Genomic DNA, 69116 nt, shown 5'->3' on the forward strand with positions numbered 1-69116 from the left:
GATCAATTGAGAAAAAAATATAAAGGAGTAAATATTTAGAAATTATATATATGGTATGGTTGACCTCTCTATTCTCAGGACTTCGTTCTGATTAATCATGATTCACCCGCGTTGCACACCTGACTTTAGTGGATGGGTCTCCCAATGAGGATTTTCTACATACATAGAACTTGGAACTCGAGACATGCTTTAATTATATAAAGATCAACTTACACTCTAAATATATAAAGTTAAGGGCAAATTATGCATTTAATGCCCAAACTATCAATTTTGGTCTTTTTTATTACAAAAACTTTTATTTTTTTTTCAAAATCATACCTAATGTTTAGTCTTCATTTCATTTTAGTACCCCGTCGTTAAAAGCTTAATGTGTTTAGTACCTAAACTATTAGTTTTGGTCCGTTTTAGTACCAAAACTATCAAATTTTCAAAACTTAATGTTAAATTTTAAACAGAGTACTAAAATGAAACAAAAACTAAAGCTTTAACGGCGGGGTGTTGGTAAAGTTGACAACAAAATCACACCATTAGCACTGACTGGAAAAAATAAATAAAAATAAATATTTGATCAACCGAAACCGTGTCGTGGTAAAAACCACTGCCTTAGAAACGAATTTGTCTCGATGTGTGTAATCACTCCAATAGGCGGATCGTCCCCCGAGGATAACACGGTCGCTCCAAATTCCATACACCCAAAACCGGAGTTGAGAGATATTTGAGTGAATTGTGGGATGAGTTGAGAAGTCAAATGAGCTCTATATTTATAGGTTAGATATAGAGGCATTTTCGTCCAACACAAATCAGAAATAAATCTTGAACAGAGACGTAAAATTCCTTACAAATTTTATGCGCGGACATGTCGAAGACATGTATGCCGAGCCACATCCACGTCCATGAGCACGAGCACAAGCCGAGATTGATGGACGGTGGCGATGCGGGAGAAGCCCCCTTGTTCTCTATCACTCAAAAAAGGAGTAGATAATTAAAACATTAAATACCCAATCCTAACGTATTTCCCACTCTATGTGGGATTGAGCATTACTAACATTCCCAACTAATGAGAAATAATTCTTCTGAAACTCAAAAACAATCTTTCCAGAATAGCAATAGCGAGATTAATTGCTTAAGCACTAATGAACGTATCTTGAACTATTACATAGTGATAATGAACAATCTTTCTCTTAAACAAGTGAAACTACTCCTGAACTTTCTATGATAGGGGAAACTCATAACACACAACTAACCTCTTCATCCACCTAAGTCCTCGATGTGTAAGATATATATATATATATATATATATATATATATATATATATATATATATATATATATATATATATATATTGGCCATCTTACCTTAGGATTCTAGTAAGTGTATTAGAAAAACAACCCAACGTTTTTCATAGAATGTGGCTAACCCTTCTCACTTACGTAGGTTATTTCATCAGGTTTATCTCAACATAAACCATCCTTGACAGAGATATGAAATAATTAAGAACATATACAACAACTCAATCTCACAGAGGGTATGATGACTTTCTTCAAGTTAATTATAAATGAACCACTCAAACTCTAGGATAAGAAGTCATTAAGAATAAATATTCAACCTCTTTAGTCGATGAATTCAATATGTCATTCTCACTAGTACTATCCAAACTTTGGATTTGAATTCATTAAGAGTTTTTAAAAAAACTCAACATTTTCTAATGGTAAGTTCACATTGGCCTTCTCAATTAGGACTACCCACTCAACTCTGAGTTATGAACTTATTAAGAATAAACATTAAACCAAAATCGATAAATTCATCAAGTCTTTGTCACTAAGACCACCTAAATCATGGGCTATAAATTTATTAAGAGCAATTAAGCTCAACATGGGCATGCACATTATTTGTCATAAGGATAAATTGATAAATGTGCACTATGAGTCTTTCCGTGGTTTCGTTTGACCACATTGAACTTAGATAACTAAATTGGGTATACACTACAAATTCCTCAACCAAAGGGCTTTAGACCCATCCCTCTCGACGAATCTAGAATCAACTTTCGGCTTAACCCTTTGGTAAGCGGATCTGCTAGGTTCCTTTCCGACTTCACATACTCTAAGGAGAGTACTTCATTCCTTATCAAGTGTCTAAAAGATTCATACCTTATGTGTATGTATCTTTTTTTACTATTGTAAGCTCGGTTATTCACCACACATATCACAACTTGCGAATCACACAATAAGGAAACATGAGGAGTCAGTCTTCCCCATAATGAAATTTTATCTAATAAATTCTAAGCCACTTGACTTCTTGCCCAACTAAGTCAAGAGCTAAACTATGATTCCATAGTGGAACGAGCAATATAAGTTGGCTTTGCAGATTTCCACGAGATTAATGCTCTACCCAAAGTAAAAGCATACCCACTCGTAGAGTTTACCTCATCATTGTCAAAAATCCAGTTGGCATCGCAATATCCCTCCAGTACCACATGATAGCCAACAAACTCAATTTCCATTCCACTGTACCCGTAAGATACTTGAGTAAGCGTCTAATAGCAAACCAGTTCTCACTACTTGGATTATGGGTATATCTACTAAGTCTGCTCATAACATAGGCAATATCAGGCCTAGTATAGTTCATCAAGAACATTAAGATCCCGATCACTTTAGCATATTCAGTTTAGGAAATGATACTTCCTTTATTCTTAAAGATATGTATGCTAGGGTTATAAGGAGTTTGAACAGGGACGACGTGAACCCTTTGACAACTAGCCTTGCTTTATACATCTGAATAGAACCATCTGGCCTCAGTTTCTTTCGGAATACCCATTTTTTGCTGATAGTTCTAAATCCCCTAGGCAAGTCAACCAATTCCTAAGTATGATTAGACATTATCGATTCTAGTCCATCATTAATAGCGTTTTTCCAAAAACTAGCATCGATAGATCATATAGCTTCCTCATAAGTCTTAAGATCTTCATCTAACAGAAATATTTGATCTATAGGATAAAAAAAGTCTAAATCATTTATCTCATAAATAAAAGAAGTTATGAAATATGGCCTAAAGAGGTTTCAGTTTTTTTCTTTTTTTTTCTTCTAGGTTTGAATTCAATTTCTTGAGTAGACTTAGTAGGTACACTAGAAGATTGGACGGAATGTTTTCTATTTATGTTTCTTCATTTAGTTTAGGTTTCTTTAAGGAAAATAATCTTAGAAGAAAACGACGTCTCTCGACTCACAATTAGAATAGTCTTATAGAAGAAAAAAAATGTATGCGACGTTGTTTGTAGCATACCCTATTAACATTGCATCAACGGTTTTAGGTCTGATTGTAGACTTCTTAAAATCAAGCAATACCACTTTAGCCAGACACCCCCACACTTTCAGGTATTTGTAGATTTGGAGCATACCATTTCTACAACTCGTATAGAGTATAATATAATTTCTTATGAGGTACTCGGTTCAATATATGATTTTCTGATATAATGGCATCCCCCCACTTGTTATCAGATAATCCAAAACTTATCAACAATGAGTTCATCATCTCTTTTAAAGTTCTATTTTTCTTTTTGGCTATATCGTTTTGTTGAGGAAAATAAAGGGCTGAAGTTTCGTGAATTATGTCATTCTTCAGACACACATCTTTTAAGAAATTTGATTCGTATTCACCACCTCAATCAGATCTAAGATGTTTGATTCTCCTATTAAACTGATTCTCAATTTTTCCTTATAAATAAGAAAGAAGTTTTCAGTATCGTATTTAGTTCTAAGGAGATAAACATTTGTGTATCTTGAGTAATCATTTACAAAGGTTATATAATAGTGTTTTCCTCATTTACTTTCAGTGTTTCTAAAGTCTGCTAGATCAGTATGAATGACTTCTAACAATTCAGTTTTTCTCTTAGAAACAGTCTTAAAGTGAGCTTCAGCATGCTTGACTTCTACACAAATTTCACATTTGTTAAAGCTAGTTATGTCTAGTTTAAGCAGAATATTCATTTTCATTAATTTCTTTAAAGCGTGAACGTTAATGTGTCCTAATCTAGTATGCCACATATCAACAGATTCAACAATATAAACGGAAGTGGTAGCTTTATTCTTATTAAGTTGAGTTTCTATGACAAATAAACCCCCGTTTAAAAAAACCTTTCCCCACATAATCATCGTTCCGGGAAAGAACAAGTTTATCTGCCTAAAAAACTAACTTAATGCCTGTCTTACTCAAAAGCCTGCCACTTATTAAATTTCTACGCAAGGTAGGTACATATAGAACATTATTTAAGGCTAAAGTTTTACCGAAAGTCAGCTTGAGTAAAACCTTGCCTTTACTCAGCATTTTAGAATTACTGGAGTTCCCCATGTACACACGTTCACCTCCGTTCCCATCCTCAAACTCGGTGAAAAATTATTCTTTGTGCAGAAGTTTTTGGAAGCACCAATATCAATCACCCACTCAGAAGTGTTTTCCACCAGGTTAACTTTGGAAACCACCGCAACAATAATGTCATCATCGTTCTCTACAACATGCATTTTTAGCTTGTTGACATTCTAGCAGTCTTAATAGTGTTGGCATTAATAAGCTTTGTGATCGGCTAGAGAGAATGTAACATCCCAAACAATGGGTTAGTGACTAAATGGTAAAGTTTCAGAATTTGGCGATTAAAGTAGAAGAATGGATTAGTTCAATGATTTATCTGGAAATAAATCCTAAAAATTGTTAGTAATTATCAAATGAAGTAGAGGACAAAATGGTCATTTAACTAATAAACGAATTAAAAATAAATATGATAAGGATATATATGTTAGAGGGGATAAGGATGAAGAGATATTCTCTTCATCTTGTTCTTCTTCTTCATGTACGAGAGAAAGAAAGAGCCAAGCTTGCAAAGGTAAGATTCTTTGTTAGCTGATTATTTGTTAATTTTAAGAGTGGGTTTTGATCATTAGGTAATACTTAAGCTTATGGAAAGCTTAAGTTGTCCTAAAATCAAAAGATAAAGAAGTTATGAAAGATTAAAGAAAATGAGTTTCTTAAGGAAATTCTGGAAAAGAGTTAGTAAGTGAATTTTGAGAAGGAATTTGACTTGTCATCAATCTAAGTAAGAGATATGAAGTAATAGAATTGGATTTGAAACATGTTGCAAAATTGATGTAATTATTGAATTACATATGAAAGATAGGATTTTGAGGTTTAAGATGAAATAAATGAATATAGATTGGTTTAAGTATGTGTACTAGAGTTAAGAATGAAAAAGGGGATGATATATGAAGTGTTTGAGAGGAAATGAAGTAATTTTCGTGTTGAAAAATGATTTCTGGGTTAGGGGGAATCGGTACCCATTCAAAGGGGTACCGATACCCTCTCAAACGACAGAATTCCAGAATGTCATGAGGGTATCGATACCCCCAGTAGGGAATCGATACCCCCTAAAGGAAAAATGTGAATATTGGTTTAATAAGTTTGTTTAAGTTGCTAGTATCCAATTACAAGGTGTAGGTATCTAATGATTGCCTCCCAATGTACATTTATGTAGATTCTGCGCGTAAAGCAATTCCGGAACATTTGACAAGTAAGATCGATCAAGGGAAAGATAAGAGATTGGAATTAACTAGTGAGACCAAGGTGAGTGCATACTAGTGATATGTAGTGTTTAATGGAAATAAGACTTGCGATGAGTCTATTTCCTAGAGTAATATGCATGAAGTCATGGACATGATTATGTGTTGTTATAATTATATGTGATTATCTGTATTACATTGATTGTATGTTTGCATGACTAAAGATAATGATATGCTTTGTATATGTTATGTGATTATGAATAGGTAGAAAGGAAACAAATGATGATATAAGAATCTATTATAAGATATATGATATGAAAATATGATAGTGAGCTATGTGAAAGAACTATGAGATATATGAGTTATATAGAAAATATATGTGAACAAGATATGACATCTATGTTTATATGAAACAATGCAAGGTGATATGAGCTATGTGAGATATGAATATAAGATCATATGAGAAGTGAAAAGGATTACATGAAAATAGACTAAGTGATTACATGCAACATATGATATTAGATATATGTTTACACATACATATGGTATGTGACAGAAGAGAAGGAACATGTGCTTATGAGATCAATGATTACACGTACATGTGATACGTGACTGAAAAGAAAAGATATGTGTTTATAAGAGAAAGAATATGAAGAAGTAATGTGAACTGTTATAAATGATAATGCCCATGTTATGTGATATGAGAGCTAGGGGTATAGTTGGCATGCCAAGGGTCGAGGGTTTACCTATGTTCTTCGGGACATATGGACTGTTTACCTATATTCTTCGGGACATATGGACTGTTTACCTATGTTCTTCGGGACATATGGACTGATTACCTAGGTTCTTCGGAATCTATGGACTGGTCCTTCGGGACATTGATTGAGCTGTGGTGACAGCATATGTGTGCACAACCTCAATGTACTCACATACCTTAAGTTCTCACTAGTGTACATGGGCTAATAAAGTGATTAAACAAGCATACTGAAGGCGATATGTATACGATGGGTTTATAAATGGTTATCAAAGGTAAGTGGTTTGAAATGTGTTACATGAACCATATGATGTTATGTGTGTTTCTTAATGATAATGATGGTATATGTTTATGTATGCTTTATGTTATATGAAATATTATATGTTTTATATGCCTCACTAAGTCAACGACTTAGAGTGTGATTGTTTCACACGTAGGTTTCGAGAAGAGTAAAGAGTAATGCGGGGCAAGACAGGTCAGTTCTCCTTACCAAATGTCAGATCAGAAAATATGTACTGTATATAGAGTGTAGTTGGCATGTAGTCTAAAGATATAAATTGTATGAACTCTGATATATATTTGTAAACGTTTTGAATAAGTTAAATGTTATAAAAGTTTTTTTTTAAATTACTCACTATTTTATACGAATAAATGTTTGAAAAGTCAATGTGACACTTCGGACTCGTATTCGGGTCGGATACGGGTTGGGGGTGTTACATTTAATGGTATCAGAGCGACGGTTTAGCCGATTCTAGGCTAAAAATGAAGTCGAAAGTGTTTTAAAAAGTGTACATGCCAACACAAAGTGAAAAATTTTCTGATCTGATAGGGTAAGGAGTGTGATGTCTTGTTAATAGAGTTAAATTGTTATGTTATATAAGATAAGTGAATACTGAGAATGATTTATGAAATTTATATATATGTTTATATGATATGATGGATGATATGTGAACATATGCAATTGACATATGTTCTACAATATGAATTGGATGAGCATATGCACACGTGATATCTGATAGAAGAAATGATATGAGCACATGAAAATATGAGAGTTTCCAAAGTGAAATACAAGACGATAGACCTGAAGGTAATAGTATTCACCTGCCCTGGCCAGGCAGGGAGAAGAGCGAAAACCTCAGGGAATGTCTGTATAAGATTAGAGAATGATTCATAATGTTGAATGATATTCCGATGTGTTTTTAATTGTATACTTCGTTAACTCATAGAATGAATGTATCGAAATAGTTAAAAGAGTTATGAGCACCCGATCTCAAAGGTGAATTTGAGGAAGGCTCTGTTGTTACAGACCTTTGGATATATGATATGAAGATAATGCTAGAAGATGTTTATTTCTCCATAGTGGAGAAATTAAATTGAGAAGTTTGTTATTATGTGGATAAGATGGAATATGGTGAACGAGTGTCACCATAAGGATGTTAAAAGATCAAGTGACGCGGTTATTGTTTGTAAAAGAGTTTGTATTCTAGATGGAAAGAGTTAGCATTGGCTAACAAGAGTATGTGATGAAAATGTAATGGAATTATAATATATTGACAGGTTATGATAACCAAATATGAAGAGGATTTGGATACAGTTGTATAGTTTGATCATAGTAAGGTGTTGTGGTGAAGAAGATAAAGATTTGTATGTTTGAAGGAAATACAAGTACAATAGATGATAAGAATGAGTAAAAGTTTGGATTGTGGTGAATTAATTAGAAAATGAGGAAAGAAATCAATTGATTGATTTTTGATTTTGAGTGATAAGAATTGATGTTACTGTCTACAGGATAAGTAACATTATATGAATGAAATCAGAGTTACGAATTTGAAACAAAGGGATAGTATTGTGTATAAGAAAGAGTGTGGATATGATAAGGATTTGTACTTTAGAATGAAAGAGTTAGCGTTGACTAACAAGATTTTGTGATGAAATTGTATTGGATATAATTGTATATTTTGATTACGTAAATGTGATATAGTGAATGAAGTGAGGATTCGTATGGAAGTGTAAATGATAAGTTCGATATAGAAACACGAAAAGTGTGCAAGGTGATGTGAAAATATTGTTTGACTCCTTAAAGTATATGTTTAATCACAATTGAAGAAGATTTAAAGTTGTGTTTTGGTCAAATGATGACGAAATACAAGTTTGGTATGGTTATAAGGTAATTGGAGAGTTATGAAGAAATAGATGGATTTATGATATAGAGTGATGAGATGGATATTACTGTCAATGTGATGAGTGACATTATATGGAATTTTAGAAAGGTCAAAGGAAAAATGCATAATCGAATGAGAGAAAAGACAACAATGGATTGGTATTACTGGTTATTGTTTATATGATAAGCAACAGAAGATGAATGTATAAACGAAAAAGATAGTTGGAAAATTAAAGGATTGAAAAGTAAGTTTCTGATGATGACAAGAAAGAATAAGTCTGGGAAGCAACATAAGAACATTAGAAGATATGTTCTTATTAGGATGTGCAGTGAAAATTCGAGGACGAATTTTCTTATAAGGAGGGGAGAGTTGTAACATCCCAAACTATGGGTTAGTGACTAAATGGTAAAGTTTCAGAATTTGGTGATTAAAGTAGAAGAATGGATTAGTTCAATGATTTATCTGGAAATAAATCCTAAAAATTGTTAGTAATTATCAAATGAAGTAGAGGACAAAATGGTCATTTAACTAATAAATGAATTAAAAATAAATATGATAAGGATATATATGTTAGAGGGGATAAGGATGAAGAGATATTCTCTTCATCTTCTTCTTCTTCATGTACGAGAGAAAGAAAGAGCCAAGCTTGCAAAGGTAAGATTCTTTGTTAGCTGATTATTTGTTAATTTTAAGAGTGAGTTTTGATCATTAGGTAATACTTAAGCTTATGGAAAGCTTAAGTTGTCCTAAAATCAAAAGATAAAGAAGTTATGAAAGATTAAAGAAAATGAGTTTCTTAAGGAAATTCTGGAAAAGAGTTAGTAAGTGAATTGTGAGAAGGAATTTGACTTGTCATCAATCTAAGTAAGAGATATGAAGTAATAGAATTGGATTTGAAACATGTTGCAAAATTGATGTAATTATTGAATTACATATGGAAGATAGGATTTTGAGGTTTAAGATGAAATAAATGAATATAGATTGGTTTAAGTATGTGTACTAGAGTTAAGAATGAAAAGGGGGATGATATATGAAGTGTTTGAGAGGAAATGAAGTAATTTTCGTGTTGAAAAATGATTTCTGGGTTAGGGGGAATCGGTACCCATTCAAAGGGGTACCGATACCCTCTCAAACGACAGAATTCCAGAATGTCATGAGGGTATTGATACCCCCAGTAGGGAATTGATACCCCCTAAAGGAAAAATGTGAATATTGGTTTAATAAGTTTGTTTAAGTTGCTAGTATCCAATTACAAGGTGTAGGTATCTAATGATTGCCTCCCAATGTACATTTATGTAGATTCTGCGCGTAAAGCAATTCCGGAACATTTGACAAGTAAGATCGATCAAGGGAAAAATAAGAGATTGGAATTGACTAGTGAGACCAAGGTGAGTGCATACTAGTGATATGTAGTGTTTAATGGAAATAAGACTTGCGATGAGTCTATTTCCTAGAGTAATATGCATGAAGTCATGGACATGATTATGTGTTGTTATAATTATATGTGATTATCTGTATTACATTGATTGTATGTATGCATGACTAAAGATAATGATATGCTTTGTATATGTTATGTGATTATGAATAGGTAGAAAGGAAACAAATGATGATATAAGAATCTATTATAAGATATATGATATGAAAATATGATAGTGAGCTATGTGAAAGAACTATGAGATATATGAGTTATATAGAAAATATATGCGAACAAGATATGACATCTATGTTTATATGAAAGAATGCAAGGTAATATGAGCTATGTGAGATATGAATATAAGATCATATGAGAAGTGAAAAGAATTACATGAAAATAGACTAAGTGATTACATGCAACATATGATATTAGATATATGTTTACACATACATGTGGTATGTGACAGAAGAGAAGGAACATGTGATTATGAGATCAATGATTACACGTACATGTGATACGTGACTGAAAAGAAAAGATATGTGTTTATAAGAGAAAGAATATGAAGAAGTAATGTGAACTGTTATAAATGATAATGCCCATGTTATGTGATATGAGAGCTAGGAGTATAGTTGGCATGCCAAGGGTCGAGGGTTTACCTATGTTCTTCGGGACATATGGACTGTTTACCTATGTTCTTCGGGACATATGGACTGTTTACCTATGTTCTTCGGGACATATGGACTGATTACCTAGGTTTTTCGGAATCTATGGACTGGTCCTTCGGGACATTGATTGAGCTGTGGTGACAGCATATGTGTGCACAACCTCAATGTACTCACATACCTTAAGTTCTCACTAGTGTACATGGGCTAATAAAGTGATTAAACAAGCATACTGAAGGTGATATGTATACGATGGGTTTATAAATGGTTATTAAAGGTAAGTGGTTTGAAATGTGTTACATGAACCATATGATGTTATGTGTGTTTCTTAATGATAATGATGGTATATGTTTATGTATACTTTATGTTATATGAAATATTATATGTTTTATATGCCTCACTAAGTCAACGACTTAGCGTGTGATTGTTTCACACGTATGTTTCGAGAAGAGTAAAGAGTAATGCGGGGCAAGACAGGTCAGTTCTCCTTACCAAATGTCAGATCAGAAAATATATGTACTGTATATAGAGTGTAGTTGGCATGTAGTCTAAAGATATAAATTGTATGAACTCTGATATATATTTGTAAACGTTTTGAATAAGTTAAATGTTATAAAAGTTTTTTTTTAAATTACTCACTATTTTATACGAATAAATGTTTGAAAAGTCAATGTGACACTTCGGACTCGTATCCGGGTCGGATACGGGTTGGGGGTGTTATAGAGAAAACATAGCATTTGAGCCTCTTTCTATCAGCTTTGGCCTTTCCCAGTTTCTTGAAATTGGCGCCCTTATGAGGTTTCATCTTTTTGTTTGAATTTCCTCATTTCAGGGTCTTTTTGAACTTAAACCCTAAGGCACCACCAAATTCAACCAAATTAGATTTAAAAGACATATTACTAAAGAAACTTATAACCTTATCCTTTAGACGATTAACCTCCTCGATTTTCACGTGGGTCATCAGTTCCTCAAGTGAAATATCTCTCTTCTTATGCTTGATAAAGTTGTGGTAGTTGAACCATGAATTGGGTAGCTTTTCGATGATGACATTGGCTTGACCACGAGCACGAGACGAGACAGACGGATAGCGGCGGCGACGATGCACGAGAAGCCCCTTGTTCTCTATCACTCAACAAGGGAGTGGATAATGAAAACCTTAAATACACAATCTCAATGTATTTCTCACTCTATGTTGGATTGAGCATTACTAACACGGGGTACCAAAATAAAACAAAAACTAAACTTTAGGTATAATTTTGAAAAATTGAAAATTTAAATACTAAAACTGATCAAAACTGATAATTTAAGTATTAATCACGTAATTTATGCTAAAATTAATTATACTATTATTCTCACATTTTATGAATGGAGTATTTTTTTCATCTTAAACTCTAATCTAACTCAACTTAAAATTATTTTTCAAAAATCAAACTCTATTAAATTGAATAGAATCAAAACTTGTAAAATTTGAGTAAATACTTATAACAATTAAGAGATTTAATTAAAGTAATTATTGAGTTAGCATTAAATTTAAATATTTAATTTAATCCTTCAAGAGTTTGAATAAGAAAACCTTTTTGACAAGAAATTAAATTACAAAATAAAATATTAAACTGATCGATTTCTTTGAAAACTCTTCCTTATTATCCCCGCACAGAAAAAAAAAAAGAAAGAACATATTTCGACCCATAATGTCTGCAATCAAAGTCAGCCTTTTGTTCTTAATTATCACCATTTTTACTGGCCTTGCCATCGCCGGAAAACCCCACGTCATCGATTTCCGATGGTCCAACCTCTACCCAGAAGGCATGGCTTGGGACCCATCAGCCCAGCACTTCGTCGTCGGATCTCTAAACCACCGCACGATCCTCTCCGTTTCCGATGCAGGCGTCGTCGAGACCCTGATCTCCGACCCCAGCCTCCCTGAAAACGTCACCGTTCTAGGCCTGACTGTGGATTACACCAAGAAACGCCTCCTGGCTTGCCTACACTCCGTTTCCCCTCTCCCCCCATTCAACGCCCTAGCCGCCTACGACCTCCGCACCCGCCGCCGGCTCTTCCTCTCCATCCTACCCTCCGACCCCGATTTCCCCGTCTCCTCCACCCCTCGCGGACGTGATGCCGCCAACGACGTAGCCGTTGACTTCAAGGGAAACGCTTACGTCACCAATTCGATCGGAAACTTCATCTGGAAAGTCGCCGAAGACGGAGAGGCGTCGATCTTCTCCAAATCCCCGGCATTCACCCGTTACCCCAACATCATGGAGGAAAACCATCCGTTCAACGATTGCGGCCTCAACGGAATCACCTACGTCAGCAAGGGATATCTATTGGTGGTGCAATCCAATACGGGCAAGATGTTTAAGGTCGATGCGGACGACGGGAAAGCCAGGGTCGTTCTGTTGAACCGGGATCTGGTGATGCCCGATGGGATCGCGATGAGGAGGGACGGTGTCGTTTTGGTCGTCTCCGCACAGAAGCTTTGGTTTTTGAAGAGCGACGACAGTTGGTCGGAGGGCGTGGTGTTCGACAAAACTGACCTCGACGAAGAAGGGTTCGCGACCTCCGTTGCGGTGGGTGAAGAAGGGAGGGCATATGTGTTATATGGACATTTGATGGAGGGCATAACAGGAAGAGAGAGAGACAAGTTTCAGATCGTGGAGGTGAGGTCCGAGAAAGAAAATGAGGACGAACATGTTTGGATATATGTTCTGTTAGGGTTCGGTTTGGCTTATTTCTTGTTTTGGAGGTTCCAGATGAAACAACTTATCAAAAATTTGGACAAGAAAACCAATTAATGTAGTTTTGGTCTTTGTATTTTCCATCTTTATTTACACTTTTAGCATCCCTTGTATATATAGATTTGATAATTTACATCAATATTCTGGTCTAGTAAATGCTACACAGACAAATTCATTTTCCAGGAAGATCAGGTCTTCAATTCATCACTCTGCTTTCTCTTAATGTAATGAACGATAATTTCACTTGTCTCAAGTTACGAACTCCGACCAACTTTCTATCCAGAATACAGCGAAGCATTGTTAGGAGAAGCCATGTTGCACTTACGGTCCAGCTGCGCCTTCCGGAGGTGGCAAAGTCGGAGACTTGTTCCTTTGGTGTCGGTTCCCTTGGAGATTCCTTAATCCCATTATTCTCAGTTTCTAGCTTAGCTACCCCAGCCTTCCCCCTAAGCTCATTAAGCATCTCCTAGATCTTTATCCTCATTTCGAGTCTGCTCATATGAGCTTCGGCGGGTTTCTGGAAAAAAGTAAGACGGAAAGCTCCGGCAGTTAAGCATCGCATCATATTTCTTCGTGAAACGGCTAAACCTTTTGTTGTTAACAGTTTTGGTCCTTTCTCGCACTTCACCTGCATACAAGACAAAGAACATGCTCGGATTAGGTCTTTCCTTCCTTCTCTTATTCCAAATGCAGATCTCTTTGTAGTTCAAAAGATGCACTCCCTAAAGAATGCCTGAAGTCTGCAGTTGGCAACAATCTTAGTAGTTCAAAAATTCAACGTCAGCTGCTCCGGCCAAAACCTTATCAAATAAAGCAATGTTAATCATCGGCGGTTCTCGGTGGTCACAGAAAGCTTACAAATTGTCCAATTCGATATAGTTCATATTTTACAACTAAGAAATGAGAATTCAGGCAGACTCTAAATCCACAATCGGATTACAGAAATGATCAACAGCTATAACATGTTAATGCATCAAGGCACTAATATACGGAATCAACCACAAAGATAGGCTATCGGATAGTTTCGACGCTCAAAACAGAGTTAACTTGTTCCTGAAAACAAATCTCTACAACAAACAGACACAGCCAGATTTTACAGTGAGAACCCCTTTGCCATTGTTCACAGGCATAAGCTCAAACAATTACTTCTGTAGGAAACTTAAATCGAAACACGAAAATACGATGAACAAGGACGTTCGAAGAACTGGAATTCAGTGAGCACCGTTAAGATTCAAACAAGAAATCAGGGCACCGGGAATGACAATCTAAATGGTATAGTTTCAGACATCATAAAAGCTCACATTCAATCAGACATCATAAAAGCTCACATTCAATGTGATATATCCGGGTAGCACCATCTTCTGTGCATCAAATACTTAAACAAATACGCCCTTAACTTCAAGTTTGCAATCCACCCACAGATGTAACCAAATCAGTATCAAATTTCAGCATTATTAACTTATTCATTCTCGTTCCATAGCAAATGGGTAAGCACCGATTCCACAACCTTGGGTTCATAACTAAATTTGAGCAAAAAAGAAAAAATGCAAACGTGAATTCTACAAGAAACCCATCACCGATCACATTTTAGGCCTTCGAAACAGTAAGTAGAGAAAAGACTGAAAACAAGCTTTTATTGAGAAACGATACCTGCAGAGGAACAGTAGCGGTCTTAAGCTTTGAAGCGGCCGTCCGTAACTGATGTTTTGATGGGTAATGAGTGGGCTTCTCGTCGTCTTCAAGTTAGAGGATGCCGTCTGTCTCACCGGTGGAGGAGCGTTGTGTCACTTCAGCTTTGCGATCTAAAGAGCCGATCTTCATATCGGTGAGTGTTCAGTCAAAAGCGTGGACTGGTAATTGCAGGTGAGGCCACGAGCCCACGATGGGAAATATGGATTGGACAGGCTTATTTTGAGATGCAAAACTGTTATAAACTCGTATTTTTTTTCAATATATTAAAATAAGTGTTCAAATTACATTATTTTTTACGAATAGACACTTAAATTATTCTAACGTTATAAATATTGTCATTTTAGATTCATCGATTTTAACGATTGTTAAAAAACTCGTTAAGGAACATATGTCACAATATAGTAATTTTAAAATTTTATTTTAAAAAACTTAAAAATATTTAATTTTCAAAAAAATCTCCATTTTCTCCAACCACCGGTTATCCCTTCGCCGACGACTGGCCACCTATACATCGTCAACCACCCATTGACCAGTTACAACTTTAACTATCATCTCAAAACCTAAAATTTCCAAATCTCCAAATTTCAGTCCATAATCCCTAAAATTTCAAATATTCAATCTCTTAAATTCATTGATCATGGTAATCATCTGTATAACCGACTGTGAAAATCGGCCGTTTGGTCTTTGCCCATTTGGCCATGACAAAGCCATGGAAGTAGGCGAGGGAGAGATGGGGTGAGACGCGGGTTGGAGAAGAAAATAGGAAATATTTTTAAGAAAATAAATTTTTTAAAATTATATGATTTTAACACGTGTCACTTAACATGATTTTATAATGTGTCACTTAAAATATATGTCTGATTATTGAGCCACCAACTATAAAACATTATAGAATAATCCTCCGACTTTAAAATTAATAAATTGATCACCCACCGTTAATTTTGTAACAAGAGATTATGTGATGATACCCTTGGTGAGGAGTGTGTGAACTGAAACTTAATACCAACTAAACTTTATTGACGAAGTCGTTGTAATATACAAATTACAAAGTAATCAAAGCATTCTTTATTGGGAAGCCTATTTCTGCTAATTAGGTATTAATAATATGGCTAAAGAAACATAAATGAACAAACGATTTTCGGACAAAAGAATTGATCAAGTGAAGATCATGAAACTACAGCACGAAGTATGTACTCCACTCGTGTTTCAGAGAACAGAAAGGAAGAAGATGGTGAAACAAATAAAGAGAAATCTGTGATAATCATGGGCAATTCACATAATCACTTCCATACGAGAACTGGGTGTATTTGTCTGGTCTGAGCTTGTTATGGCAAAAAGAGGGCCCTGAAGGAGGCACTGGTCCTCTAGGAAGCTGACCGCTAAACAACTGCTTTAAATCTTTACCGCCGCCGCCGCCTGGTCTGATGCATCCTCCGATGGAAGCCTCCGCCATTAACACAAGAAAAATAACCACCAAAAGCTTCGCACACCCCATTGTTCTTGGCATTTCTTCAAAAAAACTAAACGTTTTCAGCTTCATCTGCTAATGTTGTTGTATTACAATATATATATATATATACACACACATATATAATGAGAACAGCAAGAGACAGTGGCTGGATTTCAACGCCGTACGGCTATTGTTTTATATGATTGATTTCCAGTGTCTGGTTTTTTTAGTATGTTTGAAGAATGGACTATATAATTTTTTTTCCTTTGAAAAAAATTAGGGTTAATTGCAATATTGATTATTTAAGGCTTAAATATAAACTAAGTGCCTAAATCGTGTTGTTTTTCATGAATAGGTATCGAAAGTATTTTTTTATTCATCTCGGTGTCTAAAGTTCCGAACGTTACCACTTTAGGTGTCCGGGCCGTCAACGGTGTTAATTTCCCCGTTAAGTTACAATCATTGCCCTTTGTCATCGACGAAGCTCCACCCGACCTCACCTCCCCCGACGACCAAAACCCCTATGAAATCATGGCTGATCGATGACAAATCGACGTTTTATACACCACAAAACTTGGGCTGAAAATCGTGATCCTGTACGATTTTGAAGACCAATCGACGACAACTACTGCGGCGTATGACTAAGATGATGGTAAGGACTACATCGGTGATGGTGGTTGTTATCGGAAAGGGCGGTAGCGGCGGTTTAATGTTAGGATTTGGGAATTTTATGGATTGTGTTTTTTTTATAATTTAAGATAAATTAATTTTTTTTATAAATATAATAATATTTTAAATATTTTTTGTAAAACATAAATTTCAAAATCACTAGATTATGACACGTGTCACTTAACGAGAGAAATTAATGTTGTTGACAGCCCGAACAGGTAATATTTATAACGTTAGGCACTGAGATGAGTCAAAAAATATTTTAGGTACCTATTCCTGAAAAACGATATAATTTAGGCACTTATTTTATATTGAAGCCATTATTTAATTATAATCAAATGATAGTTTTGATCGATAAATTTATTAAAATATTAAAAAATTATCATTAAATATATCGAGCTGACATAAAATAATCACTCACTGGGATACTATTTGATGATCATTATATAATTTTTAAAATTTTAGTGACTAAAATGATCATTAAATATAATCCGATGTCCTCCAAGTTACTTTACCCTAAATTAATTGTGTAAATTTAAAGTGGAAGTCGTAGTTGAATACTGCAATAGCAGCCAATTTAGACACAAAGTGAAAGCTTCCATCTTTGAAAAACTATGGTTTCTTCTTTGGTTTTTCAACTCTTTGAAGTATACCATTCTACAAAGTTAACTAAACCTTTTTTTTTACTTCAAACATAAAGTGAGATATGCCAACAACCGTCATCGGAGGGGTCTTTTTGAACAGACTCAAAGGTTTGAGGAGCTATGTATAATTTATTAAAATTATTTGTACTTACAAAGTACGACAGTATCTTTCTTTTTTTGTGCTTTTATTTTGTTTTTCCTTACAAACAGTTAACTTGGTTTATTGCATATTAAAATATCAACGTGAATTAATCTATAGGAGTTGGTTCAAGTGGTAAGCAACTTGATATAGCTTAAGTAAGGTTTCGAGTTCGATTTCTTGTATATGCAAAAAATCCTTACTAGAAGACTCTTCCACTAAAGTCAGGTGTGCGATGCGGATCGATCCGAATTAAGTAAGAAAAAACTTTGAAACCAGAAGGACAACCAAGAAAATATCAATGTGAATTGGTTTAGTTAGTTAATGATTTATTGTATTTTCATATGCAAAAACCAAGTTAACTGTTTTAGTATCAATGTGAATTGGGTAAACTATGTTATTTAGTATCTAAAATATTAGTTTTGATATGTTTTAGTACCTAAACTTTTAATATTTTTAAAATCATAACTAAAATTTAGTTTTTGTTTTATTTTAGTACTCCGTCGTTAAAAACTTAATGAAACTTTTATGAGTGACATTTTTTATGTGTAAATTACAACATTCATCACTTAACTATCTTCTCACTGCTATTTTGGTCATTAAAGTTTAAAATTTTTCAATTTAACTACTCAATTTTCAAATTGTTCATGTTTTAATCACTCTAATTTATTTTATTAATAATATTTTACGACATGATTTTTTTATTAATATATAATTAAAATAAAAATAAATTTGAAAGTTAGAGTGACTAAATTAGGAGTAATTAGAAAGTTAAGTAATTAAATTAAAAAAATTAAATTTTAATGATCAAAATAAGAGTAAAAAAATAATTAAGTGATAAATAAAGTAATTTACCCATAAAAAGTGTCAAATTGTAACAGTTTGCTAAGTTTTTTAAATACTAAAATGAAAGAAAAACTAAACTACGATTTTGAATAAATCAGCTGTCATTTGAGTCTTAATCCGGCGCAAGGAGGACTGGAATCATTGCCTGAGAAATGCGGTCAAAGTCATTTTTTTTCATCTAAAGGTTCTATTCTTGATTCACACGATGATGATTTGTCCCCTGGTGCGGGTTCGGATATGGATCCAGAACTGTTCAAGGATTCAAAGCTGTCCACTATGTTTCCCAGTGATATTAGAGATTTTCCACAATCTGAATTGCAAGAAAACATGGCTGAAGAAGTGAGTGGTCTTCATGAGATTCAAGAATTGGTAAAATCTGAAAAAATTGATGAAGATGAAGCCTCCAGCGAATACTTTTCAGCCACCGAGACACACCAGAGTATATTGGTTTCGTTTTCAAGCCGGTGTGTGCTGAAAGGAACTGTTTGCGAACGTGCTCGGCTCTTGCGAATAAAGTTTTACAGTTCTTTTGGTAAACCACTGGGAAGATATCTTCATGATGACTTGTTTGATCAAGTAAACTCACTTCAGATTTTGCTTGTCTTCATCTGAAATAACTGGTTTATGCTTCGGTAGTTTAATTTAATAGGTTTTCTTTGCAGGCATCGTGCTGCCGTTCATGTAATGAGCCAGTTGAAGCCCATGTCATTTGTTACACCCGCCAGCAAGGAAACCTGACAATCAATGTAAGACGCCTTTCCTCTCTTAAGCTGCCTGGTGAACGAGATGGGAAGATATGGATGTGGCACCGGTGCCTAAAGTGTGATCATATAAACGGGGTTCCACCAGCAACTCGTAGAGTAGTCATGTCTGATGCTGCCTGGGGACTTTCTTTCGGGAAGTTTTTGGAGCTTAGTTTTTCAAATCACGCGACTGCTAATCGTGTTGCCACATGTGGTCATTCATTGCAGAGGGGCTGCCTTCGTTTCTACGGGTAAATGCTTAAACCTTGTATCATTTTTGACAGTTAAAAGTATGATGTTTACAGTAGAGTATCATTTGACATATTCGGCAACATGGCTGCCTTCTTCCGCTATTCTCCGATCGATATCCTTTTGGTATGTGTGCCCCCATCAACACTTGAATTTGGTGGAAACATTCAGCAGGAGTGGACTAGAAAAGAGGCAGCTGAGGTTTATTATTTATCTTCCCTCTTGAACCTTTAGAATCATTATGTTATGAAATTACCGACTAGTCTGTCTCTTGTAGCTAATGGTCAAAATGGAAATGCTGTATTCGGAGGTATCCGATGTGCTTGACAGCATTGAACAGAAGATCGATTCTGCAAGTGATTTACAGAATCACATCATGGAATTGAGAGAACAGATGCAACAGGAGTTAAATAATTACAACGTAAGAACACTGAATATTAGTTAACCGATATGACCTTGAATATTACTTGGTAATATGTATTTGAAAAAAAAATTATCGGTTATCTATGAACTGTGCTATTTGAAAGGTAAATTAAACATTGTTTTATTTATGTATTTATTTGGTTTTGTTATAGAGTTTGCTGCAACCAGCTATTATGGAGACTTCACAACCGGGTATTGCAGCCGTGGACATCCTGGAACTGAACCGCCTTAGGCGTTCACTACTAATCAGTTTGTATGCTTGGTATCAGCAACTTCATTCTTTGGAAGGTTACACTGTCGAAGTTGAAGTGGATCATTCAAATGATGGGAAACTTGGTGCTCATGAACAAAATGCCTACAGATCCCCGGATTCACAGGAGCCTACTAAAACTTACATAAAATTGGAGAAGAACTCTTTTCTTTTAAACTTGGAATCTGTTGTGACAAAAGAAAATGACTTGACAGTGTATGATCAGAAGATAGAGGAGGATATGCAGTCAGATGGAAACATCACATCTCCTGCATCTGCTATATTGGAACGGATAGATTCTGCTTGGACAGGTACTGATCTACTTACATGGAAAGTTCAGCCTCTGGAAGCATTTCAAGCAGATGCGATCCAACCTTCTTTGATCATGCAAACAAGTAAAATCAATAATCTTCTTTTGAGTAAGGTAGCATCTCCTAGGAGGCTTCATTCTTTTGATTCTGCATTGAGATTCCAAGAAAGAATTCAGAAAGGATTGCACCTGCCTTCGACACATTTATCAATGCTTAAATCTTTCCATGCTTCTGGAGATTACAGAAGTATGATTAGAGATCCGGTTTCTAATGTAACAAGGACTAACTCTCATACAGTGCCTCTGGAGGCACAAAAGTCGAATTTGTCACTCAGTTCCGCATCCACTTTAATCACCTCTGCATCTCATGTGGCTGAAGGGGCTCGGCTACTACTTTCCCAGAGGGGTCATAGTGATATTGTTATTGCTGTTTACGACAATGATCCTGCTAGTATAATATCAAATGCTCTCAGTTCCGAAGAATATGATGAGTGGGTTACTGATAAGTTCAATGAAATTGGAGGCTTGAGTTTTAGTGACAAGAGCAGAGAAGATTCTTCTGCTTCCAGCTTTTCACCCTGGCAGTCATTTGGCTCTCTTGACCTGGATTATATTCGTCATCTGCGGGTGCCATGTCTACCGATGCGAAAAGGTCTCCACATTTAACGGTTTCTTTTACGTGTGATTCTTCCGCTGCTGGCGGCAAAGTGAAGTTCTCAGTGACTTGTTATTATGCAAAACAGTTCGATTCTCTTAGAGGAAAATGTTGCCCTGATGAAGTGGTTTTTTTGCGTTCCTTGAGCCGCAGTAAGAAATGGAGTGCACAAGGGGGAAAGAGCAGTGTGTATTTCGCTAAAACATTGGACGAGAGATTCATTACAAAACAAGTCCAAAAGACAGAGTTAGAGTCATTTGATGAATTTGCTCTGAAATACTTCAAGTATTTGACAGATTCTCTTAGCTCGGGAAGACCTACTTGCCTCGCAAAAATTCTCGGCATTTATCAGGTTTGTCTTCGTCATCGTGTTTAACCTTTTAAAAGCATTTGTTTCTGTGCATACGGTCCAGGCATGGAGGATCTAATATATGGAGTTATAATTCTGTGGTTGGCTTGATGACAGGTATCGGTAAAACACCTGAAAAGTGGCAAAGAAACCAAAATGGATCCTATAGTGATGGAGAACCTGTTTTACAGAAGTATCTCAAGGGTTTATGACCTTAAGGGTTCGATAAGATCACGGTACAATCCGGATACAGCAGGGGCAAAAAAGTACTGCTAGATATTAATCTGTTAGAAACACTGCGAACCGAGCCCATTTTTCTCGGAAGCAAGGCAAAGAGAAATCTCGAGAGAGCTATTTGGAACGATACGTCTTTTCTGGCAGTAAGTTTTGCTTTCACCATTAGAACTCATAAAAAAATGATTTCTCATCTTTCATATACTTATCTGATGAACTGTGCGTTTCAGTCGGTCGATGTCATGGACTATTCGTTACTTGTCGGGGTGGACGCGGAGTGCAAAGAGCTGGTTTTGGGAATTATCGACTTCATGCGACAATATACGTGGGACAAGCACTTGGAGACATGGGTTAAGGCATCAGGGATACTAGGTGGCCCGAAGAATGCATCCCCAACAATCATTTCTCCGAAACAATACAAGAAAAGATTCCGAAAGGCGATGACAACTTATTTTCTCACCATACCTGTTCAATGGAGTTCATGACATAGTTTCATCATTGACTCCTGCATAAGAAGATTGTATTTGCCTGATAAAATGAGAAGTCATCTCTCTCTCTCTCTCTCTCTCCCTCCCTCTCCGGTCGGATACGCTTCGATCCTCGTGTTTTTCTTTCGTAAAATTCTCTGAGTTGTGGTGAGAGTTGACCTATAACTGTACACTATGAAGAGGGAGTTAACAGAGTTTTCTTTTTAAGGACTCCTTTGAATGACCTCTAAAGAAAGAGAGAATCCAGGGCCCGTGTAAAATTTTCTCTTTTGCATGTGCTAAAGTTTTCCTTACCATGAATTTCATAATAATACATATATGGATGATTATATTTATATATATATATATATATATCATAAGATAACATTATTACTGCATATTATCAAATCTTCATACATAAAATCCTCATACATTTCATGGCATCTATACACAGACAACATTCCAATAATATACACGAATGCATAGTTTTATATCCGTTAATTATGTTAAAAATTTAAGAAATTCGAAATTATAAAATTTAAGAAGCATAAGATTGAACCATCAATATAAGATATAAAAATTTTATATAACTGAAAATTTGAAATTTTCAGAGAATGCCACTGTCTCGGTATTCCTTCGACCATGGTATCACATTATCACGAAACTCACATGTTTCAATAAACATTGAAGGTTATTCAACTCGGTTTAAATAATAATTTTAATTATTAGACCCTTAAAATTTAAAAAAAAAATTGTTGAATTTAACTTTATTATTAACAACTTTTTTTGGCTTTAAATGAAGGAGAAAAATGAAGAAATTTATATGCAGGACATGCAAAAATATGTATGTATATTTGCATGAATCAATTTATCTTAAATGATTGAAGGAATCATTGTTGTTCCTAGAGGTCACAGGTTAGATCACCAGTGACTGTAGTAGGGTGATTGAATGTTCTTTGTCAAATAGTTGAGAATATTTATAACATATACTACTTTGTAATCACCTTAGCTTAATAAAAAACTGACACTATTCTAAGCTAAACGTAAAAAACTGACATTATTCTAAGCTAAACGTAAAAAACTGACACTATTCTAAGTTTAGCATTAACATAATGATTAAGATATGATAGTTGTTATCATCATGTTAACGTCTAATTTAGATAACTGTCAATTTTTAATGGAAAAGAAAAAGTTTGGAACGAAAAAGTTTGGAACGCAATAAATAATCGAGTGATCATTTTGTAACTTTTAATAGTCATAAGACTTAACGAAGTAACATTTTATAATCGGAATAACCATTTTATAGTCAAAGAAAAATCGATGGACTTAATAAAGCGGAACCGGGAGACCATTCATATACTTTTTTTGATTCAGATGCCAGCTATTTGTAAGGTCAAGATCCAACCTTTTGGTTTGAAAACCAAAAGTAGTACAAAATGGCATGAAAACAGGGTTCACTGTCCAAAGGAAACTAAGATCATGTGCCTTGAAAGTTGAAACCTTCCCCAGTGCTCCCATGGCGACCGTTCCAATGAACTCCTTGCTGCAAAATCAACCCATTAAGCACCTTCACGTGGGCTGTTTCTTCCAGCATTTGTCATGCAAAAGCTGCATGATTTTCTCACGTCCATTTTCGGTTTTCGTCAACCTTTCCACTTCAGCCCTGAGCAGTGGGAACTTTCAATTTCACCTTCATTCATCGCCGCCGCCCCACTTCCACCCTCCTCGGCCACCGTGCTTTTGCCTTTCGTCAACCTCAAATCCGACACCAACCTCCTCAACGACATCAAGCTCTCGAACCTGTCTTTTGCGCTCGTGTTCACACCCCACCGAACTCTTCTCGGAACTTTCTCTGTAGGAGCTTCGGGCAACACGTTAGCCACCCCTATGACTAGGAGTTTAAGACAATTTCAGAGGATATTCCCGTAGAGTGGGGAAACTAACAGTACAGTAAAATTGGGTTAAGAATAATTTATTTGCAAGTTTAACCATTATTGAGACCAGATGAATTTTTTACACACTCATCATTGAAAGAAATGAACACACAGAGAGAGCAATGAGAATGGCTTTGCACATCATGCTCTGATCTCACTTCACATGTCTGAACGGAATTGAATGCCAGTTTTTGTCAAGCAATTAAACAACAATTAACAAACCCTCTGGTGCAACCAAAAGGGTCACGGATGCTGTAATTTTCGGAGATGCTCCAACAATGAAGTAGCCTTCCGCTTGGCCCTCTCGGTTCCGCTCTTGGCAAGCTCCGCCAACGGTATGATGGCACCGAGCCTACTTAAGCAGGCCACATTCTCGGCGTCCCGCTTACACAAACAGAGTAAAATGGCAGCTGCATTCTCTTTGTTTCGGGGTAAACCTGTTCTTAGAAGATCGATCAAAACGGGTATGGTGCTAGCCTTTTCTATAGCTGCCTTAGCATCATGGTTGCTAGCGAGAACCGAGAGTATCGTCAAAGCCTCACTGACCATGCAGTTCCTTGAATCCGTGAGCATCGTCAACAATGCCGGTATAATTCCGGCTCTGACGGCTCGGCCCTTGTTCCCCTGATAAATACATAGATTGAATAGGGCAGTCCCGGCATCTTTCTTCCCTCGTGTGCTTCCATGTTGTAACAAATTACCAATGCTGGTATTGCCCCTCATGAACCAATTATTATTTTGTTCTCATCGGCAAGTGACAAACTGAAAAGGGTAGCTGCCGCGTTCTCTCTTGCTTCCATACTTCCGGCTCGGAGGACTTGGACGTTGGAAGGAATGGCACCGGAAAGCATTAAAGAGACTAGTTATTTTCAAATATTGACAGGTTAAGAATAGAAGTTACTGCATGTCTTGTATTGAAACATCATCTGCTTTAAGAGGTTGACCAGAACAGGTATCGCTCCTGCGTCTGCAATTAGTATCCTGTTATCTGTGCTTCTTTTTGATAGTGATCTGATTTCAGCAACAGCTTCCCTACGTCCCTCTAAGCACCGGTTCGACAGCTTAGCAACCAGTGCCTGGATGGCTGCCATGTCACCGCTAACATCACGGAAAGATCCGTCACTCTTCTTGAGCCTACTGTTTGCTAATCCGCTTGGCTGCTCAATGTTATGTTTAGAACACCATTGATTTATTAGACTCCTAAGAACATAGTTCGGGGTTAGAGTTAAATTTTCCAGCTTCTGCTGTGTTTTCGGGCATGTTACATTGCCGCAATCTATCCATCTCTGTATGTAAGACCTCTCATATTTCTGCAAAATCAAAATGATAGTTAATCAGAAGGCAATCTAGAAGGCAAAGGCTGATAATGGAAAAACGAAAATAGGAACAACAAGCATTAGTCACGGTGGCACACTATACCTGCCCCGTAGCTACAATCACCGGATCCCTCATTAATTCCAAAGATATCGGGCATAGATAATCAACAGGAACGGTTGGATTCTCTTGCCCTTCAGAATCGGTTTCGTTCTAAAGGCAGACTTCCGAAGGAGTTGAAGAGCTATTCACTCTTTCCAATACCTTACTTTCCTCGCCTGCAGTACGTTTTACACCACCACGAATTTCTGGAATGCTATCCGTCTTTGCAGGCATTTCATGATCGGTATCACCAACTTCTTTTCTCAGTGGCTGGGAAATGGCATTCAAAACTTTTCTCGAATTCAAAGAACCATATCTTTCTATTGCTCTTCTAAATTGTGCTCTCACCAATGAGATCTGGGAAAAGAAAAAGGAAAGCAGCTGATCATAGAAAAGCAAGTTAATAAGTAAAAATGAAAAAAATATTATAAATTTTGGAGCTAAACCTGTTCTTGAACCTCCTCTGAGATTTGAAACCGGTCAAATGGAATTTTGGCTAAACTTCTCTCCAGCTTCCATGTAACACATTGAAATTGGAAAGAAATTCTTTTGGCAGCTCCATCCTTAAATTAAGATATAGCAAATTTCAGAGACGTACCTATAACATAACATATTAGGAACAGATGCATATAAACACAATAAAAACTCCAGCAACAATCGCTCTGCTAACCAAAAAGACAAAAAGGACTGAAAAAGAAAAACATATCCTTTCTCCTCCACGACCTGCAATTGCAGATTAAATGGAATTGCTACATATTTCGATGATTCCAATTCCTTGGGGTTGAATTCATAATAGAAAATCAAGAAAAAGAGTTAGCACTCAGAGAGATTGCGTTGTTCGAACTCTTATTTTTATTAAAATAGTCCATCTCATACCTATATTCAACACATCGAAACATGGATGAGACACATTAAGAATAGTTGGATTCTTTTCGGTCCAAAAGTTTTTTATATGTATACTTTTCGAGATGGAGTTCCGAGTTCATCTACCGCAGTCAACACAAACTGACTCAGTGATTAGAACTATGCAAATTTTCCGAGGAAGAAAATAGTCGTCTAATTCTGTCAATTTTGCAATAGAATCGACACTATCAGTTCAAATAAAAACGAAACATATTTCAAGTATTTAAGCGCTAAAACGGAATAATCGAGTCATACACTAGTACTCACGCTGTTCAAAATAAAGAAAGAAGAAAAAGGAGACGGGACATTACAGAGGAATTAACGGAATGGTAGCCTGAAGCAGCGGAAAACAGACGCTTAGCAGCCTGCAGAGCAACGGCGAGATCAGCTGACCATGAAGAATCAGAAGAGGAAGAACCGTGATCGTGATCAGACTCTACAGAATCTCCGATTTCCTCGAGCAAATTCGTGAAGAGAGCGATCCTCCTTGCCAGATCCGTGCAATCCTTTTCAAACACTCCGGAAGCCACACTCACGGAGAAGATATCGTGGACAAGGCGGAGCAAGAACGCGGCAGAAGCGTCGGCGACGACTCCGGCGGCCATTTTTGAAAACCTGGCGTCGGATCCTGCTTAGATTGAAACGGGAAGAGAAAGAAGAAGCTCTCTTTTTTCAATGAAAAGGATTGACGAACATAAGGAACCGCTGAAGCTGCATTTTGACAAAGGATTAACAATTTAGCACAGAAAGGGAGAGATTCGCGGGGGAAGAAGAGGATACAGTTGGCTTTGGAATATTGTGAATTGTTACACAACAACTACTTCTAGCCAATCACACACTTCCACTACCACTCTTTTATTTATTGGGATAAATTACGCGATTAGTATCTAAACTTTAAACTTTTTTAAAATCATGACTAATATTTAATTTTATTTCATTTTAATAATTATCGTTAAAAACTTAAAACGTTAAACTAAACTGTTACAAAATGATCATTACAATGTTATAACATAGATCACTGATATATATTTGAATAATCAATTTACCTATTAAACTCTTAAAATTTATAAAATAATCATTTAATTACTAAACTGTTACAAAATGATCATTATAATGTTATAATAAATGTATAAAGTGATCATTTACAGATATAAGACATTAAATTATTCGAACAACGTCTATAATACTTCAAATTTATATTAATTAATTAGTAGATAAGATACAATATAATAATGATGTATATAATAATAACATTATATATTTTATGAATTAAATAAAATTATATTTGTTTGCATGAAGATTATTGTCGCTAGGCTGTCAAGTCCATCATTGTTCTCACACCTTCGTTTTGTCCACCACCAGTACTATGATTAAAATATATAGAAAAAGAATGTTGAAAATGTCGTACTTTATTTATTTATTCTTGCATATTTGTTGTACAGCTGCATTCTCTTTTTAATTAATTATTGATATATGATCTATTAACAGATCAAATATTATAGAGGTGAGGATGATATTCTCAACCTAGTTTGTTTTATTTATAAATGTCAAGGTTCGAACCTTAACCTTGCCTCTTTTAATTATACTAATTTGCAAAGACCGGAAGAAATAGAAGTAAACTAATTGGTAAAAAGGCATGAGAGAACATTGTACTTTTGAAAAAAAATTCAATGTGGCTATCGTATTATTTTTTCTCTTAATATGACCCTCAAACTCAGAAAACAAATTCAATGTGACACTTTGACCAAAGTTATTCGTCGTTTGACCATTACAATGCTGATGTGATAGTCCACGGTGTTGACAAGATAATCCACGGTGTTGATGTGGCCGTCCACAGCGGTTGATAACATGGCAGATAACATGAAAGATGTGCTAAATTGGTAACTCAAACATGACAGATGGACTGCCACGTCAGTACTGTAGACTGTCACGTTATCACCATAATGGTCAAACGATGAAAAACATTGATCAAAAGGTCATATTGAGTTTGTTTTCTGAGTTGGAGAGTCATATTGAGAGAAAAATAATATGAGGATTATAACACCCTAATCTAGTTCGACCCGAAGATCGATGGATTACGATATCACACATTTTTCTTTTTAAAATGACTGTGAACATTATAAAATAACCATTCAAAGTGATATAAAATAAAAATATAATAAATCTGAGTTTACAATATGGGAGTTCCCAAATATTCAAAATGATCAATATTGAGTTTAATACAAAACAAAGTTACGACTAAATATAAAAATGGTCTACAATAGTACATGCCATCTAATATAAATCAAGATGTACTCTGAGGATCTTTGATGAGCTGGAATATTTGGTGACGATCACGCTCCATAGACGGTCTCCAGAGAACCTGCGTACAGAAATACATTTCAAACGCTGAGCTTACGAGCTCAGTGCCACACTAATAATTGTACTATATTACATGCATTCACTAAATGAGCATGCTAGTGGCATAGGTATGAAGACTTAAGGAAATACTATTATGACATGCTAAGGTAGGCATTATGGTATGGGTGAGGGTTCTACATCTCGGAGCGCACACCCCTCTAGCCTTCCTAAAATACCCTTGGGTATCTAGGGTGAGATCCAGAACTACATCGAAAATGTACACCTGATTAACTTACTCCGTCGAATCTTGGGCCATCTGTCCCCATCCGGAAACTAAAGTTCCTTCATACCCAAGGGTATCTGGGGTGAGATCCGGAACTACATCGGAAACGTAAACCTGACTAATTTACTCCGAACTGTACGATCGTTATTTGCTAAAGTAACTCGGGTGTCCTAATTTTTTCCCAAGCATCAAACAAGTCTAGTTTTATGTCATCCTAACTATTATTGTTTCTAGTTGTTATAAGTTTATTATTGTTCTCACTTGTAGTTTTATTTTCATAGCATTATGGTATCATTGGATCCCTCAAACCCATCCCTTAAAACCCTTTGGTTTCTTACCCAAAACTATTCGTGGGTACCGATACTAAGTCCCTCAATATCGGTATTGACCTCTGGGTATCGATACTACCGACTTATTAAAGGATGATAGCAAAGGGCTAGTATCCTTACTCTAGTTTGAGTATCGATACTCCTACTACGAGTGTCGATACCTTACCTATAGTATCGATGCCCATTGTATGAGTATCAATACTTCTAGCCTAAAATCCCTTTGTTTTTAGCACTTGAAGAACAATATTGATACCTATTTTGGGCACGAAAACGACCCTCTAACTCACCAAAAAGTCCTACTGAGGTCTCCAAACGTTATTTGAATGTCATGTCCGATAGTAGGGGTCATAAAATATCCATAAACATGATGGAAAACACCAACTATTGAAAACTACCATGAACATGCTTCATGACTCATGCAAGCTAACAAACATACTTAGTGATCTAGATTGTAATAGAGATGAGTTAGAAGTGAGTTACCTTGAGTCTAAGCTATTAGGATTTCCTTCAACTCAACCAAGGGTGAATTTTTCCTTTCCTTTGCACTTGGAGTTTTCTTCAACTTCTCTTTATAAGCAAAAAACAACACAAGTGTAACTACTGTTGTTGGAAAGCTTAAGGAAGAGTTTAAAACATCACTTGAGCTCAAATCCTTCCAAAAACGGGTTGATTGAACTTAGATTATAAAACCCCCCACTAAATCCATATTTGATAACAATGGCCAAAATTTACCATTGAGAGCTTGAATGAAAGCTTAGGAGATTGAGGTTTTATTCCTTACCTTAGAATCTTTGAACTAGGCTTGTAAAACTAAAAGCTTCGACCTTTGTTCTACTCTTGGGGAGGAAGAAAATGATGAGGAAACGAATGAAGAAGACAAAGAAGAGAATGGTGAAAAAGAGTGGAAAAACATACGTGATATCATCAACCGTTAAAGGATTCAACCTTTGAAATTGTAAAATTGCTCTTTCACTCCATCTTTCATTCAAGGATTAAAAATGTCTTTTTAAACTCAAATGGACTTAAACCAAGCCCAAATCCACTCAACTTGGTTTAGGTTTCTTACAAGCTAAAGGATTTATTCTAATGTCCTATCGGGTTAGCCTGAAACTCTTAACACATAATTCGGAACATTACAAAGATCACATTAATTTTTTTTAAATACAAGGACCGCATTTTTTTCCAAACTAATTTGTTGTACAACTGTATTCTCTTTTAATTGTTGTAAGGGTAAAATTATCATACCAAAATCCTCTTTTGCAAATAGAGTCTGCATCCCTTATATTTTTTATCTTTTGACATTAATAAAAAAAAATTATACCTGATTTTCCTCTAAATATTTTTTTATCTAAAATCTTAATGTATATTTTATTGTACAATCATCGTACATTTCATTATACACATAATATAATATGTGTGTATGTGTGCGTATGTAAGTATATAGCATAAACAAGATCTCAGCTTATGATATATCTGCAGGAACACAGAATCAACTGTGAAGCCAGTTCAGGCTTCCCACATGAACAACTATTTTGAAGTGATAATTAGGCATCTCCGGGAACGTAAACTCCCTGAATGTTTCAGACCGTGGATCATAGACAAGAAGAGGTTTGCTTTTGTACTCCAACAAGATCTCACCATTTCTCAACACACACAAAAACCGAACAAACAAATTTGGTCTTAAATTAGTACCGGAGTTTAGGATCTCTTGTTGCAATAATGTTGGGGTCAAGCAGTAAGCTCCGATGCTAAACTCTTTGATCCAAGACTCTTTCGCACCGTATTCCTTCATAACCCAAATCTCCAATCGTTCACCGTAGTTACCGTGAAACGCCGTCGTAGATAGACAACCTCGTACCACCATCAGTTGACGGAAACACTTGTCCGAACCGCAACGACAATCAGGTTTTGGTATCTGGTCGAATCGTTCGGTCTCGAGATCAAAGGATATAAGCAAGGTAGCCGTGTTGTTCTTGTTAGGCTGTGTAAGCCAATGGAATCTCCCGTGGACCAAAGCCTTGGATTTCGAATGAATAAACCGATATGGTATGGTTCCTAGGTTTCTCCAACTAGGGGTTCCGGATGTCAGGATCTGAACCTCCGACTGAGTCGAAGATATCGACGTGGGTGTAGATGTAGTACTCGAGCCGACTCGTCTCAATTGTCTCCGAAACACTACCTGGATCACCTTGTACTGCTTCGTGGTTCGATCAAAACCGAACCCTAAATTCCCCACAAGCGATGGGTATTTGACCAGTTTGGGGAGCTCGGTGCAAAGCCTGGTGAAAGGGTTGCAGATGAACACCCTTCGTGATGCATCGTGCATGCAAAGCAATCCATTACATGAATCTATCGAATACATGGGCGTAATAGGAGAATTAATGGCGGGGAGCTTCTTTGATACCACCACTTCTCCTTCACTATGATCTGAGAAATCTATGAAGTAGCGTTGGTCAGGGATCGGCCAGTTGCTTTCCAAGATGAAGCTCGGATCGTTGCCGGAAGCCGCGTCCAAGTGCTTGCTGATGAGAAACGGATCGTGTATTAGGGTTCGCCAGGCTCGACAAACCATCTTTGAACTCAACAAAGATGTGAAGGGAAGCCTGGAAAGTATATTGACGATGACTTCCCGAGGAAGACGATCCATCAGTTTGCTGCTGGTTAGTCTTTCTTCAACAGTTTGCTCTCTTTCGTGGTTGATTCCTCCATTATTAATATATATATATATATATATTGGTGATCGAATCAAAGTTGATATTGATTTGAAAACAATTTAATATAACAAAGTGAAAGCGATTGAATATCGATGATAATGCGATGGCATAGTGATTCCACTGCCGCAAGTTGCGTTTCTGATATACCAACGCACGAGAGAAATTTAATTCAATTGATAATTCAACGATGATAATGTAAAGTATAAAAATGGACGAGTTTGTTATATATGAATAGTTGGGTGATGATTTATAATTTTTAATAATCAAAAAATTTAGTAAAGTAATATTTTATAGTCTGACAATCAATTTATAACTTTTAATTGTCGGATACTCAACGAAGAAACACAAGATATTCATCTACCAAAATTAGTTGTCAGATGCGGATCAGTCCTAATTAATTAGGGTGAAATCTCAAGAATCGGAATAATAAGAAATAATAATAATAATAATATTTTTATTTTATTAAAAATATTAATTTATTCAAAAAAAATGGCAACTCAATCTTACAATGTCAATTGGTGGCTTAATAGTTAAACTTAAATCTCTCATTTTATACTATTTATATTTGGTCTTTATTATTAATTCATGGTAAATATAATGTAATAAATTTCTTTAATTATTTAATAATGGATATTCATAACTTTTAGTGTGGAAGGAGCCGACTCCCTTATTTTCTAGGTTTAATTGTTTCTCAAGTCCCTATTAGTTTCAAACTAAATAAATTAAATTATGGTCTCCCAAATTTTTATATTCAATCACCTCCTAGGTCCTTATTAGTTTTAAAATTAGATAAATTAAGTTTTACCCTATTTTTTGAGTCCCTATCAAATTTGAAATTAGGCAAATTTAGTCCTATATGTTTTCTCTTATTTAAATACTTCTTAGATCCTATCAATTTTGAGATTAAACAGATTATACTACAATTTAAATCTTGATGGCTTGATAATTAAATCATAACCTTTCATTTTATTATTATCTATCTTTGGTCTTGATTGATTTCATCTTCGATTACTATATACATAAAAACGTAGGGTAAATTATAATGATAGTCACTGAAGTTTTAAGACTCTTTTACTTTGGTCACCAAACTTAAGTGATTTCAGTAGATTCGTAGTTTACCAGAATTAACTGTGGAGCCAACTTAAGCTTCCGACATGAATAACTATTTTGAAGCAACTAGGCATTTCCAGAAACCTAAACTCCTTGAACGTCCCATACTGAGGATCATAAAGAACAAGAGCGCTGCTTAAGTACTCCAACAAGATCTCGCCGCTTTTCAGCACGCACAGAACTCGAACTAGTAAATTAGGGTTCGAATACCTCAAGTGTCGAATCTCTCGTTGCGCCATTAACGTCGGGGGCAAGTGAGTTCCGATGCTAAACTCTTTGATCCAAGACTCCTTCACACCATATTCCTTCATAACCCAAATTTCGAATCGTTCATCGTCACCGTGAAACGCACCGGCCGACAGAGAACCTCGTACGACAGTCAGTTGACGAAAACACCTATCGGAAGCGCAACAACAGTCGGCTTTCGGAACTTCCCGGAACTGCTCGGTTTCGAGATCAAACGATATAAGCAAGCTAGCTTTGGTGTACTTGTTCGGCCTCGTAAGCCAATGGAGCCTGCCATTGACGAATGCCTTTGATATCGATGGATAAAATGATAAGGTACGGTCCCTAGATTTCTCCAACAAGGGGTCCCGATGGTTAGAATCTGAACCTCCGATTGAACACAAGCTGTTTTTCTCCGCAATCTTCGTTGAACCACTATCTGGACCACCTTGTATCGTTTCGTGTTCCGATGAAAACCGAAACCCAAATGCCCCACCAGCGTGGGATGATTGACCGGTTTGGGGAGCTCGACGTAAACCCTAGTGAAAGGGTTGTAAATGAACACGTTTCTCGACGTATCAATCATGCAAACCAACCCATTGCATGAATCTACCAGATGCATGGACGTATGAAAACCGGGGAGCTTCTTTGAGATCACTTTTCCTTCACCATGATCGGAGAAATCTATGAAGAAGCGTTGGCCGGGGATAGGCCAATTGCTTTCCAAGATGAAGCTCGGATCATTGCCGTCAGCCTCATCCGAGTGCTTGCTGATAAGAAATGGGTCTTGTATTAGGGTTCGCCAGGCTCGACAAACCAGCTTTGAATTCAGCAAAGATGTTAAGGGAAGCTTGGATAGTATGTTGACGATGACTTCTCGAGGAAGACGATCCATCATGTTTGTGCCGGCTGGCCTTTCCTCATCTCTTTCATGGTTGATTCTTCTTCCATCATTGACAAAGACGAGTAATACTGTAATAGAATATGTACATTATATATACATTTGGCGATCAAAACAAAGTTGGATGATTTGACGTTGATCACAAAATAATATGACGAAGGGAAGGTGAAAAATGATAATGTAATGACGTGCGGTTCCTCTACGGCAAGTTGTGATTATGACATGCCAACGTCTTTCTCTATAGCCTTTACATAGTTCGTAAGGATTCTTTCGTTTATGTTTGTTTATTGTATTGAGCAAATGAATGTAAAAAAAATCATGTTTAATTAATAAATTAACGAACAAAATAGATGTGTATTGAATTCGTTTATGTTCACGAATATTTTCATTTGAAAGTAGATTGATCAACTCATTTATAAGCTCATTTATTAAGTTCTCCTTTTCCTTTTATTTTTTTTATATTTTAAATATTGGTGAAGGTAGAGACTAAATTGAACATGTGGTAAAATTTGAAGTTCAAACTATGAAACAAAAGGAGCTTAAGGATTAGTGACATAATTTCACCATTTCTAAACACACAAACGAACATTAAACTCACACGTACACTAATATGTTCGCGAACGTTAAATGAATTAAACATGAACACCATAAAAAATAAACAATTGAACACGAACAACACAACTTTATTCGTTCAAACTCATTCATTTATGCTCCTAAAAATACAATACAAACTCATTCATTTACACCCCTTATTCGTACATTTTTAACTAAGATTTTCTCTCACTAAATTTTTTATTAATTTTTTTAATAAGATAACATATTATACATCTTACTTTTTATATCTTTATAATATCGTATTATTTTATTGGGTAAATTATATGAATGGTCCCCGACTATAAGGTATTATTTTATTAAGTCCATCGACTATTAAAAGTTATAAAATGATCCTCTAACTATAGAATATTTCTTTTTAAGTCCCTTAATTATTAAAAGTTACAAAATGATCACCCGACTATTCATTATGTTCCAAACTCGTCCTTTTTCATTAAAAATTTAACGGTATTCTGAGTTGAAAGTTAACATGTTGATTATGTTATGAAAAAATATGATCGCAGAATCTCAAATGACTATCATATCTCAATCATCACATTAACATCCAACTTAGACAACTGCTATATTTTTTGTTAAGAAAATGATGAGTTTAGAACATAATGAATAGTTATTTGACCAATTTGTAAATTTTTAATAGTCAAGGGACTTAATAAAGCAACATTATATAATCCGATGATCATTTTGTAACTTTTAATAGTCGATAAACTTAAAAAAGTACCCTATAGTCGAGGGACCATTTTTGTACTTTATCCATTTTATTTTATCTTAATTTAAATCAATTTACTTGAGAATTGAAGAAACCATATCTATAAATACAATGTAAATTCAAAATGTCCAAAAAGGGGTAAGTGGTCAGCGAGCAACTCGTTCAAAAAGTTACCGCCTCAATTCCCGCACTTTTCCTTTCAACTGAAAACTAAATTCCTCCTTTCCAAACACTAGCCCTGCCAAAGCACTCGCACACAGAGACACCCACACTAATGGCTGCTAATCTCGTTGAAACCTATGCATGCGCCCCTTCCACAGAACGCGGCCGTGGGATTCTGATCTCCGGCAACCCAAAATCCAACTCCATCCTCTATTGCAACGCGAGGTCCGTCTTCATCCGTTACCTCGACCATCCTCTCGACGTCGCCGTTTACGGTGAGCACAGTTATCCCGTCACCGTCGCTCGTTACTCCCCAAACGGCGAGTGGATCGCCTCCGCCGACGTCTCTGGAGTCATACGGATCTGGGGGACGCATAACGATTTCGTTTTGAAGAATGAGTTCAAGGTCCTCTCGGGTCGGATCGACGATCTGCAGTGGTCGCCGGACGGGTTGAGGATCGTTGCCTGTGGCGATGGGAAAGGAAAGTCGTTTGTTCGCGCTTTTATGTTAGTGTTGTTGTTTGAATTGGAATTTTGTTTTAAGAGAATATGAAAATGGTTTAGATTTTGATTAGAGGTCTTTTGTGATGTTGAAGGTGGGATTCGGGATCAACAGTGGGGGATTTTGATGGGCACTCGAAGAGGGTGCTAAGCTGTCATTTTAAACCGACGAGGCCGTTTCGAATTGCGAGTTGTGGAGAAGATTTCTTGGTGAATTTTTATGAAGGTCCACCCTTTAAGTTCAAGTTATCTCACCGGTAGGTATTACTGTTAATCTATAATGCAAGCCAATATATGGTGCACTACAGAATGAACACTGCTTAGGGAATTATAAGTTTTTTTTAAGGAAAATAGCCTATGGATCCGTTCGTAAGATTTATGTTAACTTTAGGATTAAAGGATTTGTTTTATGATTTGCAGGGAGCATTCAAATTTCGTCAACTGCATTAGATTTTCACCAGATGGAAGCAAACTAATTAGCGTAAGCTCAGATAAGAAGGGTATAATATATGATGCAAAGAGTGGTGAAACAATGGGAGCGCTGTCCAGTGAAGATGGTCATACAGGTAGCATTTATGCTGTTAGCTGGAGCGGAGATAGTAAACATGTAAGCACCTAGATTTTTGGGTAAATTATGCATTTAATACCTAAACTATCAGTTTTGGTATGTTTTAAATACCTAAACTTTCAATATTTTCAAAATCATACCTAAAGTTTAGTTTTTGTTTCATTTTATTACCCCATCTAAAATTTAACGTTAATTTTTGGAAAAAAAAAATGAAAGTTTAGGTACTAAAACGACCAAAAATGATAGTTTAAATACTAAACGAGTTAAGCTTTTAACAACGGGTACTAAAATGAAACAAAAAATAAACGCTAGGTATGGTTTTGAAAAAATTGAAAGTTTAGGTACCAAAACTGATAGTTAGGTACTAAATGCGTAGTTTACCCTTGATTATTATTATTATTTTGCTTTAATAAGGACCATTGCTCTGTCAAAATAAATAAATAAAGTCTATAGCTTCATTGAAAGAGCAGTATCCAATGCAATTGTGCGTCTGATTACTTTCAAGCGAGTCATTTTGTGTAGACTGGAAACTTCAAATGAAGTGTATAATGTTCCTTTAAATCCATGCATAGTTGTTTAAGCATAATCTGTGTGTGGAAGTGCCAGGTCAAATTACTTTCAAACGACTCATTTTGTGTAAACTGAAAACTTGGCAGTGTCCTTTATCTTCCTCGAGTTCTCAATTGTGTTTAATTTATTTTAGCCAACAAAGATGGCAGTAACAGTCTTGCATTTGTTCTGTTTTAAAGTTCAACACTAAGAGCATGAATGAGAGATTCATAAGAGTTGTGTTTTCATCAAAATTTACACGTTTTCCTCAACGAGTATATGTCGACAACAACAAAAACTCTCTGTTACTTTCTTCACTTAACTACATCCAGCCACTTTTTCGCTCTGAACTTCCAACATCTTAATTGCAATCATGTGTTTCCTACTTATCTGCCTATTACTTTATTGATGAAATCAGGTAATTACTGTTTCTGCTGACAAGACTGCCAAGATATGGGAGATATCTGAGGATGGTACGGGAAAAGTGACGAAAACGTTGGGATGGACTGGATCTGGTGGAGTGGAGGACATGCTTGTTGGATGTCTCTGGCAGAATGATCATATCATTACAGTTTCCCTTGTTGGCACAATTAACTTGTACTCTGCTAGTGATCTTGATAGACAACCGTTATGTTTGTCTGGACATATGAAGAACGTAAATACATTAACTCTACTCGAAAGCGACGGAAAGACGATTTTATCCAGCAGCTTCGATGGATATATTTTTAGATGGATTCCGGGGACTGGATACAGTGGCAAATTAAACAGGAAAGATAATTCTCAAATTAAATGTTTGGTTGCGTTCAAAGAAGAGATAATGACATCTGGATACAACAACAAGGTAAACTTATACCACAAAACACATTGCATTTTATTATTGTTAACAATGTATGCTTTAATAATCTCTGTTATTCAACTTCACCCACCATTTAACAGATAAAAATGTCAAAAAAAAATATGAAATTCATTTATTAAGGTCTGGCTAAATACCTTTCAAATGAAATTTTATTTTACCTGTTTAACATTGTTATTTTTGCAGTAGTTGCTGTTGATTTATGTTATTATCACTTGTTAATATCTTTCAGGGTAAAATGAGTTGGTGCTTGTGGAAGCATATAAAATTTAGTTTAGTTCATATTCTGTAATTTATAAGAAGTGTGGTTAAATACGCATCGCCTATTATTGCATTTCAAATGAGTGCTAGAATGGTATGACTCAAATTATATAAGCTTTTTTGAATTAGCCTGGTGGTGCAAAGAGATGATTTTTTTTTGCAACCAGAACTGGCAATGCAGACTGCAGAGACTTTGGTAACATAAAGTAGCAGATGAAACTTTTATAAAATATTTTCTGAAACGTTTTCTAGAATGTGCTGTATATCAGCTAGAATTCCTTCTTAAACATTATTGAAGAAATGAATGCCCCATCCTTAAAGAAACTGCAATACTTATCTTTAATTGCAGTATGAAGAACATAATTTTTTTCCCGGCTTTGATGGCCATAATCTAGATGAATGCATAAAGTTCTGTCCATGCATAGGTCATGCGTAAAATACTTTTTGCTGTTTAACATTGATATCATCTCTATCTAGATAAGTACTTTCATGGATTCATATTAACCGTGAACACTTTGCACCCTTTATATAGCTTGAATACTAGTTCTCTTTCTGTTGACCATTCCTCAGTTAATTTCAGGTATGGAGAATTTCTCTAGATCAAGATAAATCTGAGGAGGCAGAACAGACAGATGTTGGCAGTCAACCAAAGGACTTGAGCCAGGCCATTAATACCCCTGAGCTGGCTTTAGTTTCAACTGATTCTGGAGTTCTATTGCTTAAGGATCTGCAAGTACTTGCAAGCATCAACCTTGGGTTCGCAGTGACAGCTTCTGTTATTGCACCTGATGGAAGTGAGGCTATTGTGGGGGGACAGGATGGTAAGTTGCATATATATTCTGTCTCAGGTGATTCTCTTAAAGAAGAAGCAACCCTTGAGAAGCATAGAGGTCCAATTAGCATTCTACGGTATTCGCCAGATTTTCCATGTTTGCTTCTGCCGATCTAAACCGTGAAGCAGTTGTTTGGGATCGTACCTCCAAAGAGGTAACTTGTAATTCAAATTAATTCTAATACATCACCTTGGAATAAAATTGTATGGTAACTCGATTCATCCCATTTTCGAGATGTACGCTTGGGCTTAACAACCCTTTTGTTCATTCCTTATTGGACACTCTGATTGCTTGACATTCCTAAATGTCAAAAGTAAATTGGGGAATACATATCAGTTAAGAGAGATGTTTTCCTCCTTAACAAGAGTGGATGCTTCAAATAGCTTTCCCAAGAGTAATGTCCTAGATAATTATGGAATTCAGATCCATCAGTCATATATTGAGGGATATTAGTGTTACTCCTGGTCCTGGATAATCAACCTTTTTTATGGTCATCCTCTAGTTTCTCAGTTACATTTGCTGCATTGCTTCAAAGCCTGTTTGGTTGCACAGTATCTTTTACGACTGATAGAGGAACAATAATTATCATTTTGGAGCTTATTTGATCACTTCTTCAGTTATCTGGTTGTTTACGTTTGATTTTGGCATCAGCTGCTAGTAAGAAACCTATTTTATTAACTCCAATTCCAGGCATGAAGCTTCTTGCTATGCAAGGATGTGAACCAAAAGTTCTCAGCTCTCTAAATTTACACTATTATAGAACCTACTATGATATTACAAAACTGGTTTTTACTTGTTTATGATCCCTTGAATATCATCGTGAACAGTCCAACAAAAATTTCTGAATATATTAACAGCAGGATATCTTAAAAGTGCTTTTAGCAATGGACTGGATGTTTTAACCATATTTTGCCTCGTAGCTAAAATATAGTTCCCAATTGTTTTGCAGGTGAAGCTTAATAACATGTTGTTCCACACAGCTCGTATCAATTGCCTTGCTTGGTCCCTAATAGCACCATGGTGGCTACGGGATCACTAGACACTAACATAATCATATACGAAATTGCGAAACCGGCTTCCAACCGCATAACCGTAAAGCATGCTCATCCTGGCGGAGTTTATGGTTTGGTTTTTATTGATGACTGCACTGTGGTTAGTTCAGGGGAGGATGCCTGCACCGTGTTTGGAAGATAGTGCAGTAATATAAGCATATGACTCGAATAATGCAGGTTAGATCTTTAAAACTTGAGGAATGCACATTCATTTACCTTCTTATTTTAGATATTGGTTGACCTGTGAATATGGCGACGAGGAAAAAAAAACTTTATGTTGCATGCAAAGAATTCAGTTATGCATTAATAAGCTGTATTTGCACATACTACTTCAAAATAGTTTTCTATTTTGTTATAATTTGAGCCTAATAATAGGAAAATTAGGAAAAAGGGGCATGACTTTTCTATAATTGTTTTCAGGACACTGTTCCTTTATCAACTATTTTGCAGAAGAATAAATGAAAGCAAAGAGAGCAGGTAAGCAGCATCATGAAGGGTGTTTGTGGAACAGGTTTGCGATATATATATATTGGCAAGATCCAGTTCATAGTATATAACTCTTAGTTTTACATTAATGACTGAGATACATGGTCAAAAAAGAGAAGATTTTTGCGGATAAAAAAGAGATGTGAATAATAGAAATGCACAAAATTTTAATCTTCACCATTGATTTTGTTTAATCCATTGTTAGATTTTATTGTAAAACCAAAGAGTTCTATATGGTATAAGTGAAACCTGCCTCTCTCTCTCTGTATATATATATATAACCAGGATTCATGATGTAAAGAGAGTATTTTGCCCTAATGATCAGGGATTTAAATTATAGTTGCGGTCGCGTGCGTTTATCGCAGTTGTGGATATAATGAATGCTATTGCGATCATTGCGGGTATCACGGTCGTGAGTTTTTTCTAAATGAGTTGATTTTTTTAAAGAAACTAATTAAAAAAAAAAATAGCAGATAACGGTCTGCTATTGTCATGATTGGCCGATAACCGTTTAATTGCGGCCATGACCCATTGCTATTGGTAGGGATTAAATAGTGGTCCGAGACCGCAATAGCACCCGCAATTTGAATCCATGACTATTGGTGTTATTTTGCTTCACACCGCTATTTTTCGTGATAGAGGTCTCAGACACCGCCGCGATCGCAATATAGTAGCCGCTATACCGCTATTTAAATCTCTGCTATGATACTTTTGAAGGTTACTCTTTATAGTAATCTTTCCAATGCGTTGGAAATGATAAATAAAGTTGTCGACCATTGCATGTAATACTGAATCTCAAGAGATAAAGGCTAGCCGTGACTGCATTGATTCAAATTCCCAGCCCGCTAGCTGCTGTGGAGAGTGCATTATTGGGCATCAAGAGGGCTGCAGCACCTGAAAATAGAGTTGATATATATATATATATATATATATTATATATATATATAGAGAGAGAGAGAGAGAGAGAGAGAGAGAGAGAGAAAAGGAAAAATTCATTCAAAGTCTTTTATATCATTTTGGTTTCTTTCAACATTTTCATCTTTGTCAAGTTCTTTTGGACTCATTGGCTCATTACATTGTTTGATTTGTAGACTAAGGAAGAATGTTAAATTCTTTCTTCAAATTCACTTTGTAGTTCTTTAGTGAAATACATGCCTTCCTCTAACATTGCACACTAGAGACAGTTTATTCAGGTAAGATTCCACCGAGTAAAAACATAAACTCAAAGATGAATGGTGTTGAAACAAACAGCATGCGAATGGCAAGCTCGATAAGAAGTTCCCGATACTCGTTGTAGACTTACGGGTTGCTTTACCATTAATACTGACCCGAAGCCAACGACTTCGACCGAATTCACTGTTCCCCCCCCCCTTAACTCTTGTACTTGGTACGAAAATCAACCATCTCATCTGATGGTATTATTTAGAGCCTTTCACGGAACTCGGATGCAAGGTCGATGTGAGATATTCGCCTTTTGGTTCGCAGTTCATATCCCTTCATGTGCACTGATTAGACGGCGAATTCCAGTCGTCAAGAAGGTTTATCATAGTTTCCTGGAAACTTCTTTGCTTGTGGTCCGGGCTTCAAGACATTTACATCACCCATTGCGAGCAAGGATCTACCCACCAGCTTTTCCGGCCAGTGCACGATGCCCTAGGGCAACTTGGCTTTGCCTTCGCTTGAGGATCTTTTTGTCAACCATCAACACGGATCATCCTTTTGAAAGGCCTTCCAAATGCTGCTCCGCTTGAGCCATTTGATCATAATCAGAAATTTTGAGAAAGTGGGTTCCTTCTTCGAAGGACTGTCCCAGATCATATATCGAAATCACCGTTCACGGTAGTGTTCTTCAACCGGTGAATTGCAAATGACAGAATGGAAATAACTTCTTCGGAAAACATAACATTGTTAAATACATCAGAAGGGTTCGGGGTAGATTATCCCACCCGAAAAGACAAAATTCCAGAAAGGATCTGCTTAAGGCAACCCATGGAGAACCTGCAATTCAATACCAAACTGTCAATGAGTGTAATATAGCAGAGAAACGAAGACAGATTTCAAAAAAAATCATGAAAAAGCTAACCGATAAAACAGATTGTAGACGTTGCTGTGAATACTTTAAAAGCATCAGGCATCGACTGTTTCTGTGTAGCATGAAAAAATCTGTGTAGCATGAAAAATTTTGGTCCTCCTAGCTTGGTAAAGCCCCCGGGTCGACCACAATAGACTCGATACGTGATCTCTGCATAAAAACAGAATCAATGCAATTAGACACAACTAAGAATGTGCAGCAGAAGGATCTAAAAATCTTATAAAAAGAGTTATGCCTACTCTTTCCCCCCAGGGTCGCTAGTATGATCAAGGAAATTGAGGTCCCTCCTGAGTCCTGACCAAGGAGAACACACACGTGAGATACGAATAAAATACAAGAAAGAAGGATTAGATGTAGATACAATTAAGAACAAAGCATAGAATATCAGAAACTCATAGCACTTTCAACTCCACAAACTGATATATACACATATATTCATTAGTTCATTACGGGATTCATCTCACCGCAGTAACAAAGGATAATAAGCCACTTTCTTTCCTTCTAACCTACTAAACCTACTTGAGTCACAAGTTAACTTCCTTTGCACCCTTAATAGGTCGTAATGATATGATTTTCAGCGGCCTCGAATTGTAATGATACTAGGAAAATGGAATTAATCCAAAATGCCAAAGGTTATTAGCTTAAGTATCTAACTTCACATGTAAAACAACCAATAATCGCAGAACTGATGCCCGATATCATCTCAGATCATCTCCAAAACAGGCAGACATACGGTCCTAAAGTCGCTTCCGATCGCTGAACCAAAGGTTCACCAAAAATCTGCAGATTTAGACCCAAAAAGGTGTATAACTGAAAGTCCATGAACCATCAATATAAATCGGCTCAAGAACTCATAAGACTCACTCATTTACATTACATACTTTCTACCATTCAGCTCCAATTTGATACCCTCAATGTTATGTATGAGCCAATATGCAGCACAATCAAATTTGTCATCTGTTTGATAGCTTCCAAGTTTCATTTCTACATTATCAACACCGCCTCGAAGTCGAAATATCGATCGATAATTAAGGCTAACGCATGCTTTCATCTACCAAATTTTGCACAGTGAAACAATGCAGATTCATTCAAATTTCAAGTAATTCCAACCAAATCAAGAACTTGTAATTTCTCCAAGTCAAAAAAGAACTTCAATTCTCTAAGCTACTCCACACAAAGAATGAACTGAAGCCACTTACCATCTTGAGTAACCAAGGGATAATCCAAGGCACTCAGAGCAATAAACCAATCCCAGCACGACCAAGCTTCATCAACATAGCAGCAGCACGCACGTGGCGGCGATGTGTGTAGAACCATCGAAGAAAACCTATCAGGCTTGCCTATAACATCCACATTCTCAAAGCTCCTAATAGCAGGCACAGATTTCAAAGCCAAAGCCAGTCTATATCTTTCCTCATCAGAAGCGTCAGCTCCAAGTTGCAACAAGTATCGGTTCATGGGATGGTAGACAGCAAGCAGTAGCCTAAAGATCCGATCTTTATCACCTTTTCCACCAAATAAATAGTACCCAAAATCTGGTGGGTAATGAGGGCCATGCTGGACCGGTGAAGGGAAAGGTCTAGGGGAACTGAAATTGGAGATTGAGTAAAGCGAGAGGAGGATCATGGAGAATAGTTGTTGAAAGAGAGTGAAAAGCCATTTCTTTTATGCTCCCATAGTAAAAAAACAGTGTTTTAAGCTCTTCAAAAATGAAAATTTGTAACCTTTTATTCAAAGATTGAATATCAAAGGAGGAAATTTGGATTTTGAATGTGTTTTAGAAAATGGGCAGTTGGGGAGCTTTGATTTCAGTAGACATGACTCCATTGTTGATTATGAACTCTCGACTCAAGTAGTAGAATTTCTTCTCTCTCTATCTAATGTCAATAAAAACGATTAAAACTCCTTTTTCTTATTCTGTAATTCTCAGTTTGATAAAATTAAATGATAGGAGCTGAACTTGAGGAGCTAATTAGGGTTCCTTCCTCAAAGATTTGATTTTGATAATTAGATCAATTTTAATTTTAATTTTCCTTATACCAGCTTAAAATGCTTGAAAGCACGCGCCACCGTCAAGGTAATAAGACTCACGTGCGGCATTCTTAAATAATAAAATATTATTAGTTTTATTATTATTTTAAACAATAAAATTGATAAAAAATAATAATAAAAATTATTATTATTTTTATTGATTTTATTATTATTATTAATTATCGATAATAAATAAACGAGTTAAAAAAATCCGATAAAAAATAATATTTTCGGTAAAATACTATCTAAAATATTAATTTTTTACCGAGTTTTTCTTACTGCGCTTACCTATATCGATAATTAAAATTGATAAAAATAATAATATTTTAGATCATTTTTATCGATTTTATTATTTAAATAATAATAATAAATTTAGCTATAAAAAACTGTTTTTTAGAAGATTAAAACGGGAAATTCATGCAGCTTATCTCATGAATCTTCTTCGTCCTCCACCAATCCAAACCTGAAATGAAATCCATGGATAAAAACATTGTGATTTGAACTCAAAAACCCAAAGCATAATTTTCACAAAAACCAAAGGAGAAAAGAAAAGAAAAGAAGGCTCCTTTGCTTGAACAAAGACGATCCCTTTCTTGTAAGTTTCGCTTTTTTTATCCTCTTTTTGTCAATGATGTATGCTTCTTATTTCTTTTAAAAGCACCATCTCTTTATCGTTTGCCTTTTCCCCTTTCATTTCCCCTTTTGCTTTCTCTTTTTGGCTTCTCTGGGTACTTTTCCTTTCTTCATTCTGTTCAAAATTTATAATGTTTTTTGGTGTTTTTTCTGCAATGGGCCCATGCCTATTGTGTGCTTTTTCTGTACCATACTTTATTACATGCACTTGTTGGGGGATCCCCATTTGTTCTGGTTTTAGTTGCTAAGTTGATATGAGAGATTAAATTTTTTATATACTAATATCTAAATTTACAAGCTTTTAGTTTGTTTGTAATGATTTTCGGTTTTAATACACAGGGGGGAGTGAACAAGACAACCTAATCATTTTGGAGGACCATTTTGTATCTGAATATGGGGGATCATTTTGTATTACTAGTGGACCGGTTGTTGACTGAATCCACGTTGGAAGCTGCAATCGAAAGCAGGAACCGGTCTTTGCAGGCCAATGCAGCAGCATTTGATGACTCAAAGGTATTCGACTCTTCTCTGAAGTTGAAATTGTCGTCCACCCCCCGGGAAAATTGTCGAATGCCGAATATGCCAAGATGAGGATGAAGATTCAAACATGGAGACCCCTTGCTCTTGTTCTGGCAGCTTGAAGGTTAGTTTAGTGCCTACACGATGGAAGTGAAAGTTTTCATACTACATATCTTAAGCCTTGCACGTACTTCACCCGGGACGAGCTCGTGTTCCACCTTGCACCTCACGCAATGTAACTAGCACTTACAGTGGACATTGAGCTCTCTACAAAAACTTTTTTTCCGAATTTTGGTGAACATATCATCGGTGTCGATTACGTAGTAAATTCAAGCACGAATAGTTATTTTGTGGGTTAATACACATCAAGCCCTCTATATATTTTTTTTTTATTTCAGTATGCTCATCGGAGATGTATACAACGATGGTGCGACGAGAAGGGCGACATTACCTGTGAAATATGCCTTCAGGTTACATACTTTTACATTTCATGTCCCATGTTCTGGTAAAAGCTTTCTTTTCTTTTTTTTAGATCTAACTTGAGTGATCATAAATCTGAATTTCAGCAATTCAAGCCGGGTTATACCACACCACCTCCCTTGTTTCGTATCGGTCGTATTCCGATGAATTTCGGGTAACTTTCGTTTCGAGTTTAGCTGTTTAGGTATTAGTAAGGTACCTGTGATTCTCTTAAGAGATTTCAAAGTGCTTCATTTTCTCCACAATTTTATCAGGGAAAACTGGGAGATTTCGAGGAGGGGGTTGAACAATTCTCGGTTCATAGCAGTGGTCTCCACAGATCATGGCTTATGGGATTTCGGATACGATGAGTATTTAGCTACGACAACGAGCACCTCGATAGGCTACTGTACCATTGCTATAATCGTCAGCTTACCATACCGTACCTCTCTCTGGTCCAGTGGCATGTTTTCTTCATAGCCAATAGTTCACTGGCCTAACAAAATAACAGGATTTGAGAGGAATAAGCAGATTTTTCTATTTTCTTATGCCTTTCATATGCAGTTCACGCTTCTTTTGGTTTTTCGACATGTTCTTCCTGCGATACTAAATGGAAGTGAAGACTATTTTCTGCTAGTTACGGTAAGCCAGTCCCTCCATGTATCTGGAGAATATAATCAAGTTCTCTACTTTCAGACTATAAACTCATCTCGTTTCATTTTACAGTCGTTACTAGTTCAGACTGTCGGAATTATCCTGCCAATCTATGCCATGGTTAAAGTGATGAGTGCCATCCATCGTCGTCTCCACAGGCAGCTACAGGTGAGTATTTCCCATTGATTCAACCGGTATTCCCCTCAGTTTCGGTGCCTATAGTTTGCTTATTTGAGTTTCATTTTCTTCTGTTGATTAATCAGGAGACTCCAAATTCATTGGTTACTCGATCAGGCAAGGAAAATGAAATTTCAATCGTGCAAGCTCAGCCTCACATAGTTAGCATACATTGATCGCCAACGTAAATAAACCGAACAAGCTGTTAATACAATATGATTCACAGATTGCGAAAGATCGCAGTTGTATTTATCAAAGAAAATATACATCGTAACAGAGAAATCCAAAATGTTGTGTATGGTCCGTTGTGCATTGTATGGGTAGATTAGTGAATGTTATATATACTAGCAGTCAAATGAACATTTATTTTCCATGATTAATTAACTACCATTCTTATAGTACAAACTACAAACCAATAAAGATTGTAAAGATGCAAATGGATCAGAACTGAGGTATGGAATGAGATGGTAATCAATGTATTATTGGCCTAGACTCGAACTTTACCTCTTAGCACACTTGAATCCGTGATGCACACTTTCGGATCTAAAATCAAGCTTCATGTGCTCGGCATTGCGTGGACTAGGAACATCAGCATGTACCGTCCATGTAATTTACCAGCAATTCTTGAACCATGCCTCGATCAGTCATCTTCCCTGCAGCACCGTAAATGGGAGCTAGGCCTCCGCTTACCGGCCCTGGATTTTCTTTCACCTGACACAAAACAGTAACATAAGTTACTCTGAAGTACCAGTAAACAAGATTATGTCCCTGATGGCTGATGAACTATTTAGTTGTTGATTAACAACAAAGGTGAGTTTGTGTTTTCAAATAAAAGGGAAACGAAAGTGCTTACAGTTTGCACGGCTTCCCTCAAATCATGGAGGAAAGTATCAACAACCGGTACATGTTGAAGAGTGACACAGATATGAAGGCTGATTCAATCACATCAAAGAAAAGAATCTGAGTCCCCGATTATAGATATCACTACAAAGTTAAAATTTTGATACAGATTCCAACTTGAAGACAAGCGTATACTGGGGAGTGCTCACCTGTTGGGCCTCTGCAATGCATTCAAATGCCAACCTTTGCGGGACATGATATTCACTTCAAATGTCTAGAAGATCCAAATGCCACTACTGTCATGTCCGGCTTTCCAATGATAAACAACTCAGAAATCTCCTTCCTATAATTGAAGTGGCGGTCATTCTATATATCTCAAATTAAGGAATTCAGTAGAAATAAGTGAAACAAATTCGAACCCTTTCTCAATCATCTTAGATGCTTCCATGATTTTTCTTGTATTCTCCAAGTAACCTACGAGTTGTTAAGTAAAAAATAATAATTAGCCTAAATGCAGAACACAAGACAGGTTAGATGACCATTTCATAGCTTCACACATTAATTCTTCTACCTTGTTGTCCTAGAGACATCATCGCTGCCCAAGCTCCAGCAATCAACGCTCCAGGCCTGCTTCCAGCCATGGTCGGAGACACATATAGCCCACCTGACCACTCAGTAACTGTCCATGTACAGAAAATAAAACAAATATAATTAAGTAGATTCATGATGCAAAGAACTGCTACTGCATTTCTTACATAGAATTAATTCTAGTATCCGAAGAATGTATCAATAAAGTATCTGCTCTTTTTCAAATTAACCCTCCCTGCAAAGCCAAACTATTGCTTTCCAGTCTAAAGTAACCCTCCTGTTATACCAAACTATTGCTTCCCAGTCTTATCTTAAATGTTTAAATGTCCCCAGACACTTGGAAATACTGTCCTAGAAGCAATCGGCTTCCTCAGTTTTAAATGTTTGAAACAACCCTAAGGATCTCCCTTTCCACCCTTCTTTACCATCTCAGGTTATTTTCTCTTTTTCATTTTCATTGACAACAGAGATTCTACTTACCAGCTACAAATTGATGCTGTTGGAGAATGGTCGACAAAGAAGTCCAGCATAATATTTCGTAGCCACCAATCAAGATGACATGAAAGAAAACATATCATAAAGAACTTGATCAAAATTGTAAAGTTAACATAGACAAATTTGACATAAAACCTAAGTTTATGTGAGCACAATGTGCATAATCAAAAGGCAGAATCTAAGCAACAAAACAGATATTGCACATTACAGAACTACATAAAATTTACAGTTGCCAATAGAGCCTAATACCTCCAAATCACCAACTTAAATTTTTTACTTCAGCAACTAGATATAATCGAATAATAGAGCCAAAACAATGTTCAATGTTGTTCAAAGAAAACTGATAGATACCTTTCTGATTTCATGATTTCTGTAAAGAACTATGCTTGTTCCTTTAGGAGCCAGACCATATTTATGCACATCGGTTGAAACTGAAGTTACTCCCTTAACAGTGAAATCAAATGGTGGAATTGGATACCTGAGAGGAAAAGCGTAGAAGATATAAGTATAACCAATCAAGTTTTAGACAACATTCCTGATAGAGATTGAACAGAAACATTAAGAGCTTAAGATAAAAAAATGGAAAGGGTAAATTGATAAGATCATAGAGAAATGATGAACAAAGTGGCAGCCCAATCTCATAAAACAGTTTTCTAATTGCACCCAATAGCAGGTTACACAGAAAACACCATCAACTCACGGCATGAAAACTCGATTACAGAAATTCTTCATTCAAGGGGAAAATGATGGCACTCTTAAACAGTAAGATCACCTTAGCACATTCAACAACAGTAAGGGAGATAAAGCCTCCCTTAAAGAGGAAAACTTCATCAGAATAAAGTGAATAACCAGATAGTCATTGAAAACTATACTAATAAAAACATAAACATCAATTTTTAAAACACCTTACCAATGACCTAAATAAACAGTTCCTTAGTAAGGGAAATTGGCACCAAATCAGCAATAGAGAACTACATGCCTTTAAAGAATCTTCATTCAAAGGGGAAAATGATGTCAATCAAAGTGAAGGCACTTTTTGGGAGTAAGGTCACGTTAGCACATTAATCAACAGTATAAGGGAGATAAAGCCTCCCTTACAGGGGAAATGACAACTTCCGAATAAAGTGAATAACTAGTTAGTCATTGAAAACTAAAATTAATGACCTGAGTAAACAGCTCCTTGATGAAGGAAATTGACACCAAATCAACAATACAGAACAACATGCCTTTAAAGAACAGAACCAAACATACAAGATGACATTAGTCCATGTTGAAAACAAAATAAATAATATAATTCCAATACAACTGAGTTCAGAAGCATATACCCGAGTTTACGAGCAAAAGGCAAAACAAAGCCACCAAGACAAAGGTCAACATGGAAACAAATTCCATAGCTATCAGCCAATTTACCTAGCTCCTGCGAGAAAAGATTACATATTTTATCAATAAGGTCCCAAGTAAAAATAAAATTGAGAAATTACATTTAAATGCTCTTCCTACCCTGATGGAAAAAGCAATGAGTAGTGGCGTACCTCAATAGGGTCAATGATGCCATGAGGAAACCCAGGCGCAGATCCAACAATCTGCAGAAACATAAGATTTTTGTCAGGCCAACTTATAACAAAGAACTTAGCTGCATATAAGATTAATGAAAATAATATAGACAATTATACCATGATAGTGTTTCTGTTAATATGCTGTCTGATTGCTTTCACATCTGCTTTGAATTCCTTATTGACAGGGACACGACGGAGCTTGATGTTAAAATATTGTGCTGCCTTGCCATATGCTGAATGTGCAGATTCAGCTATTATCCTATGCTCGGGAATAGGATAATTCAAATTGATAAAATTGATCATGATAATAAATTTACGAAATATTTTAATTAAATTTAAGGGAAAACTCACATTTCTGGCTTGGTAATCCCCTTCTTCATCTTCATGTAATCCCGAGAGGTTTTCACAGCTAACAGTATGCTCTCAGTTCCTCCTGATGTCATGTTTCCACATATTTGTCCTCCAGAAGCTTTATCTTTACTGCCAAGTAGATCCGCTGTCATAGCAACTACTTCAGCCTCAAATCGCCCCACACTCTGGAACACATGTAAATGTAATGGATTGGTATGCGCAAACCTGAAAATAGTCAACGTCATTATTTAAAGATGGTACCTAAAAGTAGAATGGGGCAGACATCATTTCTTCGAAGTTATAACAGAAACAAAATATATATATATATATATATATATAGAAAACAACATAAAATTTTAACCTTGAGGTCGTGGGATCGAGTCCCACGGAGGGCATTTCATAATTCGGAGGTCTTCTATAGAAGCTGCTCTAAACCTGGTGTTGGGGGAAGCCTACTATCTTACCTCCCCCTTACCCCATTACATATGGGAACAAAGGACAGCCATTTTTTTTAATATAAAATTTTAACCGGCGCAAATAGTGTATTTTAACACCTTTTTTGGAAACCAAGATAGTGTGAAGTAATTTTATGCAACTTGTAATCCAATCAAGCGAGTTTTAAGCATTGCAGAAAGTAAAAGATTTGAGATGTTCTTAGGAATATAAAATAACAAAAAGTTTGGGATATCTTACTGACATTGAACATGCCTCGTTGATCAAAGAAAAATGTCCTTCAGATTCACTTCCACCAATATAGCTGGACCAAATTAAACCCGCAGCTTATCAATGTCAAGCACAATCCAACAAAACTTATATATACATATATATATGATGTAGCAAAACATATACAAATTATTTCCAAGACAAAATTATAAACATACACTGTACCAGAGCATTTTCCTTGCCAATCAACATCCTTGTTTTTTGCATCTTTCATTTCTTCTAGAATACCCGCTCCGAAACCTGTGGTTGGCAATTCTGCCCTCCAGTCTTCTCGTTTGGATTTGCTACCAGATTGCAACTTGTCCACAACCTGCATTGTTCAACAGACCGGTACACGTAATTATATTCATCCTAATTGTGAAGACTTGGAAGATTTTAATCATTAAAGACAAAATGGACTTAGACCTGATTGAGTGAAGCATAAAATTCTGTAAAACAAAATTTTGAAAATAAAGCTGCGCGATGCAGCCAGAGCAGAAATTAGCATTCTAGTTCTAGAAGAAAGAACACAAGTGTCTCTGCACATGTAAAAAGAACGGTCTACTGCATATTTTTCTCTCTTAGCCTCTTACAGTTTAAAGAAAACAGTACTCATGCTTAGTTCAAAGTTCAAATAAAGACCCAGTCCGTTTCCCTCTTGAAAAGAACTAAACAATCAAACAAGTGCTGCACTAGAGTCTCACAACCCAAAGTGCAAGCTTTTTATCTATTTATGGATTCCTTATTAAATGCACATAAAGTAGTACAACAAACCTCTATGTTAAGAAAAGAGAAAAATCTAAATAGCGCCTGCGATTTATAACTGTATTCATTGATACAGAGTAAGGACCAAATTATATAGTCTATGATGCCAAATAAAATGCAGTTAAATAAGTCCAAGGAACTGTGCAGTAGTACAAACTACAAAATGCAAATCACTAATGTGTTCCACAAATCAGCTGGGGCCTGGGAGAAAAATATTATATTAAAATACCTACAATCAATAGTAGCAGCCAGAGTTGGAATTTCTATCGAATCATAATACTAATAAAATAACAAATGCTCTGAATGCACTCAGCGGACGCGACAAATTAGAGCCGAAAACGAGTCGAGTTTGAGTATTGCTGAGCTCGACTAGATCCAAAAACTCACGAGCCTAAAATTTTTAAGCACGACTCGGACTCAAAATTATAAATTGAAGTTTGAAAAAAATCGAAATAAAAAAAATCTTAAACTTAATTAGATTAAAGCCTCAAACTCAAACTTTAACATGAACGGACCTTAAATATATGAAATCTTATACTACATTTTTTTTTTAAAAATCAACTCCTAAATGTTAATATTATTATTAATTTATTTTTAAAAAAATCTTAATATATTATATTTTTGAGTAACTCGTGAGCTTTTCGAATCGAGTATCAAGCAATGAAGTATCTAAGAATTTAAAAATGGAGATCCAAAATTTTAATTTTATTTTTCTAAAAATAATGGGTATGCAATTTATAAGAGTAGAGTTTGAGCTCGAGTATTTATCTAACTTTTACCGAGTCGATCGAGTAACTAGCGATTTATTTTGTCTCATTTACACCCCCATTCCCAGTTGTTTCATTTCATTTATTGCCCAACAAAACAAAAAACAATAAATTTATAATGTTCGCAACAAATCGGAGAACTAAAATTAATCCGCTGTACGGAAAACTGAATGTGTAAATTAGATGAAAAAAAACAATAAATATGACTTCAAATTATACAAAAGAAAATATGTCGTCTAACCTTTTGTTTCTCCGCATCAATATAACTCTTAATGCCAGGAATCAACCTTTTGCAAAACGGAAAACAAATGGATTAGTCAACGAAAACGAATATTTCCGCTAGGGAACTTAAATCGAATAGAAAGACAGCGATATAATACAATACTTGACGGAAGTCATGAACAAGCCTATGAGCGTAGCCTTGAGCCCCTTGTCGTGGACAACGGAGAGAAGCGAGTGAAGTGCACCTGCGATGACGAGAGTGAGGAGAGGGGCGAGGAGCAGAGCCAGAGGTTCGAATTGTGAAAGGAACAGATTGGCAGAAACTCTGAACCGGGCTAAGAATGAATTAAACGAAGAGAAATAATCTTCCATATCTGTTTGTTTTCTCGGAAAAAGAGAAATGAAATTCAGGATATGAAACGGTTTGAGTGAAACGGACGAGAGAGTTTTAAGGGAGGGTTGGGTAATCGCGTGCAAGGTACGTACCTTCGTTGTTTTGCGTTTCCGCCGGGTGGACCGGGTAATTCTGACATACGACAGCTAATATAAAAATAAGGAAAAGCGTAATTGTAAATATTAATTTTTTTAATATTTTTATGTCAGCGTTAACTTAAATGTTAATTTTATTATTTAATATGTTAATATTTAATATTTTTTGTTATAATTAAAAATATTATTTTTCTCTGTAACATTTTTTTTATAACCGGAAACATTAAAAATATTAACATTTTATATAATAAAATTAACATTTTAAGTAACGTTCTACCGAAATTATTAAAATAAAATTAATATTTTTTATTTTTTTAATTTTATATTAAATTATCTTTCTTTAGACATCCTCAATGAGACTACGTTGCGCCACTTTTTTTTATTATAATTTTCGTACACAACTAAATAATAATTGAAATGGTCATTTTAAAATAATAATAATAATATTTTTAATACATGTTTTTATAACATCCAACTACTGTATAAATATAAGATTTCGCAATCAGCAGGAAATATGGGGTTCGGTCGACAAGGGTTCAAGCAATCACACGCGGTTAGAATTTCGGTCGATTAGTGGCGACCGAATGTTGTAAGGGATTGAAATTAGGTTTTTCGATATTTTGAGGATTTATAATTTCATAAATTATTGGGTTTTTTAAAAAATAAAATTTTATATATCTGACACGATTTGGATAACTGTATTTTTTAATGTCCGTTACAGTCCAGACACCTAAAAATATAACATCGTAAATATCAAACACCTAAAAGTGTACGGAGAAAACGTTAGATACATAATTTTAACGAAAAAAATTATAGACACCCAAAGTTAACTTTGTATATAGTTTGAACACTTATTTTTGTATTACACCTAAAATTATCATTGAATTACTTTTAATTTAATTTTTTTTGGCGTTCGCCATGTTGCAAAAATGTAACACTTTATAATGTTAAATCAACTTATAACTTATATAAATTTAAAAATATTAATTTAATTTACAACAATAATATTGAATCATAATGCTAAAACGTATTGTTTTAAAAAAAAATATTGAAGAAGTATATTTAAAAAGTATTTAGCATTGTTATTAAAAACACTTTTAACTAGATATAATGTATAATTTTAAAAATATATAAAAAACTAGTGATATATATTGTTCAAAACTACTTTTTATAATAAAAAATTATAAATTTTATTTTTTATTTTTGTTAAAAACAATTTTGGCTTAAAAGATTTATTCGTTCTTCATTAGTTTTGATCATAAATAAGTATTTAATTTCTTTTATTAAGTAGTGACGATTATAAAGTAATATTTATTCTAAATACTCACAACCATTTAATAATGAGCATTCAATCACTCTCGGTGTAATTGTTGATTCTCAAATTTGGGACCTCTAAGAATAACAATTATTTCTTTAACCACTGAGATAATTTGATTCGTGCAAATATATATTTAATTTTAAAAAGTATTGAAAAAATAATTTGATTGGATATTGTTCTTCTAGAAAGGTTAAAAAAAATCAATACCAAATTAAAAAATTAAAAAATGTATATTTCTAATTTTGGATCATTCACTAATTGTTGAGTAGTTTTTTTTATTGGTGTAGACTGTTTACAAGTGACAACGTATATTTTAAAGATTCTCTTTCATTTGACAATGAACGTTTAAATATCTTGAGGTCTCTATTGTTCGAACTTAAAATTTATGCAAACAAGGAATATACAGCCTTGAATTTTTATTGGATGTTGGTCAAACTTATTACTTGATAGTTGTTGTTCATAAGGATGGCAACTCAACTCGAACCCGACGGGTTTCGATCCGATCGGTCGGATTTAAAAAAAAAATCGAGCTCGGGTCGGGTTAGATTTTTTTAAATGTATTATTTGGGTCGGGTTTAGGGTGGAAAAAATCCGACCCGACCCGACCCGAAAAATATATATAATTTTACCCTATATATTTAGGGATAATTACAATAATACCCCTCTATATATAATTTTTTTCAATTAAGTCACTATTTTTATTGAATAAAAATATTTTTTATTATTTCGGGTCGGGTCGGGTTTCTAAGTCATATATTCGGGTTGGGTCGGGTCGGGTGAAACTTTAATTTCATCGGGTCGGGTCACGGGTGGAGGATATTTTCTTCTCGGGTCGGGTGACCCAAAAATCCGACCCGACCCATTACCATCCCTAGTTGTTCAGCAAAGTGGATCCATATTATACCAAGTAATTAAATATAAATTTAACATACAACCTTTAATGATTAAATTATTTTGGTCATTTTTTCTATCAGTCTTTATAATATTATATTAAGTAGTAGATTTTGTGTATATAATATAATTTGGATATTGTGTGAACCAAGCGATATTGATGATAAAGAAACTATTATTGTTCCGTGACGTTTCAACTTAAGCTTTATGAATGTTAGAGATATACAAGTTCAATGTCAAATTGTTAATTGGTTGAGAATTATCTTTAAATAAATATTATCTTATAATTATCCTATATTAATAAAAATAAATATAATTTGATTGTTTTTAAGGATAAATTATAAATTTTACTATTCATCTTTCTTATCACATTTATTTTGATCGTTAAAATTAAAAAAATATCACTTTACTCATTAAATTTTCAATTTGTTCATATTTTGATCACTCATGCAATAAATCCAACATGAACTAGCGTCATGAGAGCCTCATTTACTAACATTAATTGTTTTTTTTTCGACATGACATCAACTTGCCATACACATCATTTTTTTCTTTTATCTTTTTTTTAAAGATAAAAAATTTATAATTTTATCCTTATGTCACGTTGGTCCTAAAATCTCTATTTATTTAGAGTCTTTTCTGATCACTCAAGATACCGACGAGTTCGCCTCACCATCTCATACAGCTCAATCAGTGTACATTTTAACAAATTCTCTTTAAAACTCATGAAACCTTAAACTAATTGGTCTATAATTTTCATTATTCAATCAACATGAATTCAAGATGTACAACTTGTCTTCTCCTTCTCTACTTTCCCATCAATGAGATTTTTAAAAAAAAATATGATCCATCGTCGAATAATTAAAGAGAGTCTAAAATCAAAGATTTTTCACACACAAAAAAAATATAAGAATAGTTTAAGGGTTGTTTCATATTAAAAAACAAATATTTAGACATAGTATCGTTAAATACTTAATGACTTAGTGACCAAAATAGGAATAAATAAAAAAATTAATGATTAAATTAATTTTTTAATTGTATTTTTTTATTAAGTTAAAGTGATAGCAAAGTAGCATATGTTCTAAATACTCTCAACTATTTGACAATAAACGTTCAATCATTATGATGCAACTGTTGGTGCTTGAACCCGTGACCTCTATGAAAAACAATTATTCTTTTAACCACCAAGATAAGTTGGTTCATGATTGATCCAAATGGTACTCGACAAAGAGATTAATTTAAAATTTAATGTGAGCGTATGTATTATACACAAGTTACAAATTTAGTTTATGTTATCTAATTTTAATCATTTTAAGTCACTATAATTTAATCATATTATTTGCATATTGTTTTGATCGAGGTTAAAATTTCAAATTCCAATATGTAAAAACTAAAATTGATTAAATTAAAGTATAACAACTATAATTATAATTTACACATAATACAATGATTATTTGCAAAATTTGACCAAATTTTTTGTTGTCTTCCTATCAGCCAAATCACGAGCTATTACAAATTTAAAATATTTGAATGTTAAAAAGATGCATCTATACATGTGGGTTTTGCTTTGTGGTAACAGGGAATAGCAGCTCTGCAGACTCGAATTAATCATTGGTATTTGATCTATTGATTGATTAGTTTAGATTGAATATTGTAGAGGTGAGAGCGACACTCCTAACTTAGTTGATTCTATTCACAAACATCATAGTTTGAACCGCTGACATTATCTAAAGAATCTATTAAGATAATGTTACGTTCAAATTAAAATAAGTAAAATTGCATTCAGTATTATATGAATATATTCGGAGTTGTTACGTCGTTCTTTTATTATCAAAATATTATCATTCGATTCCATATATATAATTTTAATTAATAACATTGGATGAATATTTGAATTAAAATAAATTTAATCTTCTAATAGAATGGTATCACATGTTATCGACATCAAATGTGTGATTATACCAAAATATTTAACTATCATGTCACCTAATCTGTTAAATGTTAACAACAAATGACTTGATTAATAACAATTAAATAGTATAATGGTATGTTTGACAAAATATTTGAGATCTTGAATATTTTAGTTCATTATATAAAATTAGGGTAAAATACACAAATGATCCCCGACTATAGGGTAATGTTATTAAGTCCATCGACTATTAAAAGTTACAAAATAGTCACATCTGACTATAGAATATTGCTTTATTAAGTCCCTCGACTAGTAAAAGTTATAAAATGATCACCCGACTATTCATTATGTTCCAAGCTCGTCCTTTTCCGTTAAAAATTTAGCAGTTGACTAAGCTGGACGTTAACATGATGATGACTAAGATATGATACTCATTTGAGATTCTGCGATCAAATTTTATCATATCACAGTCAGTAGGTTAACATTCAGATCAGAATACCATCTCTTTTTAATAGAAAATGATGAGTTTAGAACATAATGAATAGTCGGGTGACCATTTTGTTAGTCGATGGACTCAACAAAACAACACTCTATAATCGAATGACTATTTTGTAACTTTTAATAGCCGAAGAACTTAATAAAATAATACTCTATAATCAGGGGACCATTTGTATGCTTAACCCATAAGATTATATATAATATCTAATATAGACCCTTATTGTGTTTACATTTGTTTGGGGGGAAATCATAAATGTTGGAAGTTTTTGTATTTATCCTTAAATTTTTCGATTCGATAATATTTTAGATCCTTATCGATTTAAACTCGAATAAATTTAATTCATAGAGTTTTCACATAGGGTGAAGCATGCTTGTGAATTTTCTTTCATGGATACGATCGTTGGAATCAAATGTCATCTAAAAGATCACTCAAAGTTTACATGTTAAACATTTCCACATTTGACTTTATTAAATCCATCGACTATTAAAAGTTACAAAATGGTCCTTGGACTATAGGATGTTGCTTTGTTAAGTCCCTTGACTATTAAAAGTTATGAAATTGTCACATGACTATGCATTATGTTCCAAACTCATCATTTTCCGTTAAAAAATTTACGGTTGTTTAAGCTGGACGTTAACATGACGGCAATGATATGATAGTCGCTTGAGATTCAATGATCAAGTTTTATCATATCTCAATGAATATATTAACATTCAGCTCAGAATACTATTAATTTTTTAATGGAAACTGACAAGTTTAGAACATAATGAATAGTGTGATGGCCATTTTGTAACTTTTAATAGTCTAGGGACTCGGCCAAGCAATACTCTATAGTCAGATGATCATTTTGTAACTTTTAATAGTTGAGTGACTCAATAAAACAATATCGTATAATTGGGGACCATTTATATACTTTACCCATAAATAAATAAAAAGTAAATTATATGAATGGTCCATTAATGCAATTCTATAAATCCCAGTACATTAGAATTAAACTTTAAGAATAAAGAAAAGTAATAATATAAGCCCTTAGTTGAATGCTAAATCAAACTAAAAAAACATCTGACTCGAGAAAAATATTAAAGCAAAAACTAATGTTACAGGATAAACTATCTTATGACGTGTCAAGTAGTAGGATCGTCATGACTATTTTTAGCTAGATAATTTAGATACATTTAATAGTCAGACTATTGATTTTATTCTGACGTATGTATTCTTCGTGTTCGTTTATTTAATTAAACGAACATAAAATCTTGTTCACGCTCGTCCATTTAATAAAGAAACGAACATAAATAAACTTTCCACCAGATGATTCACAAATGGTTCGTTGAACGTTCGGTTCGATTACAGACCTAGTTTCATTCATTTTTATTTTTATTGATTGTTTCTATTAAAAAATTTCGGATTGAGAATTCGAATTATTTTAAAGATATCAAGAGTTGTCTTTGGATCCCATCGATGGAACCATCGTCGTCGGTTTCGTTTAAAAGGACTCGGCCTCCTAGCAGCGGAAACCGAGTACCTCCGTGCATGGCGGTTGCACCATTAACCTCGGCAAATGCAGGGATTATCATTGACGTCCTAAAGTATGTGAAGTTCATTCTAAAACACCAAAAAGTTGTAATAAGCTGCTACATTTATAACGTCAAAATTTAAAATTTTAATTTTATTTAAAAAAAATTAATATTTCATTATACTAAATCAATCGGTTGTTGGTCGTTAAAATGTAGACATGTCTATAAACATTCCTTAAGGGTTTATTTTAATACATAAAATGGTGTAATCATGTGAGCTCGAGTCGAACCGGTTTGTTTACCCATAAAGAGATCAAAATAATTGGTCCATATAAGATAAAACCTTAGTCCATTTGCCACTTTAAAGTTGATTATCTTACCTACTTCGTCTCCTTTATAACGTTTCTTAATTTTAGTGGGATAATATCACATTTGGTATATGCATTTTGATAAAATATCTAATTATTACTTATACTTTAAAAATATTAAACATGGTACTAATATTTTGTCGAAACGTCTAATATGATACCTGAATTATTATTTTTGTATATTATTATGGTGCACGAACTAACTTACCTCAGTGGTTAAAGGAATCATTGTGACGCCAGACATGATAGTGATTATCCTGCAAGCGCTCCAATAGATGATTCACAAGAGAAAATTCGCCCAAAAAATCTAGAGAAAAAAAGTCTCTAGGGTTTAATAAAATATTATCAAATCAAACAATGCCAAAATCAGTCCACAAGCCGGACTGTTATAGACAAAAATCATCTTTATTCGAATTTTGCCAAAAATAGCAAAATCCCGAAAATCACTCTAAATTGAAATTCGAAATAAAATAAGCAATCTCCGAAAAATCCGACCTAAATGGATTTAAATTGACTTCCTAATTGACAATCGAAATATTACCATAAATAGTAAAAAATATCTAATTATAGTGATTCGGAGGGGAAAACGGCAGAATTTGATGTTGAAAAAAAGGCCACGTGGAGCATAGCTCAATGTGGAGAGCGTGCGCGTCGAAAAGAGCTTTTCGGATTGGGGTCTTATGCGCGATTCTGACACCTGTAGCCAAAGTTATGGCCAAAAGACTGAAACATACTCAAAACGACCCCAATGAGGAACATGTCACAATCAATTCCCGCCTTTGCGCTGATCTGCCAATTCATGGTATCTCAGCGTCATCAAGGTGCAATCTGACAGCTCAGCATCATCTGTCTCGGATCCCCCTGCATCACATTGTTATTTTGATAGGTCACAGGTTCGAGCACCAGCGGCTGCAGCAAAGTAATTGAGCGTTCATTATCAAATGTTTGAAAACATTTAGAACATATACTACTTTGTAATCCCCTTAGCTTAATGGAAATATATATATTATTATGGTTTCAAGATTAAAATTGTTAGTAAATATTGTACTTGAATTATTGTTTTATCTATTATTGTGATACATAGATTAACATTGTTAGTAAGTGTCAAATAATTTTTTATTCACTTAAAAATATTTATATGTGATCATTATCATATTTATTATTTAAAAAATAATAAATTGTAAAATAAATCATATTTTATATATTTAAATATGATATAAGGTATTGTTCTCTTATTGTCTGATAAGTACATAAACTTTGAAAATTCAAAATAGATATATTAAAAATAATTATCAAAATTTGAATCACTGGTTGTTTAATTTGGATCGAGTATTTACTCGGTTCATTATGCTGACAAATATCTCATTCTAGTTTTCTTTATTTACAGTGTTAAGATTTAAATCCCTGATCTTATTTGAAAAACCTAACATCTCATCTCACTGGATCAATTAATAGTTGGTGAAGCCGAACCAAAAACTTTAATCATATAAATAAACACATACAATGTAGAGAGTAATGTTTTTTATACATGTTTTGAAACGAGACCCCCTTTTCCCCCTCCAGAAAAATCCCATGAGTTACACAACATTGTGTATTTGAATCATGAAATCTAACTTCTAACTTCTAAATCCTATATCATAAATTGCGAGTCTTAAAACTTAAACCCTAAATTTTAAAGAAGACGTGTATGATTAAGATAAAGATTGTGTAAATTAAAATTTAGGGTAAACTATGTATTTAGTATCTATAGTATCAGTTTTGGTTTGTTTTAAAACCTAAACTTTTAACTTTTTCAAAAGCATATCTAACGTTTAATTTTCATTTCATTTTAGTACCCCACCAGTAAAAACTTAACACGGTTAATACCTAAACTAACAGTTTTGGTCTTTTTAGTACATACTTTCATTTTTTTTCAAAATTTAACGTTAAATTTTGAACGGTAGTACTAAAATAAAACAAAAATTAAAGTTTTTAATGATCGGGGTACTAAAATAAAACAAAAATTAAACTTTAGGTATGGTCTTGAAAAATTTAAAAGTTTATGTACTAAAACAAACTAAAATAATAGTTTAAACACTAAATGTGTAATTTACCCTAATTTTTTTACAACTTCTGTGTGTGTTTTTTTCAATCCGACCTGACCCGAAGATTTTATATTCTACATCTAACCGGACCCGACTTGAAAAATATATATATATATCCTCCACCTAACTCCAATCCAACCTAGTTTTTTAGAGTATAAATCTGACCCGATCCGACCCAATATAAATTAATTATTTAATTAAAATAATAATAATTTTTAAAGAAAATACATTATTATCCTCAAGTTAGAGTTTTTTTTACCCTCCACCCAAATCCGATCGGACCCGAATTCACCCCTTAAAAAATTTGATCCGACAAAATCCGATCGAGTTGGATCATGTTGAACCCCATCAAATGCAAATGAAATTGCCATCCCTGTATACACACGTAATAGCGGATCTTGACGTTCAATATTTGGTGGACCAGTTTTAAAATGTTACAAAATTTCCAAAATTGTAAGAGTTGTTAGGATAATTTTCTAAATTTTGTGGACACCGTATACATAAAAAAGAAGAATTTTTTGGTACCTATATTGTAAAATTTTCCAGAACTCATGTGAACATGATGATGCATTGCTTTTTCATTGCCCAATTAGTATCCTCTGGATTTTAGGACAACGGAAAAATATGTCATTATCGCATTTTTTTTTCATGCACGTTGAACTTGAGCATATTGTAAATGTTTTGTAATTGCTTGCTTTGAATTGATTACCATTCATTTGGAACATGCAATGTTTCATCCATGCTTTTCACGTTCCGTTCTAAATCTTTCAAGATAATTTTAGGCTAAAGTACACAAATTGTCTTTCGACTATAGAGTATTGCTTAATTAAATCCTTCAATTATTAAAAGTTACAAAATGATCCTTTACTATAGGATGTTGTTTTGTTAAGTCATTCGACTATTAAAAGTTACAAAATAGTCATATGATTATTCATCATGCTCTAAACTCATCCTTTTTGTTAAAAAAATTGGCAATTGTTTAAGTTGGAAGTTAAAGTGATAATTAGGATATGATAGTCGTATGATATTCTGTGATCAAAATTTATCATATTGCAATCAATAGATTAACGTTCATATCAAAATATCATCTATTTTTTTAATAGGAAATGACGATTTTAAAAATAACAAATAGTCGGGTGACCATTTTATAACTTTTAATAGTTGAGGGACTCAACAAAGTAATACTCTATAGTTGAAGGATCATTTTGTAACTTTTAATAATTGAGGGACTTAATAAAATAATACTCTATAAATGAAGGACTATTTGTATATTTTATCCAATTTTATATTGTTTTTAAATGATATTATTTCCTTTTATTTCATAATTGAATACCGATATAATTTAAAAAAATGGTTTATCAAAACCCATTTTATTTTTTAAAAATACAAGTAGTTAAACAATTAGTTTCGGTTTCTTTTAGTATTTAAATTTTTTATTTTTTAAGTAATATCTAATGTTTAATTTTTATTTCATTTTAATACTCGTTATTAAAAATTTAATGGTCAATCTCACCAATCTCTGTGTCTAAAATCATTGGTCAGCTCATCTGTCGACCAACGAATCCTAAATTTTCCGGCCATCACCTTTTCGACTCCCTGGACGCGATTCCGACCTTCGTTTCATCAAGAAACGCCCCAATCTCCTCCAAATCGATGATGAATCCTTCAATTTCTTCATCATCCAATTTTCATGGTCTACCGTCTGATGGGCCTGAAACTGGACTATGTTGATCTATTCGTTATTCTCTCATAGTCCACCAACTGGATTATTCGTTCGTCCACTAGAGCTATATTATGTCAGCCTATCTATTAAGATTTTAACGATAATGTACTAAGATGAAACAAAAATTAAATGTTATATAATTTAAAAAAATTACATACCAAAATAAATTAAGATAGATAGTTTAAATATTAAATTCGTAGTGCACCCAAAAATTTATCTATCTAAACATTCAGTAGCTCTATTAATGTTACACAACCAAACCAAAGAAGAAACAAAAGACGATTGATACAAGGTTCCTGCAAAGATCCCAAAGGGTAAACCAATTACTATAATAACAATAAGGGGGAGCCAGCTGCCCTCTGATTGGACCTGCCTCCCTTCGCCATTTAACCCTTCAACTGACGTGACTTCCACAGGAAGGGTTATCCAGAAATGGTAAATGGTCCACGTGTCATTATTATCAACGTGATGGTGTCTGCCCTAAAACGAAATGAAATCTGACATTTGATATCAACTTTGGAGAAAAAACAGGTGAACCTGTGCTTTTCTTTACTTTTATTTTGGGCCATTGGATTTTCAATCACACCTTTGGTCCCCCCAAGTCACATAAATCCTCAACCAAGTCTCATTTACTTGCTAGTTTTGGGGTTTATAATTAGTCATAATGCAAAAAATAGCTTTAAACGTTATTAAAATTATCATTTTAGCCCCTATTTTTTAGTATTCCGGCTCTTAGCATTTTATTTTAGAGTAAAAAAGCTCTCTACAGATAAAATCATTAATTAATACACGATTAATTCTACAAAATAGGAGTCCTTTTAGCCTAAAATAAAATATTGAAGATCAAAATACCCAAAAAAAAGGGTCAGAGATATAATTATGTCAAATGTTAGGAGTCTTTTATCCTATAACTAAACATTGGAGGCCAAAATACTTCAAAAAATAGAATAGGGTGTAAAATAAATTTTAGTAAGCGTGGGGGTTAATTTTGACATTATGCTTTCGAATTACTTCCCTCTCTCGTTCAACATTGTCCACTCTATTATGAAAACATAGTGTACTTTTGATTTTATGTTTAATTTGATCTTCCAACGGTTAGGATACCTGACGAATTTAATGAACATGGTTTGATTTTGTTCAGGTTTTGATAGTTTCTGAGAAAAAAATTTAAAAAAAAATATTTTAGTAACATTTTTAATTATGTCAACGTTCAATTAATTGATGATATTAATTTGGGATGAGTATAAAATAGGGATATGATGGTATAAGTTCAATTTTTTTAAAATTGGGTTTATATTAGATGAAGTAGAATTATGATTTAAGGTTAAAAAATAATTGATCTGATTCGAGGTGTGTGGTGTGAATTTTACTCCTAAAAATGGGTCGATGTAGTCTTCCTAAGCTCATATTAAATTTCAATCGGAGTAGATATTTTTTTGAGATCAGATCGAGTTGGTCAAAAACTCGTCCCAATTCGATCCATGTCCGTTCCTAGTGTAGTAGATCAAACACTAGAATATCCCATGCAATGCAGTAGATTCCTTGATCTCCACGAAACGATCGAATCCAAGGAACCATACACGTTAACCTTAAACACCAAGCGTAGTTAATGAGTGCAAAATCCAGACATCCTGCACTACATGGGACTAGTGCAACACTTTACAAAGGTAGTTGATGAACCAACTGTTTGCTGACAGATGCTGACCACTTATTGAAAGCCACATCATCACTGCGATATGCGTATTATTGTTATGTATTAAAATTTTCACCGGGCACGTGTAACAGTTGATACGATATCATCGATGAAGTCTTGAGAATTATACACACATAATGTGTGTGGTCAGTAAATCCCATTTAATTTGTGTAAAGAAATAATGTTAAACTCCACCTTCATAGTTCAACATCGGGAATATGATATAAAATAATATATGTTCAAAGATTTAATTATTTGACAATGAACGGTCATACTCCAACCTATGTGATGATGTTCTTAATGTTATAACATATTGATCTTAACGTTGCATATTCGGTAAAAATAACCTAATAATTCTTATTATTATTTTGGTACATAGAATCACCCATTGTTCTTAATCTTTTTTTTATCAGTTCCCTTATTATTATTTTGGTACATACACACACTAGGTTTTTAGATACGTGTGCTTTTGTTTCTTTGTATAATTTTATTAAGGGTTTAAATGAATAAATCCAAAACTTAATTCGTATTTCGTAAATTTTTTTCTTATATTTATATGGAGAAAAATAGTACAGTACCACCAATGGCATATCCATTAAGGGTTGAAGGTGGATATGTGCTCATCCTGAAATTCGACTTTTCTTCTATTAGATATATATATATTGTTGATAGTGTCAAAATATGAATTTTATTTTATTAGAAACTTATTTTGTTGATGGTTTCCATCCAAAAGTTTTATTTACCTCATTTAGAGATTTTTTATCGTTAACCTGTATATGTATCTACCTTAAAAATATTTCTGAATTCGTCACTAAATACCATTAGATGTTGCTTCAAAGCACAGAAAATCCCCGTTTACCGCAACTATATGTTATACGTGTATATATGCATTTATTTCTAATTTTGGTTAATTATATTCATATATATAGTGTTAATCTAAAAATAAATATAATTATTTTTATAATAAATTAAAATTTATTAATGAAAATAAATTATTACATCTAGAGATATACATTTATTGGTTTAAATTCCGTAAAGACAAGGGAACATAGTAAAGTCCACGTTTCGTGTGGTTTAGTTCAGATCATTGCCCGGATCCGAACATGATCAGGTGGATTTTTAGAAGCCTCTCCACTTCTCCTCTTGACACGTACACTTCCCTTTTCAACTTTTCCACTTCTTTTGCTTATGACTTTTGGGCAAGGTTATGTCCTCCATCTGACGTTCAAAAGGAAAACCTTCTTTACCATCTCAATTCATCGTATCCCGATAAAAGAATTATTATTATTCTTTAAGATTTTAAGTTCGTATATAAAAAATATTAGTACTACGAATGTCTAACATTAAATATATGAGAATTATCTTTAAAAAGATATCAACTTGTATTTACCTTAAATTAATAAAAAATTAAGGTTATGTTCATTCTTTATAATAAGGCGTTTAAATATCAATTTTGAGCACGAAGCAAACGAGTGATAAAAGAATTGTTGTTCGTTGAGATCATAGATTCAAGCACCATGAATATAAAAGGTGTAAGCGTTTTATATTAAATGATTGAAAATTATCTTTCAACATATATTATCTTGTACTTACCCTAATTAATAAAAAAAAACTTAAATTGAGTCAATATTAACTACAATTTGATAAAATTTCTTTTATTGTTTAACTTTGGTTCAATTATTTAAATTATATAATGGATGTCCATTGTTTCCATATGTAATGAGGTAAGGGGAGGTAAGATAGTAGGCTGCCCCCAACACCAAGATGAGAGCAGTTTATGTAGAAAGCCTCCGAATTATGAAATGCCCTTCGTGGGACTCGATCCCACGACCTCAAGATTAAGAACTTTGTTCTCTACCAACTCAGCTGGATAATCATCTCAATTATTTAAATTATATGCTATCAGTTAAGGTTAATATTCGATGTATTGATTGTATATAAGTTCGATACAATCAATAAACACTAGTTGATCAGTTATCAGTTGGTTCGGATTACAATAAATAAGATTTTAATTTTTTTAAAAACATTCAATATCTAAATACTGACATTAAATAAAACAAACGGAACTGTGAAAACTATTTTATAATAAACATATGAAATGTCCGTTCTTAATTTATCAATTAATGGTTAGAAAATATTAATTTAAAAATAAAAAAGTATCAAATATTCTTTTTAAATAGTCTAAAGTGATCATAAAATAATATCTATTCAAAAAATTTTAGTTATTGACATTGCAAACCCTGTTACACGTAGACACAACTAATTCAATAAATATAGGCTTAAGGGTCACCTTTGTCCCTGTAGTAAACTTAATTTATTATTTTCGCCCTTATCGTATTTTCGTATTAGTTTAGCCCTCAAAGTTTTTTAATCCCATCATTCTATATCATAACCCTAACTTAAAACCCTAAATTATAAACCTAAGTTAAGGTTTAAAGTTTAGATGTTATGGAATTAGGTTTAGAGTTTATAATTTATAGTTTTAAGTTAGGGGTAAGGTATATGATGATACAAGGCTAAATTGATGTGAAAATACGATAAAAACGAAAATGATAAATAAAATCTATTGTAGGGACAAAAATTACCATTTCACCATAAATATAAAATATTTAAACATATATTACCGTATTATTTAAGATTAA

At 34.4% G+C, this 69116-nt stretch overlaps 4 protein-coding genes and 5 pseudogenes across 4 annotated transcripts; 4 read left to right on the forward strand and 5 right to left on the reverse strand.

Moving 5' to 3' along the window:
* Nucleotides 1–12197: 12197 nt before the first annotated feature.
* Nucleotides 12198–13358, forward strand: LOC120149454. Its single transcript, XM_039162229.1, has one exon. It carries the CDS (start codon nt 12228–12230, stop codon nt 13332–13334), a length of 1107 nt encoding a protein of 368 aa, XP_039018160.1. The 5' UTR covers nt 12198–12227; the 3' UTR covers nt 13335–13358.
* Nucleotides 13359–17068: 3710 nt separating this feature from the next.
* Nucleotides 17069–22650, forward strand: LOC120149499 (annotated as a pseudogene).
* Nucleotides 22651–23888: 1238 nt separating this feature from the next.
* On the reverse strand, nt 23889–27416 carry LOC120149453 (annotated as a pseudogene).
* A 3675-nt stretch (nt 27417–31091) lies between these two features.
* On the reverse strand, nt 31092–32249 carry LOC120149500 (F-box protein At3g07870-like). Its single transcript, XM_039162271.1, has one exon. It carries the CDS (start codon nt 32247–32249, stop codon nt 31092–31094), a length of 1158 nt encoding a protein of 385 aa, XP_039018202.1.
* Nucleotides 32250–33440: 1191 nt separating this feature from the next.
* LOC120149501 (F-box protein At3g07870-like) lies at nt 33441–34549 on the reverse strand. The gene is made up of 2 exons (XM_039162272.1): nt 34265–34549; nt 33441–34190 (listed from the first exon to the last, which is right to left on the reverse strand). Exons 1-2 carry the CDS (start codon nt 34547–34549, stop codon nt 33441–33443), a joined length of 1035 nt encoding a protein of 344 aa, XP_039018203.1.
* A 1595-nt stretch (nt 34550–36144) lies between these two features.
* On the forward strand, nt 36145–40791 carry LOC120149502 (actin-interacting protein 1-2-like). The gene is made up of 6 exons (XM_039162273.1): nt 36145–36539; nt 36629–36790; nt 36954–37140; nt 38069–38491; nt 39345–39673; nt 40578–40791. The coding sequence occupies exons 1-6, from the start codon at nt 36145–36147 to the stop codon at nt 40789–40791; spliced, it is 1710 nt and encodes a 569-aa protein (XP_039018204.1).
* Nucleotides 39448–47906, forward strand: LOC120149448 (annotated as a pseudogene).
* On the reverse strand, nt 42343–45039 carry LOC120149447 (annotated as a pseudogene).
* A 139-nt stretch (nt 47907–48045) lies between the features above and the next one.
* LOC120149402 lies at nt 48046–54369 on the reverse strand (annotated as a pseudogene).
* Between the last annotated feature and the right edge of the window lie 14747 nt (nt 54370–69116).

This window comes from Hibiscus syriacus, unplaced genomic scaffold (genome assembly GCF_006381635.1).
Source record: "Hibiscus syriacus cultivar Baekdansim isolate YM2019G1 unplaced genomic scaffold, ASM638163v2 tig00111005_pilon, whole genome shotgun sequence".
NCBI lineage: Eukaryota > Viridiplantae > Streptophyta > Magnoliopsida > Malvales > Malvaceae > Hibiscus > Hibiscus syriacus.

Excerpts from the sequence above, each read along its gene's own strand:
- LOC120149454 (XM_039162229.1), top strand. The coding sequence starts at position 12,228 with ATGTCTGCAATCAAAGTCAGCCTTTTGTTCTTAATTATCACCATTTTT.
- LOC120149500 (XM_039162271.1), bottom strand. The coding sequence starts at position 32,249 with ATGGATCGTCTTCCTCGGGAAGTCATCGTCAATATACTTTCCAGGCTT.
- LOC120149501 (XM_039162272.1), bottom strand. The coding sequence starts at position 34,549 with ATGATGGATCGTCTTCCTCGAGAAGTCATCGTCAACATACTATCCAAG. Across the intron at positions 34,191-34,264 it reads TTCATACGTCCATGCATCTG|GGTTTACGTCGAGCTCCCCA; the intron begins GTAGATTCATGC and ends CCCTTTCACTAG.
- LOC120149502 (XM_039162273.1), top strand. The coding sequence starts at position 36,145 with ATGGCTGCTAATCTCGTTGAAACCTATGCATGCGCCCCTTCCACAGAA. Across the intron at positions 37,141-38,068 it reads GGAGCGGAGATAGTAAACAT|GTAATTACTGTTTCTGCTGA; the intron begins GTAAGCACCTAG and ends TGATGAAATCAG. Across the intron at positions 38,492-39,344 it reads CATCTGGATACAACAACAAG|GTATGGAGAATTTCTCTAGA; the intron begins GTAAACTTATAC and ends AGTTAATTTCAG.